At 31.0% G+C, this 61,255-nt stretch overlaps 2 protein-coding genes and 1 non-coding gene across 11 annotated transcripts; all 3 read left to right on the top strand.

Moving 5' to 3' along the window:
• The first annotated feature begins 676 nt into the window (after positions 1-676).
• RIC-3 (RIC3 acetylcholine receptor chaperone) lies at positions 677-30,422 on the top strand. Of its 9 annotated transcripts, XM_065513302.1 has the most exons (12): positions 680-826; positions 8,299-8,728; positions 8,867-9,007; positions 12,512-12,666; positions 16,263-16,403; positions 19,125-19,251; positions 19,502-19,522; positions 24,388-24,470; positions 24,880-25,059; positions 28,984-29,076; positions 29,173-29,328; positions 29,405-30,422. In XM_065513302.1, the coding sequence occupies exons 2-12, from the start codon at positions 8,512-8,514 to the stop codon at positions 29,540-29,542; spliced, it is 1,452 nt and encodes a 483-aa protein (XP_065369374.1). In that variant the 5' UTR covers positions 680-826; positions 8,299-8,511; the 3' UTR covers positions 29,543-30,422. The 9 variants fall into 9 exon arrangements, 7 of the variants coding, with proteins under 7 accessions (XP_065369372.1, XP_065369371.1, XP_065369373.1 ...); XM_065513299.1 differs by lacking the exons at positions 19,502-19,522; positions 24,388-24,470 and adding an exon at positions 20,035-20,309 and having other exon boundaries at positions 679-826; XM_065513304.1 differs by lacking the exon at positions 8,867-9,007.
• On the top strand, positions 16,628-16,750 carry LOC135962557 (U5 spliceosomal RNA). The gene has a single exon (XR_010576661.1). It is a non-coding gene; the product is annotated as a U5 spliceosomal RNA (small nuclear RNA).
• Positions 30,423-32,881: 2,459 nt separating the features above from the next.
• Positions 32,882-33,996, top strand: ND-B14.7 (NADH dehydrogenase (ubiquinone) B14.7 subunit). Its single transcript, XM_065511377.1, has 4 exons — positions 32,882-32,981; positions 33,245-33,506; positions 33,562-33,656; positions 33,721-33,996. The coding sequence occupies exons 2-4, from the start codon at positions 33,250-33,252 to the stop codon at positions 33,873-33,875; spliced, it is 507 nt and encodes a 168-aa protein (XP_065367449.1). The 5' UTR covers positions 32,882-32,981; positions 33,245-33,249; the 3' UTR covers positions 33,876-33,996.
• The last annotated feature ends 27,259 nt before the right edge of the window (positions 33,997-61,255 follow it).

Genomic DNA, 61,255 nt, shown 5'->3' with positions numbered 1-61,255 from the left:
CCGGGGCGGTCAACTAGTGATAGATATTTCAAAGACCTTTGCAGCGACGTATAGTAAGTTGGACCTACAATGGGTCAAAATCGGAAAAAATATTTTTTAATCCGAATTTTTTTTAACCAAAAGTTTTTTACGCTAAATATTAAAAAAAAAAAAAAATTGTAAATTGTTAAAAAAAATTTTAAATTTTTAAAAAACTATTTTTTTTAAATTTATAATTTTTTTTCCAAAAAATAAAAAAACAACTTTGGAAAAAAAATTTTGTTTATCTAAAAATATTTAACATTTTTATTTTGAAGTATTATTTGGTGAAGGGTATAAAAGATTCGGCACAGCCGAATATATCTCTCTTACTTGTTTAACACAAATTTGTTTGACCTTGTTTACTCGTACAAGTGTTTTGAAGGATCAAACAGCATTAAATAAAACAAAACTTTGATATAAAATATATTTAATTTAGTGGTTACGTCTTTTTCGTCAAATATTTACCATATGTGACCCTCCCTAGCTTTAGCCTATAGCCGAACATTTGTGATATTAACTTAATTCATAAACAATATAATGTTTTTTCCCATTAAAGTCACTGTGCATCATTGTATATTTCATGGTTTTGTGGGCTCTCCAAATTACCTCAACGCTGCTTGCTGATGATGTTTGATATTAAATGCTGAATGTTGAATGGTGTGTTTGGACGGACGCAAGATTTGACAATGTACACTAGAGAGATATGACTGTAGTTGCTAAAATTCGCTTGCCTTGGTCACTTCGAACGGTTTTTTTTCATCATTTATTAGTTTTGTGATTTTCCGAAAAATGCAAAAATGTTTGCGTAAGAGTTTCTTTTAATATTTATTCCATTCAAATAAAAATACGATTTACAAATTGCGATTCAAATTACAAGAAACAAGTGTTCAAATGTATAGTGTTGTAAATAAATTAAATACAAATAATTTAAAATCAATCAAATTATAAATACATACAATTCAAAATCGTTAAATTTGAAAGCAAAAAAAAAACAAATATTCTCAATATTTTGCAAACATTTTTAAGAAAAATTCAAAATCAAGCACTAAAAATAAATCCATACGGGACGGGACATCTATTTTTATGTAATATTTTTTTTCTGTTTCTTCTTTCTGCTAATATTTTGTGTGTTTTTGTGTTCGTTCTTAATAATTTTTGAGTTTTGTGCGTTTTCAAATTTTATTATTTTAATATGTACAATGATAGTATGTACATATTTTTAAACAAATCAAGTGAATGTCGGCATAAAAATATTTACAAATTACATAGAAAAAAACTTTGTTTATTATTAATTAAGGAAAACGTTGGGACAAACAGTTTTACATACAAGTTGTAAAATGTATTTTTAAATTAAAATTTTGTAAAATGTTTAGTTTTGCAAATAATTATGTCCAATATTTCATGTTAAATAATTATGTCTGAGTTTTGTGTAAAAATGAAATTTGTAAATTGGTTCCTTTTTTTGTTTAAATAAGTTTTAGTTTGAAAATTTTAATATGCGGCAAATATTTAAATACATAATGATAAAATAAGTGCAAAACATTTGTTCAAAATATTTTGAAAACAAGTGTGCCAAATTTCAAAAGGAATAACTAACAAACAATATGATTGTGTTACGAAGAATTTAAAAGTTGGAAGAGATTTTGTTCTCATTCTGAAAATAAATTTGAAATGAAATGTGTTGAAATTGAAAATGGATAATAAAGCAAGCAATTGGTTGAAGTTAATAAATATGTGTGTGCGCCGAGGTTGTTGACAATTTTAAAAATAATTTATAAAACTACTCGTAGTCAAAGTTGAAATGTGTGATAAAATAAATAACTTATTTAAAAATATTTCATTTAATTATTGAAAACTTTTATAATTTTTAATGCAGTTCAATGAAATGCTACTTAAAATTTCACTATTTTTAAAAATCTGCTGCAATGTCCACGTTTTTATGACAAATTTAATAAAATATTAAACTTAATCTTTGTCTAATTTTAAATTTGATTATTTTTCACGACTAGACGGATTGAGATTTTGGAAAAAAAAATAGTTTTGTTAGTTATTTTGAAACATTTATACAATATTATATGTATTGGCCAATGTTAGCTATGATCTTTCCCTATCTTTCTGGCAATGTATGAATTCCGAACCAAAAGAACTGCTCATATTTTGAAGGAATAATCAAGCCAATATCGAATATTCTGTTCCAAAGTTAAACGTATCTCAGAGAAAGTCTTCAGCATCGATCGAAACAAGGGCGTGGCAAAACTTCCCAACCACTTCATTCTAAATACTTCTACAACATGTGGCCGAGCATTGTCATGATGGAATATTACGGTTTCATGGCTGGTTCACTTCAACCGAATCAGTTACGTTCGTTACAGTTTCCCTGTGATGTCTGATCTGAACAGACCGATTCAGCAGCTCATAATAGATAGGACCAAATACAGAGCATTCACATACGATCTCTTACGCTTCGGATTATCGTAATGGATCGATTATTCATCGCAAGTAATGATTTGGTGTAAAAATTATTTTCTTTTATAGCGTTCAAGCATAATTTCGAACATGTAAAATGGTCCTTCAAGGTCTCTCAACTTAACCCAGATGCCGATGGCTTGAGCTTGATCATTTTAAAAGTACTTTTATATTATTTTGGAAGCAAATGAGAAATAAAAAATTGTGTAATTAAAGTTTTTTTAAAAATTTATTGAAAAAAGTGTTTTTTTAAGTCGTCCTATATATAGGACTTTGGGGTCACAGCAAAAAAACTAAAACGCAATAATGAAATATTCATGCATATAACAATCAAGCTACTCTTCATAAATATAAATTCCCAAAAAATATAGTATTTATTCACTTCTAAATGTACAAAATTTTACTTTCAGTACAAACGAGATATGTCCATAATGACTAAATATGGGCATTTTGAAAATATCACAAACTAAAAATTCAATTACTCAAAAATAGTAGCAAAAAATAATGCGATCACACAATCTACCATGAGGTAGTGGTGAGTACTAAGTATGTGAACAACAAAAAATGGTATTTTGATAAACGTGACGTGTCCTGTAAACAAGAACTACATGTACTACATGTAGTACAGTCGGCATATCTGGGTTAAATTTTTCTACTTTTACGGTTTCATGTTCGGACATGTAAAATCGTCTTTCAAGGTCTCTCAGGCTAAATGTTTCTACTTTTGGATGAATCCTGCTGCTTTCAAACGTTTTGAAATTGCTGCTTGAGTAGATCCCAAGCTCTTTTTGAGTTTTACAACAATCTTCATGGAGTAATGCCACCAATTCTTATTCTTTAAACTTTTTTGGCTGACCTGGACGAACTTTGTCTTCCGTGTAAAAATCACCACTTCTGAACCGCACAAACCATATCACGCACGTTGATACCGATTGAACATATTCACCATAAGCTTCGGTGAGCAATCGTTGTGTTTCAGCAGCACTTTTTTTCAAATTAAAGAAGTAAAGCAAAACTTCCCGCATATGACGCTTTGTTGGTACAAAATTCGGCATATTCGAAGCAGAAAACACTTTGTTGTTTACACTATAATTTTCAATAACTAAGTGAGAACAATGAAAGATATGTACTCTTCAAAATGACATATATGTTATTAAAACCAAAACCGGGTTCAAAGGATAAGTCGTCTATTGTAAATCCCGCATTTTTAAGTCATATACCCAGTAAATATAAAATAATGTAACTACTCGTATTACGAAAGATATTTGCCAAAAGTATAAGAGATAACAAGAGGATGACAAGTTACGAGCTCTATACAATGTTTTGCAAACTAAAAGGGGTTAAACTTCGACATCCCGAATCCTTTTTTTTTCTTCTTGAAACATGCAAAGCATTGTGTTGGAACTAGGAAAATAGGGAATGCGAGGGAGGAAAGGGGCAGTTGTGTTTGTAGACCTTCGATTTGAACTTTCCTTCAGCGGGAAGTTTGTTTCACATACAGACAGTACGGCTAAATAACATATTTTCCATGTAGTGTGTTGTGCAATTCACTGGCCAATCGACCACAAAGGGATGTATTCTTCATGAAGCACGAGTATTACGTAAAAATCTGTATTACAACTTCACTAATTTCATCAGAACACATTCGTTGTAGTTCCGATAGAATAGTGAAACGGATCGTCGGTGTTCCAGCGAATCAATAGAGTTGGATATCCTACAGTCACCAATAATACCCTTCGGCCTCCCCTGTACGCGGTCGAGAAGCTCCAAAACGTGGTATTCCATTTTCGGTTGGATATAGATGGTGTAAATATTGAGGAGATCAGATGGAGTAAACTAAGTCCTACACCGTTTCAGAAAACCGAGTGGACATCGCATTTTTTTATCATGCCCATTTTATTCTAAAGATGAAGCGACAGGTTCTGTCGTTCGTTTATGTGTGAACATGCAGCACTGAGTCTTGCGAGCGTTGAAACCGACCCAATTCACACGACCCCATTTTATAGATTGTCCGAAGGTCCCGATTAAGGGAATCAATCAAGTTTTGTCTCATTGCCACAATCTCCGACAGGTTTGGTCTGGAACTGAATGAATATGAATGGTAAATGTTGCTGTCATCTGTAAAAGAAAATATAGAGTTGGAAGTTTGACGTAGAAGGTCATTTAGAAAAATAAGGATGGCACCCCGGATTATATTGAACTCGTTTGATTAGATCCCATCTATATATAGATTCCATCTCTGAGAAAGCTGGATATAAATCGAGAGATGTTAATACCGACACCAAAAGCAATAAGATTTGATAAAAGTGCAGCATGCCACACTCTAACGAACGCCTTGGAAATATCTAGAGCTACCACTTTACTTTCGCCAAAACGGTGAATGAAACGACATCATTTTTCCGATAAGAGGACTAGCAAGTGTCCCGTAGAGCATCCTCTACGAAATTCATACTGGCGGTCGTTAAGTAAATATTTCACCAGATGGTAGTTTACCGTACTCTACATAACATCGGAAAATGCAGAAAAATTGTTATCGAACGGTAGTTAGCAACCTACCTACATTCAGGAAATACGGCGGCACGTTATAAAGTGCTGAAAATGTTAGCTAATGGACGAGCTAACTTCGGCGAGTACTGCTTTAAGACCAGCGCTGGTATGCCATTTGGCCCAGGAGACTTATTTATGTTGAGATCCGATACAACTAGGGTTTTTAATTTCCCGACCTTTTTTGATTACGGGAATCGATAAAATTTTTCTCTACATTCCCGGGTACCCGGCTATTCCCGAAATATATAATAATACTGTAAACTATGGATATTATAGCAAAATTTCATATACAAACTTAGTATTATATCGAGCCCTTAGCGCCAAATTATCGTAAGCGACATTTTCAAAATTTTTTTTTTATTGCAAAAATTCAAATTGTATGGACCGACTGATGTTTTAGCATTCTCAGAATATCAAAATTGTTAATAACTTCAAAATTATAGGGGGTAAGATTTTATCGTAAGTCAATGTTTCCATTTTACAGTAAACGAATTTTATCGTAAGCGACACATAGTGGTATAGAAAAAGAAGAGGTAAATAAATCTGTAACTTCTAAATGATTAGATTGGTTTGAATGAAATTTCACATGAGCAAAGAAGAAGTGCTGTTGAGTTTAAGTTCTGAATGTGGACCTCATGGGCCCATCAGGGGCGCGACCAAGGGTCCTCAAAGTAGGACACCTCGGGTATGTTACATTTTTAAAACGATCCTATTACTTCGTTTGTGTTCCGATTTCAAAAAAATTACACATATAGCATCTTTTCATCGAGCGCTACAAAAGACCTAGACGTAGCTATCAATTACCTCTTATAGCTTAGGAGATATTCGCATTTGAAAATTAAATTTTCAACAGTTTTACCCAGCCTACTCCAGTTTTTTGATAACAGCGTATCCAAATATTTTCCGATTTTGACCATGTTTCCTTCATTTGACTAACAACATATGTATGTGTCAAATAGAAAAAGAAGCGTTTAAAAATAATGCCTAAGTCCAAAGTTATATACATTTTAATTTAAAAAATTTTAAAAAGCCGATTTTTCGTTAATTTTTTGGGAAAAAATAACTTTTTTTCTTTTTAAGTTATCGCCAAAAAATTCTAAGAGGATGTATAAGGAATTTATACTTTCTGAAAGCCATGGTTTCCTAAAATATTTTAGTTGAAAAAAAATTAAAAATTTTTCTTACCGAGGGGACCAGGTCCATTCAAAAAACACCTATTTTTTATGTAAAATTAAAATTTAGGGCAAAAATTCTCAAATAGCATATGCGATATCTAAATATAGTAACCGATTTTAGATGGCCCAAGACGCTTTTAATTATTTTGTAAAGGGTTCCGATAACTCCGACCCTGGTATGGATATTATAGCCAAAACAGTAAAAATTTCCATTTTTGGGATTTTTCAAGGATTTTTTGGGAAGTGCTGGATTGCTGATAATAAATTTCAAAATTCGTTTTTATTTTTCCATTTTGAATACAAAATTTTACATAACTGTGAAATTTCATTAAAAACTATTCATAAATAACAATTTTATTTCAATTCGAAGAATTTGTATCTATGCAAAAATTCAATAAAAAACATTTTTTGTCATATTTTTCAGTAAAGTATTCCATGAATTTTTAATTGTTAAAAGTTATAAGTATTTTTGAAAAATAGACAAATAGCTTGAACGAAATAGCATCATAACATTTTTAATTGTATGTATACATTTCAAAATAATCGAAAAACCCTTCTCCTGTAAAATTTGTGTTTTGTCGCTTACGATAATTTGGCGCTAAGGGCTCGATATATAGAACTTCGTAGTAATTAATTCAATTTGAGCTTAATTCACTAAAATCTTAATCCGTAATTAAAAAATGTCAGCCTTTCATTTCATAAATCCATTCCCAATATCTAATTCTTTAGCTTCATTCAAAGGCTTTATTTAAATTGAATTAATTAAGTTAATTAATAACAGAATTTATTCAAACTTTGAATGATTAAATTTTTGTTGATTCAAATCTACTACAAATTGTGTTAAAAAGTTTTTTCTTCATTCAGTTTTGTTTAACTTTTAATCATTTTCAAAATGAATTGAAAAATTTCATAATCCTTTTAGTAAAAGGAATGAATTCAATACATTTAACTGAATAGTTAAGACATAAAATGTATGTTGATATCGAAAATTTCCAAATTATTGGATTCAAAGGTGAATTTTTATAATACAACATCTGCAAAACACACTCATTATAAAGCTGATATTGTTACCAAGGACTATTTGCTGTTTTCCTTTCAAGGCCAAAATCATTTCTATACTTGAAAATACCAAATGGTGTGCCGTCATCAAAAGTAGGGGACTTTGTTCTACTAGAGGTTTGTGATATAATTCACACTGGTCCATCTTGACATTGAAGATTATTCACCTTTATTTCTAGATCGTGTAGCTTTCCATAGGCATTTTTAAATGTTCATTCGAAAAACCCCAAATAAATATTGTTGGCGAGATATAAACGAAAAATTGTAAAAAATAAACTTCACTTTTTTTTAAAAAAAAAATAGAGTTCTAACATGTTTTCTTTGTAGTTTCGTCAGTTTTTAATTCCCGGGAATCCCGACTAAAAATCCCGGGAATCGGGTAGTGAAAAATTGGCAAAATTCCCGAGAAATTTGTCCCGGGAATTCTCGGGATAAAAAACCTAGATACAACCCTATTAATACGATTGTTGTTTTTACATATTTCTTTTTACAAAAACATTTTCACCACTTATGTATTGACAATTGAGTTAGGTCTTTGACAGCAGAGTTTCCAATCTATAAATACCGTAATAACACAAATTTACGTTACGGTTTATCTTGTCGAATCGCCTGCCAACCTTGAATAACATAGAAAACGACCTAATATAAGTTATAGAGAAATGCATAGAGCGGTTTTTTTAGTTTTTTTTTTTAATAATACATTGACAACTGAGTTAGGTCTTTGACAGTAGTGTTTCCAATATATGTGTATTTCTGTATGTTACATGTTGTATGCAGGTCTAAAAAATCAAATAACTAAATTTAGGACAATCAATTATAAAAATGTGTGTATTGTAAATCTTAAATTATTTCAGAACATTTTAAAAAATTACGATATACAACGATACAACGCTACGACACCAATTGTGAATTGGGCAATTGTTTTAAATTAAATTGTGCAATGAATAAATCTCTTTTTCAAACGACTTAAGTGATAACTTTCGCTTATAATAAATTAATTAATTGTGTTTGTTTGTTTACTTTCTTCTAGATACAAATTAACCCATTAAACTACCAGCACATAAGATAATAATATAACAACAATGAAAGTGATATAATATTAACAAAACAAATTATTGAAGAATTATCAAAAGAAATCAAGCAAATAATTTAATCATAGTTACATATATAGAAAACAAATAAACTAAATTAACTAATAGAAATAATAAGAAAACGATTGAGAAATTAACATAAAAAAAACAAGATGCATACACAAGCTCAAAGCCAGTCCACAAATAGGCGACAACATGAACCTTCTCTGCCGATTTATGCCAACGAAGGTTTGAGTCCCAAAAAGACCTTTCTAGTTATTATAACAGTTGTTGGCTGCATTGCAATTTTATGGCCAAAAGTGTTCTATCCCATGATGTTTGCGTCGACTCCAACCGCAGGGAAATCAAATATCAAAGGAGGTGCGGGTGGTGAGTATTTTATTATATTTATTTACATCTGTTTATTAAATATAGTAATTATTTTTTTTTTAATTTTTTTATATTGTAAACTTGTTGCAATTATTATTATTTTTGTTGTTTTGTATTGTATTGTATTTATTGATTTAGGTTGTTGTGATGTCGTGCTTAATCGTGAGGAATTTTTTAATTCGACGTTATTGAAAAAACCCAAAACTTCGGAACCTCCCATAGAACCCTATGGGCCTCAGTTATATCGTAAAAGTTTAAATCCTTATACTGGTGAAATAAGTACGTTTTTCTATAAAGAAAATAGGTTCTAAACTCTTACTATCTATCTATATTTGAAAAAGCATGAACAAGTTCTCTCTAATACTTTGTTGAAACTAACTCGTTTTTTAATATAATACAGAAAATTTCAATACTAATTGTAATTTCATTAGTTTTCGCATATAATTATTTTCGATAATTAGCTGGAGCTAATTCCGATAATTTCTAGATATTGGTTTTAATTTGAAATTTGCGTGGTTCTGAACTAATTTATATAATAGATAGCGTTACCGGAGACGAATATGTTCCCGAAATTGACCGATTGTCGGTTCCACATGAAATATGAATTAAAAAAGTTAATTTTTTATACTATAGCAGAATAGAGTGGATTTTCTGGTCCGATACAGCCGTCGTCAGCACCATTTTATTAACAGCCCATAGAATCAAACAATTTTTTAAATAAATCTGCCATTTCTAACTGGCTGTTCCGATTGGAATGAAAAATTCACGTAGGCATAGCAGAGAGGTATTCGAGTTTATTGTTTGACAACATACCCCATAGATCCCTCAGAAGCGAAATTTCAGATTTTTAAACGCTTGCGAATTTTTTGTGGTTTGATTAAAATCAATGATTTTAATACATATGTTCTTAATCCCTTGATGAGGCCTATAAAAAACATAGGAGAGTGTGCTATTTATCTGTTATAGTTATTGAGTTGTACGCATTTAAAATTTGGTCCATTTTTTCATATTATCGGACACAATTTATAACCGATTTCATTAAATTTGTTGTGTTATTTACCCAATAAATAAAAAAAAATCATATAGAAAAAGATTCAAAGCAATATCTTTTACGAATACAAAAATAATCGATTTTCATGATGTTTTGGGAGAAAAACTGTTATAACTCTTTTGATTTCCAAGAATAAAAGTTTCTTTTATATTTTTTTAAAGGTATCTCAATAAGGATAACATTAAGATAGAAAATGCCTAATTCCCTAGGCCCTTCTAAATTTAACCTCTTTTTTTTGTATTGGAATTTAGAATTTATATTAAGTGTTTTAAAAGCTCAAAGCTGGGATTCCGAAATAATCAACGTTTTTATTTAATATGACGTATTTTGAATAATTCATATTGTTGTTCCAACAGCTACGGACCAAATGTGGACATTATGGAGGAAATTCCAAAAAATTGGAATATGTTAATCATTTATTTTTGGTATAGTAACGAACAAACTGTTGATTGAATATTCAGCCTTGTCATGTAAGGCATTAGTGATTTACTACTAGATTAAAATATAAACAGTTTGCATTTTATCTTTAATATAGTACGAAACTATAGATTGCGTAAAATCCAACTCCTTACAAGATAAGATTGATTATTTATTTAAGTATACTCCAATAAGCAGTATTTTTTAAATATTAGACAATATCACTAAAATTAACTCTATTGTTTAGAAACTAAAATTTCCGATTACACGAAAAAAAAATTCAAATCAATATTTTGCACGAGTCCAAAAATAGATGATTTTAAAGTTGAATATTGCAGAATATTACACTTTCCTAGATTTTTAGTGAAAAACCATATATAAATCTTAGCCCCTGGTAAAAATATTGTTACGTTTTTACCTTTTAAAACGGTGGTTTATTTCTCGCAAAGAAACCGTAATTTCAAATAAAACTGCCAATTAGTTTTAAAATTTTAACAACTCTTTATTAAAATTTAGACACTTTTAAAAACACACTGATAAAACGGTTGATGTTAAAACTAACACAGACTCACTCACAATTCAGCGTTTCTTTTTATATATACAGCGCCATCTTCTAGAAGTCTCATGAATATTTTAATGGAAATTAATGTTGCAGCATCCGTTAAAGTTCGTTAAATCAAATTGATAATGCAATTTCGTAACAATATGTAATACAACAAAAGTACAATACTTTTCATATTTGCTTAATGATATTACTACAGGAATTATTCAAACCTAAAAAAAATTGGCTCAATTTTTAATAGGTGTCCTTCACAGGTCCTTCCAAATTTAACGCATTCTATGTTGAAATTTCAGATTCAGCCTAAAATCTCAAAGCAGGGGCTCCCAAATGGAATACAGTTTTTAATATACCCATGTCTTTTTGAATGCAACATAGGTTTTTGGATAAAAAAAATTATTTTATTTTTCAACATAGTCTCCTTTGAGCTCTATGCACTTTGTCCAACATTTCTTCAATTTGTTTATCCCTTCCAAAAATAAGATTTGTCGAGGTCATCTAAAAAGGTATTTTTTGTGTGAAGATTTCATCGTTGGAGTGAAATCTCTTTCCACCGAGATACTTCTTCAGGTTTGGAAACAAGAAATAGTCACTCGGGCAATAGGACTTAAGAGGGAGCATTTCATAGCCTAATTCATGGATTTTTGCCATGGAAACAGTACATGTGTACCCTTTTGTGCACGCGATTGTGCAGCCAACTTTTGGAAAGCTTTTTCATACCTAAGTTATCATTCAAAATTGAAACCACTGAGCCATGTGAGATGCCTATGGCTTCTACTATCTCTCGCACTTTCAATCTCCGAACAGCCAACAGCATATCATGATTTTTTTCTCAATTGTTTCGGTTGTAGAAACCTCAACTTGGCGTCCAAAACGTTCGGCATCTTCAGTGCTTGTACGGCCCCAACGAAATTCAGTAAACCACTTTTTTACCATTGAAATTGATGGAGCAGAGTTCCCATAGTATTTATCAAGCTTAACCTTGGTTTGAGCGATATTTTTTTTCGCAAAAAAGAATGCTTAATGAGCAGAAAAAAATTCACTTTTTTACAATTTTTCCTCAAGTCACCAGGTAGTCTGCTATCAATGGCTGTCAAATACGAACTAAATCACGCATCTTGTTCCAATTTTGACAGGAATTATCTGACAGACCACTGTTGACAGTATAGCAGTGTTGCGCTTTCAGTTAAGAAACTGGAAATTTAAAAAGTCGCGGGCTTATTGACCCTTTTTTTTAGGCTAACTTTTTGTGATCATAAATCGCTTGAAAAAAAGAAACTAACACAATTTTGTATTAACTACTTGCGTCTTACTTAAATTTTAAATACATCTTTTAGCCCGTTATAAAATTCGTTACGGTCTTGAGTTTGAATAAAAAAAAATATAAAAACAAATCAAATAAAAAAATGCAATTTTATGTCTGCCAACAAATTGTTTTTGTTTTCTGTGCGTCATTAACAAATTACAATAACGTTTTTAAACTGTTTGTTATTTTCTGTTCATAATCTTGTTTCTTTTATTTTTTTTTTTTATTATCTTGTTTTAATTTCACTTTTAATTTCATTTTTCTTTTCATTTTATTAATTACGTTTTCTTGTGTTAAATATTATTTATCTTTAATGCTTTAATTAATTGCAAAGGAAAAAAAAATACTGCAACTGTTGATATTAACAATGAGTTGAGTTGTTCATAAATGATTTTTGAAATACATAGTATTTTCTATTGAATATTAATATGCAATTTTGTACATACATAGGTATACGTCAGGAGCGTTCATCTCATTTGCATCCAGATTCGGTTTATGAGGCGATGAGAGAGCGTGGACGTGCTATACCAGCCACACCAACGATACCCATTGTGGAGCGCAAGTCATCGCCCAGTAATCCACCACCTCGCATAGTAGAAGGAAGAGTGAGTATTTTGCATTGTTTACATACATACATATTTTGTTTTTATACCCTTCACCTTCGTGAAAATTGAATATTAATTTCCACATTATAATTTTCCGACCCTATGATTAAGCTTAATTTTTCTGAATAATATCTGTAAATCTGACTAGTATTGGAACAGGCCATTTATTTGAAAGATGAGGATGAAATTTGATTCTTCTAATATAAAGGAACAATGTGACAATTGGTTTAAAACTGAAACCCAAACGTATCAGCTCCGAATATTTTGTGGGAAGAAATAAATTTCCCTTTAATAGAAGCAAAACGTCCTCAGCATATGCGACTACTCTGGTACTTATCTTACTGAGCCTGAAAAGGATTTTATTTAGGACAATTTGTGTTGTACCTCTTGTCACAACTTTTCTTGTACTACAAATACCTAAATTCGAGTTTATTGCCCTGTTGTTAAGCAAATTTCCTTTCCAGTCCGTTATCCGCTGATCAATGTCTAATCGACTATTGAGGTTATATTCACATTATTAAGAGCACCCTCTATATTATATTTTCGTGTTCGAAAAACACTTGTTTCGGTTAAAACCGAACACGAAAAATGCCATAAAATACTCCTTTCTATCAAGTGTCCCCTCAATAGTACCGACAACATCATGCAAGGCCATCTCCACTGGCCTCCCTTTCAGGTAAACGTGTTGTGCCATGCATAAATTGTCAGGTATGTTTCTATGAAAAGTTCATGATTGAAGTCAGATTTAAATACCAAGGACCAAGAAAACAAAAAATATTATTTCGACACTTGCTCTTTTGAATTTGTAAATAAGTAAAACCGCACCCTAATAAAGATACAGTTTAATAATTCAGTAATCTGCATGTCAAAACAATTTTAAGATTTCAGCAGTTCATAATAGTAGGACCCTTTTAGTCCCACCAAATACAGAGAATTACATTAGCGCCATGGATATTTGGCTTTGTTGTCGATTCGGCTGGTTTTCCGGGCTTCATGTACGATCTCTTACGCTTCGAGTTATCGTAATTGATATATTTTTCATTTCGGTGCAAAAATGATTTTCTTTTATCATAATTTTCTTTAAACATCATTTCGGACATGTAAAATCGTCTTTCAAGGTCTCTCGGCTTCAATTCGTATGGTACCCAATTCCCCTGCTTTTGCATGAATCCTGCTCGCAAACGTTTTGAAATTTCTGCTTGAGTAGCTCCCAATGATTTTGCATGTTCTTGCTGAGTAATGCCTTAAATTCTTACCCCCATATGCATAAACAGTTTATAAATTTATCAAAGGTTTATGAAACAGATTTTGTATGGAAATTTTGTTTTATAAACATTTGATAAATTTATAAACTGTTTATGCATATGGGGGTTAGTCTTCAAACTTTTTTGGCTGGCCTGGGCGATCTTTGTCTTCCGTGTCAAAATCCCTACTTATGAACCGAACAAACCATCACTCGCACGTTGATGGAACACATTCACCATAAGCTTTGGTGAGCAATATGTGTGCTTCAGCGGCACTTTTTTTCAAATTAAAGAAGTAAAGCAAAACATCCCTCATATGACGCTTTGTTGGCACAAAATTCGACATTTTCGAAGCAAAAACACTTTGTTGTTTGCACTATAATGTTTAATAACTAAGTGAGAATAAACAAGTAAGAGAGCTATATTCGGTTGTGCTAAATCTTATATACCATTCACCAAATTATACTTCAAAATAAAAATTTCAAATATTTTTAGGTAAACATTTTTTTTTTCCAAAGTTGTTTTTTCCATTTATTGGATTTTTTTTTCGAATTGTTATTTTAAATTTTAAAAAATTTTTTTGTTTTTTAATTTTTTTTTTTGTGAAAAAAAAATTCGGGTTATAAAATATTTTTTCCGATTTTGACCCATTGTAGGTCCAACTTACTATAGCCTTATCTAATCGTTGCAATGAACTTTGAAATATCTATCATTAGAATTCATATTGTCTATATTAATGACTTAGTAATCCAGATATAGGTCAAAAATAAGTCAAATATCAAGGTTGTCCTGGTTTTTTCCTCATATCTCAGCCATTTGTGGACCGATTTTGCTGATTTTAAATAGGAAACTTCTCGAAAGTATGTCTAACAGAAAATTGATTTCAACAGACAGACGAACATGGCTTAATCGACTCCGCTATCTATAAGGATTCAGAATATATATACTTTATAGGGTCGGAAAATTATATTGTGGAAATTACAAAAGATACGCCATCTATTTTAAGTCATACATCCCTATAATATTTTAGCAAGAAAATTAACCCTCCGTTAGTCGCAATCATTTTCAATCGAGACTAGTCGCAATATATCAAATTGATATCAATAAAAAAAGGCGCGTTTCAAAAATAATCTCTTCACTTTTTATTTCGAAAACATAAAAACAATATTAAATGCAATATACATATATAAAAGAGCAATGCAAAACAAAAATAGCAGTGAAAATATTATTTTATTTAAAAATAGCCTAAAATTTATGATGTTTAAAAAAATTTACAATAAAAAAATGTTTGCCTGTATCAACCAGATCAGTTGCGAGTAACGGAGGGTTAATATTTAGAATTTATATCTTTGTTTTAAATCACTTTCATGCTATTCGCTGTTTACGAAATAGTCATTCCAGATATAAATCAAGAAAAATCGAAAGTGTAACCATATTGAAAAGCTTTTAATTGTCACTCACTGTAAAATTTAGATCATTTCCATAATATTAGAAACAAAACTTAATTAAATATACATTTGTATATAAGTATAAACAGACAAACATATTGTTTTCTTTGGCTTCTATTCTTTGCCCGCCTACAACGTTTTTTTTTTTGGTGATACAAATTGCAAAAAAAAGAACAAAATTGGAAGCACAATAAGTCATTAAGAAAATGAAAACAAAATTTTCATGATCAAGAGAAAAAAAAAACAAAACAAAATTCTCTAATAATTAATTTTTCTGAAGATCAACTACAGCAGATCAGATAATTATAGATATACTAGATACAAATGTTGGGGCTAGGTAAATTAACTTGCAAAATATTAAAAAAAAACTGTCTAATATTTGCAATTTGATCAGTTTTGTCCCGGGGTTTATGAAGTTTAAGGGAAATTCTAGCTAGAAATCTCTTAGGGAGGGAATTTAGGTAGGTATTATAAGATTTGTATTGTAGAATTATGCAAAGAGGAAAATAATCAAATCTGTATAATTCATTCAATTCAGTAGAAATTGAAACTGTCATTCTCGAACATTGATCATGCATTTTTAATTTTAAATGTATTTTTGTAAATAGTTTTGGGAATTTGTTAGAGGGATAGACCAGGTGATAGTCTAGATGATATTGCATAGATTTTAAATTAAAAATTTTAAATAAATTTTTCAGGTGTACCTGCATTTATGACGATAACTGTAACCTTTGTCACATTTGTTTTTTTTTATATTTTGGATGATTCAACACTTTAAAGATCAATGTCTAAATCTAAATTGCTAATTTTATAATCATAAAACTTAAAACTGTACAATTTCTTAATTATTTCTTAAATATTCATTTAATTAATTTCAATAATTTAATTATTTATTTCATTTTAGCCTGGCCCTATACCCGGCATGCGTCCTCCTATGGGTGCTGGTTCAATACATCAACCTCAGGCTAGACAAGGTACTATGGGCTTAATAATGCCAGTATATACCATTGGTATTATTATATTCTTCGGTTATACTATCATGAAGGTTAGTACATAAATATGTACATATTTTTAATTTTGTTTTGTATTTGCAACCCCTAAATAACTAAAATTTAAATGTGTTATGAAATATTTTATGATTCATCTATCCCCTTATCAGTTGCTACAATGTTTATCATTGTTTCTTGTTTTTTTATTTCTGTTTGAATATAATTCTCATTCTGTTTATGTTAAATATTGTATATAGTGTTTAGTTTAATAACGTAATAATCACTCTGGCTTCTCTTCAGTTGTCGAATAAATCTTTCGCCTTTTACTAAAGATTTCCGTGGAGAGGAGCACTCTAATGAGTCTAAAAAATAATTTTTCCATAGGCCTTCCGAAAGGAGGGCCATAAATAATCAATTTCAATAAAATGTTTGCTTTAACTTCTAGTTGTTTTGACAATGGACAATATTTAAGTAGTCCAAAACTCCGGGATTACTAGATTTGGTATTTTATAACCAGCCAGAGATGAATTTTTGTTCGTTATCAAAATAATATTGAAATATTACTTTTTTCCACCTCCGAGTACTAAAATTTTAATGATTACCATCCTATTAGCGTAGCTTGTGTTGCAATTTGCTGTTGTACTGACGTTTTTTTATTGAAGATACTACTGTACACTCGATTATTAAGAAAATACTGTTATGCTGAAGATTTTCTATAAAAACTACTGCTGTACTGAAGATTTCCTATAAACAATACAGCTATACTGAAAATTTTCTGTAGAAAATTCTGTTATACACGAGATTTTCTATAGAAAATACTGTTATACTGAAGTTTTTCTATAGAAAATTCTGTTATACTGAAGATTTTTTGTAAAAAATTCTGTTTTACACAACATTTTCTATAGAAAATTCGGTTATACTGAAGATTTTCTATAGAAAATATTGCTAAACTGTAGTTTTTCTATTGAAAATACTGTTATAATGACGATTTTCTGAAGAAAGTATAGCTGTAATGAAGATTTTCTATAAACAATACAGCTATACTGAATATTTTCTGTTTTACACAAGATTTTCTTTTAGAAAATTCTGTTATACATAAGATTTTCTATAAAAAATTCAGTTTTACACAAGATTTTCTATTGGCCAAGAACCAATGAAATTGGCTTCATTGGTTCTTGGCCTCAAAAGATGAGGCTTTTGTTTACTTTGCTTTAGTTGTCAAATGAATTAATTCCTTGGCCCCTGTCTATACTTGACAAATATTTATCATAACAATTAATGACGTTTGTTGTCAAGACAAAGTCTGATTTTACACACAGCAAGTTTACTTGAAGCAAGTATCTTCGATTTCCTTTTAAACTTGCTCGACTGTTTACACACAGCAAGTCTGTGTTCAATTTTGTATGTCAAAACGTAACCCTACGTCTCCACGTAGCAATATTTATTGCTGCAATTGTCAAATTTGATTGCGTCAATAAAATTTGCGAGTGTAGACCACAAATTGCCATAAGTAGCAATCCATTGCGCAATGATTGCTCTACTGATTGCCTGACTTGACAAATATTCATCACCCTAGGTCTCCACGTAGCAATATTTATTGCCGCAATTGTCAAATTTGATTGCGTCAATGAAATTTGCGAGTGTAGACGGCAAATTGCCATATGTAGCAATCCATTGCGCAATGATTGCTCTACTGATTGCCTGAGCAATTATTGCTAAGCAATAAGCTGTCATTTCAGTTGTCATTAATGTAAAATTTCTTCTTTCTATGATTCGGTGCGATTAATTTATACATATTTAATTTATTTAAGTACCAAAAGTAAAAAAAAACAAAGAAATTAGTGAAAAAATCATCCAATACAGAATATGGGCAAAATACAACACAGTTTTTCATAGAACTTCTCGCGTTGAAAATTTTGTATTTGTGACGAACGTTTTCTCCACCTAAAGCAATCAGCAATCACTCTGATGTTGTTCTGCTGACGTTATTGCTTGTGCTTAGCAATAAAAATTGCTACGTGGAGACCTAGGGTCATAACAATAAATGATATTTGTTGTCAAGACAAAGTTGTCTAAGCAAATGCACTAACAATATTATCATAACGACGCAATAATACTAATAAATGGAGACTATACCTGATAATTTTTTATCTAGACAACCATTTTGAAGTTTATCATGATAAAAATTTGTCAGGTATAACCTGGGTGTTTTTGCTAAGCAATAAGCTGTCAGTTCAGTTGTCATTAATGTAAAATTTCTACTTTCTAATGATTCGGTGCGATTAATTCAAACATATTAAATTTATTTAAGTACCAAAAATAAGAAAACAAAGAAATTAGTGAAAAAAAATCATTCAACACAAAATATAAGAAAAATACACCTCAGTTTTTCATAGAACTACTTAGCAATAAAAATTGCTACATGGAGACCTAGGGTAATAGACGCCATAGTGAAAATGAAAAATCAAAAGAGAATTGAAGAGACTTGCCAGTACAAGCAAGTGTGTACCCCTCTTCTTTCTTCTTGCCTCACTCTCCTTTAAATTCTAGACTTGCGCAAGAAACCTTGCCCTGTATAAAAATAGACAAAGTTGTCTGAGCAAAAGCACTAACAATTTCATCATAACGAAGCAATAATACTAATAAATGGGGACTATACCTGATAATTTCTTTGTCTTGACAACCATTTTGAAGTTTATTACGGGGTTATGTCAACATTTTGTCATGACAGTTGTCAAGTAATTTTAATATTTTTTTCATTTTTTTCACGTATTTAGATAGTAATGAAGAAGCAAGCGGTAAATGCACCTTATGGAGCTGCACCTGGCGATCCCAACTTCCGCAAGGAAGTTTTTGGAAAAGGAAATGGTAGACATGTTGAGGATTTAAATGGCTCTAAATTGGGTAAGTTCCTATTATACACTTCTGTATCTACAAATTATTCGTAAAATACATATTTAAGTAGTTGTTAAGTTACTTTTTTTTCAAGTAGTAAAACAGAATTGTTTATTAAAAATCCCTTTTATACAATTATTACATGTATTCATTTCAAACGTATGAAAAAAAAATGCTCTCAATTGTAAATTTAATTAAAATAAAACCAAAATAAATGTCCTACATAAACGAATTGGTCAAATCCTGTCAAATGCAACAGGTTGGCGGGAACATCAAACAAGTAAGATGAAGCCTTTTTGAACTTCTTAATTTCCTTCTATCAACTATTGTACTTTTTCTGATTCATCTTAAATTTGTGTGTGTGGTTTTTAGTTGGTTTTTATTTGAGATTAATTTTTGATCAATCATTTTTAAAAACTATGTCCTCTGAACACGAAAATATTGAAAATACATAATAAAAAATGGAAAATTGAAGCTGCTTTTAATGTAAATTAATTATGTATCCAAAACGTTGTAATGTAAATATAGTACATCCTTGTAGCATTTTAGATGTTGTTTTATTTTTTTTAATTTTAATATTTATCCTCTAGTAACCCCTTTAATTTTGTAATTTAATTTTTTTTGTTTTAATTTGTTCAATTTGATGTTGTAACGTAAATTTGTAAAAACATTAAAAATTACAAAAATCCCTCTAATATTGTAATTAATATGTAATTAAAAAAATAAACCAAAAAGAAAACAAATCAACAAATAACAAATTTCTAGGAACTAATCTACAAAAACATTCTGCAGATCTTTTAAACCAGCAGCAGCGCGGCAGCGTTTTATACAATGTCAGTATGTCGGCTCAGGCTGCCGCTTCCAATCTGTCCTCTTCGTTGAAACAACATCAGTTCCAGCAACAACAACAACAGCAGCAACAACAACCACCATTGACTTCGAAAGTTATGACTAAGGATACCGATCAATTGATGGAAATCGAAAAGTTGCGCAAAAAATTGGAGGACACGGAAAAGGCCATGGCCAAATTGATTGGTGAAATGAATTCAGATCAATATGAAGCGAAGGTTAGAGATTTTGGCAAAAGGTTTCTTCTTTCTTTATCATTTACATACAGTATTTTTTGTTTTTCTTCTGTTTTTATTATAATTTGTTTTTCTTTTCATTTGGTTTTTGTTACATTATTATAATTTTGTAAATATGACATTTGCCTCCATATAGACTTACATACATAAGTATGTCACCAAACACTTACACATTTCGACGTTTTAACCTCATAATTGTAGGGAAAATATTAATTAAATATTTAATTAATTTTTGTCCATTTAAAACTGTATATAAAGAGTGAGCCAGTAAAAACTTAAACATATATTAAGTTAAATAAAACTTAAACCGTTCAATATAAAAATTCCCAATAAGTACGCAAATTTATTCAAATATTATGGAAATTAATTAAATATTAAAATATTGGCATATTACTCGGTATTTATAAATTTATCCACTGGGATACCTTTCCTGTGCTCTTTAATTAGTTTGATATAAATATAAGATTTCTAAGTTCCTATTCCCGGAAATTATTAAAAAAACCGTTCATTCCCGCAAAATTTATTAATAGAAATAACCGGTTAAAATTCAATAATTTAAAATTTTATTAAAATATTGATTTTTTTTAAATCTGCGGGATTTTTTCATATATTTGCTTTTATTTTGAAATATTTGTGCAATATAAATTTATTCAAAGTATTGGCCATTGTTAGCTATGACATTTTCCCATCTTTCTGGCAACATATGTATTCCGAACAAAAAGAACTCCACATCTTTTGAGGCCAACAACGAATCAAGCCAATATCGGATACTATGTTCCAAAGTAAACCGTATCCCACTTCTAAATAGTTTTTAACAGGTATTGCAACATGTGGCCGCGATTTGTCATGTTATGTTACGGTTTCATGTCTGGCCGCATATTCTGGGCATTTTTCGGACAATGGATGAATCCTCCTGCTCACAAACGTTTTGAAATTGCTGCTTGAGTTGCTCCTAATTACTTAGCAAGTTCTTGTTGAGTTTGACAACAATCTTCATGGAGTAATGCCTCCAATTCTTGGTCTTCAAAAATTTTTGGCAGGCCTAGGCCATCTTTGTCTTCCATGTCACCACTTCTGAACCGAAAAAACCATCTCTCGTACGTTGACACTATTGGCACACATAAGAGATTATTTTAACCTTCATAAGTTCTTCAAATTTACTGATGTATCGATCTTCGGGTCAAATTTGACCAATAAAAAATAAATTTTTTTGGCGAATTTAAAAAAATCTAACGAAGAAAAATATTTAATTTTAAATTCAAAATGGATAAAATTTATTTACCCTTGGAATCGAGTATAATGTACAGCAAGTATGATGAAAAGAGACAGATATATATTAGAAATACAAAGCTCTGACAAAATTTAACTTGATTGTGCGTAACAAAATTCAAGATTTTTGCTTCAGGTCAAATATGACCCAAAGACTTTTAGTCCAAAGAAGTTTATAGATATTTTTTTCCAATGTGTTTTTCTAAAAACCTAACGTAGTTGTTGACATTTGAAATTAAATAAAATTCATAAAATATCAACCAATAACTTTTAGAAAAAATTAAATATTTATTTCAAAATGTGGAAAATTTGAACCGAATACCTTGTGAAGGTTAAAAGAAGTAATCAAAATTTGTTTTAATCACTATTATTTTAATAAATAGAACTGTTTTTCTTCTTATTTCTAGGCGTTTTAATATTTTACCAAAAAACCGGTTATTATTAAAAAACCGAAACCGAAACCGGTTTATATTAAATTGCAATTTTTCGAAGAAACCGAAAACCGGTTTATAAAAATAGTCGAAGAAGCGATCACCCTAATATATGTATATATGTATATGCTTTTTGGTTCTACGACCAATATTTCGATATGTTACAAACGGAATGACAAAATCATGATATCAGAGTCTATATAGCTATGTCTGTATATCCGCCTGTATGTTGAAATCAACTTTCCATAGCCCCCAAAATTACATGATTCATACATCACTATATCCACTATAGTACCGGTTCGATTGCTGTTTAAAATCGAGATTCGGCCCACAAATGGCAGAGATATAAGCAAAAAAAACGACTACCTAGATTTTTGATTTATGTATATCTGTATTACTAAGTCATTAATATATACAATATGCATATCTAATGATAGATATTTCAAAGACCTTTCCAACGACGTATTCGGACCCTAGTAATTTTTACCATACATTTTTTTCACTAATAAAATATTTTTAATCAACATTTTTTTTTAACTTTTGTGAAGGGTATATAATATTCGGCACATCCGAATATAACACTCTTACTCGTTTTAGCTGAAATATTTATTTTAATTTCCCGACATTTTTTGATTCCCGGGAATCGGGAAATTTTTTTCTACATTCCCGGGTACCCGGCTATTCCCGAAATATATAATGATACTGTAAATTAGGAATATTATAGCCAAATTTCATATAAAAACTTAGTGTTATAATTATTAAATATCAGAGCTTCGAATTAATTAATCAAATTTGAGCTTAATTCACTAAAATCTTAATCCGTAATTAAAAAATGACAGCCTTTCATTCCATAAATCCATTCTTATATTCAATTTTTTAGATTCATTCCACAGCCTTTGTTTAAACTGAATTAATTTTAAAGTTAATTAATAACAGAATTTGTTCAAACTTTGAACGATTAAATTTTTGTTAAATCAAATCATTTACAAAATTAATTGAAAAAATTGTCTTAAACCTTTTTGTACTAGATTCTAATTAAAGAAAAATTTAATCATTTAATAAATTTTTGAAGCTATTTTGTTATGGATTTCAAGAAGAAATTTAAAGAAATTAGAATGATTCAATAAGAAATGAATTCTATATATAATGAATGCTCTTTTTAAATTTTTATAAAAGTCTTCACTGTTTTTTGTGAAAAAAATAGAGTTCTAACTTGTTTTCTATGTATTTTCGTCAGTTTTTAATTCCCGGCAATCCCGACTAAAAATCCCGGGAATCGGGTAGTGAAAAATTTGGAATTCCCGGTATAAAACCCCTAATCAGAATCCTACATTTTTTAAGCAGTACATTTTCAACAGTCCCCTACAACATCCATACATAATTCCACTTAAACACTTTGAACCAACTTTATTTTCAACATATTTCTTATACAATATAATTTTCGTAAAATAAATTATTAAGTTTATTTATTTTTTTATTTTTCTTAATTTTAAGATGGTCGCAATTAATTTTCTAAAACGTCAACAGTTACATGCTTAAAACAAACAAAAAAATAATCAAATTTTACAATTAAAAAAATCGTATTCATCAACTTTATAAACTGAAAAATCAAATTCAAAATATCATAATAAATGCATAAGTATAGTAATTTTTTTCTTACTTTAATTATTCGTAATTTACTTAAAATTAATAAGGAATGATAAGTCCCAAACCTTAATAATGGCATGAAAATGAATTCATTTGAAAAAAACTAACAAACATTTCTATTAAAATCCTTTTTAAAAAAATAAGCTCTCGTAAAATACAATTTTATTCTGTTGTAATTTGGCATGTTTGCGGAAATTATCACTTTTTTTAACTCTTTTTGTCTTTTATAGTAATAATATTTACATAATTACATTTCTCTCAAGTAAATCTCTTCTCAGTGTGATAATAGTTTTTCTAATTCTCTTAAAATTTTAACTAACAGCAGCATTTTTCTCTCTTAAATTATTTATTCTAAACGGAATTTCCTACTACATATTTTTGTTTAAAGAACAGCAAGAAAAAGGGGACATAATTTTAAAAATGATTTGTTTTTTGTTTAAACTATTTTTTTAATTTTTTTTAGTTGAAACATTAAAATCATGTAAACAATCAATGATTTAAAAAGAAAATCTCATGCATTTTTTAAGCTTCATCATGTTTTTTTTTTAAGATAGTCTATTTTTTTTATTTACTTTTTTTTTTTTTTTTTAAACCAGAAAAAGTAAAGAATATATTTTATATATTTTTTGTGTTGGTATTTTTAATTATTTTATATGTCTATGTATATTTTTTTCTTGTGTTTCTGTTATAAATTTATAACAAATCGATCATAGTTGTAACAGCGATACAAGGTTTAATTGATGCTGCTGATGAAGAATTGAAATTACGAGAGACTTCGACAACCGATCCATCAAAGGTTAGAAGATTAGATCCACCTTCTCAATACTACTCCTTCTACATATTTCCAATTTTAATTCAAACTAAACGTTAAGATTTTGTTGTTTTATTACACATACTTCTTGCTTACTTACTTAATAACTAACTTCAATACTTTTAATATTGAATTTTTTTTATACATATTTTGTCAAACATACATAAATATTGAAACTAAAGATTTTTTTTATTATATTTTTGTATAAAATGTTTTGTGATCGTCTTTTTATTTCCTTTTAAAGTTTGTTTGAGTTTTTGTTTTTCAAGTATTTTATTAATTATTTTTGTGCTAATTTTGTTATAATGTTATTGTTAAACAATTGTGTGTTGGTTGCAGATTTCATATATATTTTTTTATTAACCTTTTTTTTGTGGATTGTTTGCAAATTTAGGTAAACTCCAACGAAAATTCGACCACCACGAACCAACAACAACCACAGCAATCAAACATTTCCAATGGGCATGCAGACATTAATGAGAAATCTGGTGATGTTAATTCTAGAGTAGATGACTTAAAGGCAACGGATGATAAACGCAAAAAGAGAGAAGGCAGTACTGATCGTACAGTATCGGTAAGTAATCGTATGTAGCTGAGATTTACAAAAAATTATCTAAATAAGATGTGCTTGAAAATTACATTTGTAATTTCCACATACATATTTCATTTACGACCCCATAAATTATATGAGGAGCCGCAGAACAAAAGGTACTTTTTTGAAAATTTAAAAATTTTGGGAAATTGATTTTTTCTAGAAGATTTCAATCCAAATATTATAAAAACACCAACAAATCTGTAAAAAAAATCGAAAAAAGTACCTTTTCTTCTGCGGCTCCTCATATATTCTTATGTTTTCACCTTCTAAAAACGGTGGTTTAGTTCCTTTAAATAAACCGAATTCTTTTAATTGCAAATAAAAGCGATTAGTAGTTTAAACATTTGTAACAAATCTTTATTTATTGTATTAAAATCTACACAACGATTTAAATACTCTTTAAAAACACACTGGTAATAGGGCTGTTGTTAACTATAACAGCGTCTACAATACACTGACACCTTTGCAACTCGCTGTCACTATTTATATACTCAGCGCCATCTTCCAGTAGTTTCATGAATTATCTAACGAAAAAACTAGAATGTTCTATTTCAACATACAGACAGGTGTATGGCTTAAAAAAGCGGATTTTACAATAGATGACGTATCATGTGAACGTGGTTTTTGTTTTTAATAAATGTCCTTTTGAAGGGTTCATATCTGTCATTTATTCTCACTTAGTTATTCAACATTGTTTCGAAAAGCGTCATATGCGGGAAGTTTAGCTTTACCTCTTTAATTTAAAACAAGTAAGAAGCAATCTGTGCCGAATCTTATATTTTACCCTTCACCAAATTATACTTAAAAATATTTTTTTTTAATATTTTTAGGTAAACAAGATTAAATTTTTTTTCAAATTTTTTTTTTTAAAAAAGTTTTTTCCAAATTTTTTAAAATAATTTTTTTAGTTTTTGTAAAAATTTTTTTTTGGAAAAAAATTTGTTTATGAAAAAAAAATTCGGGTTAAAAATTTTTTTCCAGATTTTGACCCATTGTAGGTCCGACTTACTATAGCCTTATCTACATCGTTGCAATGGACTTTGAAATATCCAGATATAGATAAAAAATAGGTCAAAAATCGAGGTACGGATTTTGCTGACTTCTCGAAAGCATGTCTGACAGAATTATTGAAGATTTGGATCCCGAAGATATCTGGGGTCTTCAGAAAATTGATTTCAACAAACAGACAGGCAGGCGGACATGGCTTAGTCGATTCCGCTATCTTATAGGGTCGGAAAATTATATTGTGGAAATTACAAACGAAATGACAAACTTATATATACCCTTCTCACGAAGGTGAAGGGTATTAAAAAGTGCCGCTGAAGCACACCGATTGTTCACCGAAGCTAATGGTGAATGTGTTCCGTCGGTTTTAACATGCGAAAGAAGGTTTGTGAGGTTCATAAGTGGTGATTTTGACACGGAAGACAAAGATCGACCAGTACAGACAAAAAAGTTTGAAAACCAAGATTTGTAGTCATTAATCCATAAAGATTGTTGTAAAACTCAACAAGAGCTTGCAAACTCACTGGGAACTACTCAATCAGCAATTTCAAAATGTTTGCGAGCAGCAGGTTTCATCCAATAGCAGCGAAATTGGGTACCATACGAATTGAAGCGAATTGAGACCTTGAAAGACTTGATTTAGCATGTTAAATTATGCTTGAACGCTATAAAAGAAAATAATTTTTGCACCGAATCATTACTAGCAATGAAAAATAACCCGAAGCTCCAGCCGAAGCGACACCAAAGACAAATATACATGGCGCTAAGGTAATTCTCTGTATTTGGAGGGAGCAAAAGGGTTCTATCTATTATGACTTGCTGAAATCTGACCAGACCATCACAGGGAACCTGTACCGAATGCAACTGATTCGCTTGAAGCGAGCATTGGTCGAAAAACGGCCAGAATATGCGTCCAGATATGTATGCGTAATATTCCATCATGGCAATATTCGGCCGCATGTTGCAATGCCTGTTAAAAACTATTTAGAATGAAGTGGTTTGGAAATTTTTCCTCACCCGTCTTATAGTCCAGACTTTGCGCCGTCCTACTATTTGTTTCGATCGATGCAGAATGATCTCTCTGGAATACGCTTCAATTTGGAACAGAGTATGCGATATTTGCTTGATTCGTGATTGGCCTCAAAAGATGAGCAGTTCTTTTGGCTCGGAATCCACATGTTGTCAGGAAGAAGGGAAAAGGTCATCATAATGGCCAATACTTTGAATAAATTTATATTTCTATAATTTGTAGTTAATACTAACCAATGGTCTAAATTCCGAAAAATCTCAGTTAAAATTAAAATGTTTGATTAACTATAACTTTGCAATACATAGTAAGAAAAAATTAACTTGAGGTTTTAACTGTGATTTCTCAAAATTAATACCTCAGGTTAATATTAACCGGTGCACACGTTCCCGTACTAAACACATTTAAATCTCAATAGAAACTAAACTATTGGTCGGATCGCTTTGATTTTTTTTAAACGATTCTAGATAAAATTTCCTTGGAATACATGTGGGGGCGGTTATACTTCCCATGGACCATCAAGAAGTAATTTCAGTTTGAAAATTAAAAAGGGACCCCTGGGACCTTCTCACCCGCCGGAGGGTTAAATAATTTTTTTTACAATTTTTTTTTTAAAATTCTTGTTTAGTTTAATTTTTAGTGAAAAAAATTATGACCAAAAATTTGTTTGGTTGTTATAAAACCATTCCTAACATTTAATTCTTTAGCTTCATTCAAAGGCTTTTAGTTGAACAGAATTCATTCTAAAACTTCGAATCGATGAACTCAATTTAAGCTTAATTATTTAAAATCTTAATTCGGAATTAAAAAATGTCAGCCATTCATTACATCAATCTATTCCCAACATCTAATTCTTTAGATTCATTCAAAGCATTTTATTTAAATATAATTCATTCATCGTTGAATTAATTCATAACAGAATTCATTCAAGCTTTGAATGAATAAATTTTAATTGAAATTTAATACAAATTGAATTAAAATGTCTATTCTTCATTCAGTTTTGTTTTTATTTTGCTTTCCATAATTTACAAAATGAATTGAAAAAAATTAACTTAATTAAGCCTTTTTATAATAGATTTGAATAGAAGAAAGAAATTTAATCATTCAATGCTTTTTTAAAGCTATTTTGTAAGGGATTTGAATTCAAGAAAATTTTAATGATTCAATAAGGAATTAATTCTATAAGGAATAAATTCTCAAAGGAATTAATCCTATGCATTAATTCATAATGAATTCAATAAAGGAATGATTAACAGATAAAATTTATTTTGATTTCGAAAATTTCATTAAGAATTAATTGTTTCCAACATTTGATTCATTCATTGTTGAATTAATTCTAAAAAAATTTATTTTGATTTCGAAAATGGAATTAAGAATTAATTCTTTCGAACTTTTGATTTATTCATTGTTGAATTAATTCTAAATTAAATTAATTCATAATAAAAATCATTCAACCTTTTAATGATTAAATTTTTATTAATTCTTATTGAATGGAACTTGTTTTCCTTCATTCAATTTGTTTTTAATAATTTAGAAAAATTGATTGAAAAAAAATTTATTAATTCAATAATTTGAATTAATTAAAGAAAAATTTAATGATTCAATAAGAAAACCATTCTATAAGGAATGAATTTAATACGTTTAAAGTAATAAAGAATTAAGCCTATGAATTAATTCATAATAAATTCATTAATAGAAAAGTTAAGAGATAAAATATAACCTGATTTTGAAAATTGAATTAGAAATTATTTCCTTTGACTAGAATTAATTATTTCCTTTTTCGATTTTTCGTTAGTATTAAATTATAATTAATTTTCTTTAATTTTCATTAAGTTTAATTTATTGTTTTATTTTAATTTTTTTATTTAAAGGTTCTTGGAATGGAAATAACTGCTAGTTGCGAGGGTGGCCACAAATGGTCTGGCCGTCCTCCAACACCAGTGTTATTATCCCACCATGAACATGTAAGTTTTTAGTTTTAAAATTTAAAATTTTTAGTTAAACATTTTAGGAATATAACAAACATTAATGTAATACTTCTCTTACTTTCTAAATTTCAGTCCAAACATGATGAAGATGATGTAATGCCAGAACCTCAAGAAATCTATTTGGAGGGTTCATTGGCTCATGACTCTCAAATTTTAGTAGCCGAATCTGAAACTAAACAGGAAAAAGTTTATGATGCCGAACTCAATGGATCTCCCGAAGAACCAGCTGTAAGTGAAAATTTTGCATTTCTTTAAAGGAAATATTGATTTATTTTTTTTTCATTTTAAAATGTTCTATTTTCAGGTTATTTTAAGTAGTAAAATGACTTTGTCTCTTATCAATTTGGATAATATATTGGATAAAAAATCGCCAACAAAACAGCCAGATCTGGAAAGTCCATTAGCCGATGATATTGAAATAATTGGTCATGATGAACATTAAAAAAAAAACGCTGAAATAGTAATACGATCTAACGAACAAAAAATAAAATAATAAAAAACATAAAGAATTTATAGTATAAAACACAAACAATTTTATAAACCCAAACACCGAAAACGAAACCAAAAATTTAAAAATAATGACTGATTTGTAAAATTTTATAATTATTTAAAAACGATTTATGTTGAATTTTATCCAAATTATTTGAACGACTCTCACTACTACTTAAAGAGGAAAAGAGCAAGCCAAGAACAAGAAATCCAGTACTTCCGTTGTAAGGAACCGAGAAATCAGTTTAACAATATTTTTTGTTTTATGTTGAAACCTGTTGCCAAATTTATTTTATTATGTTATTTATGCATTTTTTTCTAGCTGTTAGTATTTATTTTTTGAATTCTGTCTTTTTAATTTAAATATCACTTTGTATGCTCAAAATGTTATGCCAAACTCATTATTATTATTATAATTAAATAATTTGTCTTTTTTGTTCATAATTTATAAAAAAAAAAATAATTGTATGCCAAACCTAAGCAAGATTAATTTTTAGTATTTAACAAAAAACAAAATGAAAACTCAAAATTTTATTGTAGTCCTTTACGTCCTTTTTGCAATACATATTTATGTACTTACTATTTAAGAATATTTTATTTTTTATTCATATTTAAATCATGAACAAAAAAGAAATATAAATAGTTTCAAAAACATATTACTTAATGTAATTTACTTACTTAAATGGTGTTGTATCAATTTTAAATTAAAACCAAATTATTGCAAATAAAAAAAATTAAACCCAAATAAAATTTACATGTAGACTTGTGTGTATCAAGAAAATTTATAAAAAAAAATAGATTTTAATAAAAGTAAATAAATAAAAACAATAAAAGTTTAGTTTAAAAATGGAGCATGAACGGCATACGGAAAACCCAATCCAAAACGTTTTTAAGATAAGAATTTGATGGTCAAGGTCAGACACTTAGCTCTCTTATCTTAATTAAAAAATCGCTATCCACTAGTATTTGAAGAGCGACAAGTATCACTGATAATTTTCGGCATTAAAATTATATTCAAATGTAGTTTTTCCAAACTCAGAGTACTAAAATTTAAAATTTTTATTTATTTTCATATTAGCATAGTTTTGTTAAAAGAGTGTCGAAAAAACTTATACTTGTATTAAGTTAAATAAAACATTTAGTTTTCATTATATTTGCAACCATATGTTTTAAACATATTTTTATGTTGATATTTTTTACTGGACAAAAAATGTTCTCTATCCACGAACTGTCACTTTTAACACTTTCTTCCTCTCTCGTTACAAATTTTTAAAAGTAAACGAACGGAATCCTGTAACTTCCAGTGACGAATGAATCATCAGATCTTTTGCTATTTTTTTGAATGTCCATATTGGATTTTTTTGAAAAGTTTTAATTATTTGTTCACGTACTATTTTTTCGCTGTCCATTTTGACCGAAATAGCAACTGAATATTAATGATTTAGAAAAGATAATAAATATCTAATATATCCATAAAAGCTAACGTGATTAAAAAAATAATAATTTGTTGGACCAAGGATAAATTTTGGCTGGAATAGTGTGTATAAGTTTTTTCTGACTCACTCATTAGTTTCTACAGAAAATATTGTTATACTCAAGTTTCTCTGTAGACAATACTGTCATACACAAGGTTTTCTATAGAAAATACAAGATTTTCTATAAAAATTACATCTATACACAAGATTTTCTCTAGAAAATATTGTTATACACCAATTTTTTTCTAGAAATGACTTTTGTGTATAGAGTTTCTCTAAAAAATACTGCTATGCACAAGATTTTCTATAGCTTATACTGTTATACACAAGATTTTCTATAGAAAATACTGTTTTACACAAGATTTTCTATAAAAAAACTGTTATACTGAAAAGTAAAAACAATTTATTGTGCTCAAAATTGTAAGATTTGTTTATGGACTTAGGTTTAGGGCTCATGCCTCCACTCATCTTAAGAATTATTTGAATCTAAATTTTGATGATTACCTTAAATTTCGATTGTTAATTTATCTTTATAAAATCCCCAAAGCATTTGTTGTACAAGCTGCGCGTTTTCGGAATTTGTTGCCTAGAAATATGCGCTCTTTTACAATGGCAGTAGTAACATTTAAGCGTAAACTTATTTGCCCAATTCACAACTGGTGTTGTAGCGTTGTTTCGTTGTATGTCGTAATTTTTTTTATTAATGTTTTGTTTTTGTTTCGAAAAATTTGTTTGAAAAATATTTACGACATACAACGATACAACGCTACAACACCAGTTGTGAATTGGGCAAATGGTTTTATTAATTTGAATATTTGACTTCATACTGATAATTAGGATTATTAAAATCTTATCTCATTTTTTTTTATTGAACATATGTATATTTGTAGGAGTCGTTAGGATGTATGGATGTTCTCATATATAATAAGAATACTTGTAATATAATTTGCTATTGGCCAAATGGCTACAATTGAATAAATAAAACTAAAAAAAAAGAGAAAAAACGATGCAAATATGCGGCGTACAACATGCGAAAATACGCACTACCAGTCGCTCAGCACAACCTATATCCAAATCAGGATGGAGAAAAAGCACTCGAACCATAATTAAATCATATACCTACTCGATAAAAAAAAACTAAAAAGTGCACCCGGAATGCACTGAAGATGTTACTCCTAAAATAATAAATAAACCAAGGCGAATTCATACAAGGTGGTGGCAGTTCTACAAAAACAACGATTGGTCTTAACAAATGTCAAAACACCAAAATGAAAAATTTAACAAATAAGTATTTAAACTTAATATAGTGTAGATAATTGAATAGTGACGGCTTTACTTATTTATGTAAATAATAAATATTTTGTTAATAAGCTTAGAATATGTAGATATTTAAATATAAAAACAAGCTTTGACAGTTGTTAGAACCAAAAAGCGAAAAAAAAAATTATCAGCTGTTTGACTGACTCCACCTTGTATAAATTCGCCTTGAAATAAACTTTGTGACAACACTGCTGCTGCTTCTTTATAAAATCATTATCTGGCAACTTTATACTACTCCGGCTCAACATGAGCAGCTCACATGCTGTGTATTTCTTATGGGAATGTTTGGCTCATAGACCCTCAAATCTAAACCGTAAAAACTTTATATAAAAAAAATGGTTTTGCTGATGCCAGCTGCTGATGTCAACCACGTTGTTGCCACCGCAGAACCTACGAAAAACTCATGTCAGCAGCGTTGGCTCAAACTGTTATACTAACAAATAAAAATTACTTCTTCCACCCTGTTAATAATAATATAACAATATTGGAAACACCCTGTTGTTGAATGTTTTTAACAGCTGTTTGTTAAATGTCAAATTTGACATTTAGTTGATTGAGTTTGCTGTTTTTTATGAAATTACGTAAAATTTAACACAGGTTAGTGATTTTTTGTTAAATTTTTTTAATAAATCAGAAAAATATGCAACAAATTTGAAAAATAATTTAAAATATATAAAGAATTGTTTAGTATAAACATGAATTTGAAGTGTTTTTAAAGCTAATAATAAAGAAATTAAGGTTTTAATAAAAGCAAAGTTTAAGATTTTGCCAGCCAACATGTTGGAACAAGATTTTATTTTGGGAATGTAATAAAGTGTTTTTTTTTTAATATGTAGAGGTTTTTTTGTAATTTATTTTAGTCAAAATGTCTTTAGTAAAGGCCGGCTATTATGATAAGCCCGAAGGGCAAGACTGTTACGGCAAAATGTTGGCCACCAATTCCTATGCTGCTGCCGCCGGCTTAGCCTGGTCCACCATTGATGTATTGATGTTGTCACATACCAAGGGTTATATACCCACAATGGCACGTTTTGCCTACAATATGGGACCCATGATGGGTATGGCCTCAGCCTTCACATTAACCACTTATTTGGCCACAAATGCCAGAGGCAAGGATGATAGGTAAGTTTAATTTTAGCAAAGGAAACTTATTTTTAATACTTTGATTATATTACAGAATTAACTATTTCTTGGGTGGCATGGCTGCTGGTGGTGTTTATGGCGCCTGGAGACGCAATCATGTAGCTGGTCTAGTTATGGGTTTGGCATTTGGTATGTAATTTATTTGTATTTCATAGTTTTAACAAATATTCATGATAAATTTTATTTGCTTTAGGTGTTGCTGGTGTTATTAAGAAATTGTCCATTGAAGAAGGTTGGGAATTCTTCCCCGCGCTCAACCATCATGGTTTTATGGGTGTCTCAGAAAAAGACTACTCTTTAATGGCCGAACGTCCCAAAAATTGGACAACCGGCAAGGAGAGCTCTTAGAGAGCATTAGCAAATCTGTGTTTTAGTCATTAGTCGAAAAATGTTAAATTTTACAAAACCATCGTAATGAATTCGTGAAAAACAAACAACAAACCGATAATAAAATCAAATAACTAAATTATTTCTTTTCAAGAAGCCATTCAATAAATTGAAATAAAAGGGAATTAAAAGAAAAACATTTAAATTTTGGAAACAAAAATAGAATTCAAGGAAGAAAATGGATTATATTACAACAAATGTAGAGCCCAGCGGTTCAAAATCGATATAATAGGAAGATTTTAAATACAAAAAGAAAACCACCACAAAATTTATATTTGATATTAGTCCACAAACAAATCAACAAAAATAACATACAAATAATACTACAAAAATTAATAAAAATCAAGATTAGCCGTTTTTTTAAATAAAAAATTGAAAAAATTGGAACTATATTAGCAGTTTTTTCAACAATCAAGAAATCTATCAAGAATAAATTTAGAAACAAGAAGAATATTAAAGATATAAAGGACAAGTCAAGACTATACGTTTTTATTTTCACAATCAAGAAATCTTTCAAGACTAAACTTAGAACCAAGATGTAACATTTAAGAAACTAATCAAGACATAGATGTAAATCTTATTGGAATTTTATTAAACGGTAAGAAGTTTGACCTCTGCTATAAGTAGTTTAGTATTTATTTTCTATAAAGGTTTATCTACAAAATTGTTTCCATTTATCTCTTTACTTTTATGCAAAGAATTAAAGATCTTAGATTAACGTTTTTGCTAAGAATAGAAAAATTATATACAAACATGCGTACTACAGATAATCCCTACCACAAACTAACCCCGGTTTTGCAAAAATTCTGCAAGAGAAAATACTCTACGCAGTAAATTTTTTATGTTAAATTTCTCAGCTGTTGCTGACTTTGCTTCTTAGCTTATTTGTGCTTTTGAAGAAGTCATTGTTACCACAAATAACAACTACTACAACAACTATATGAAAAAAAGCAGCAACGGCAGCTGTGGTTTTGAAGTGTTTATAACCTCTTTCTTCTTGTTGTTTTCTTACACATAAAAAAAATTGCAAAAAATTAAAATAAAAAAAATGTTAAAGGTTTTCTGGTTATTTTTTTCTTGATTGCTTTTTTTTCCTTTTGCTTACTTACTCATCTCAAATATTCACTTAAGTTGCTCAACATGCAAATGTCGTAGTTCAATGGCATTTCCTGTGTTTGAAAGGTTGCATTGAACCAACTGTCGAATTTCTTTATTTCAAAAATCAACAGATTTGATTATGAAATTTTTAAACCTTTGTTGAATATTAATTTATTGTCAAATAATTTATTTATTATTATACCTACTCGTGATAATATTTAATACCGAGATGAATTTAACTAGCACAGACAAAAACCACAGTTTTTAGCACTGCACATTTTGTAGTTAACAGAGCAGTGTTAATCACTTAACAGTCATAATACTTGAGTTGTAATAATGAAATTTACATACCGCCAGCTTATTATTGATTTGGCTTACATCCACAAACTCGATATTGAGAAAAACGACAAAGAAATTTTACATAAAATTTTCTTAAAATGTAAAAGTAATTTCTTTTTTATTATTATTTATACAATTTCAGAATATATTCTGAAAAAAACATTAACAGCGATGTATTTTTATCAAGGTTGACTATCGAATCCAAAAGTTTAATAGGTAACGGTAGCGATAATTTGGATTATTTTGATAAAGGTAGTTTAACGGTAACGGTATTTGATATTGTTTCAGAAAGGATGATAAGTTCACAAAAATTAAGAATAAGGTGATGTTTTCATTTTAAAATTGATTTTTTAATAAAATATTTCAATAAAATCAATTATTGTAATCAATTTTTTTAAATTAGAGGTAACGATTATATCAGTAACGGTATTATAGAGCTAACGGTAATTGCAATTATTTCGGTAACGGTACCTTAGCGCTAACAGTAGCCAACCTTGATTTGTATGTCCTATACCACCATAGATAATTTTTTGTATATAAGTCTTTTAGGCCCAATGATGAATGAATTCTATCTAAAATATTTTGTTTCCGCAATTGTTTCCACTCTATCTTCAATATAAAAATTCTCAAAAATACGTAAATTTATTAAAATGTACAAATTCATTAAAATATTGAATTTATAAATTTAACCACTTTTTCCGGAAATCCTCCCATTAAAAATTTTATAGTTGCTTCCGTTACCATCTTGGACTAGGTGGCCCACTTACGTTTAAAATCTTTCCACAGCCCATATTTCTGGACATTTGGGTGGATTTGCCTCCCGTGGGACAAAATTGACTTTATTGTTTGAATACCACTCAATGGCCTTTTTACTGTAGTTGCATGATGCCAAATCGGGTCAGAAATATGAAGGCACAGAAATATAAAAGCGTTTTTGTTGACACTCCGTAATATATATTTCTGTGTTTATCGTGCCTGATGTCACAAATAATTGGCTCCTTTTGCCACAACTGCAAATGGCTTGCCAAACAAGAAACTTTCGCTGTTCATTTTGACCGAAATAACAGACGTAAATGAATTATTTGAAAAAAAACTGACATATTTTTTAAAAGCTAACGTGATTAAAAAGAAATAATAATTTGTTGGGCCAATGAAACGTTTATAAAGAAATGGTAGTGTAAATGGCGTAATTTCTTGTTTATATGTTTTTTTTTTAACGAAAATACAAAAGAGATCGTTAACAAGTACTATTCATTACCACTCTGTGATATCTCATTCATTTTGTGGCATACATATGTGTTTAATTTCATATTTCCTGCTCCATTATTATAGAAGATTCTAATAATACCATTAGAAAAAAGATAAAAAGGCATTAAGACGCCCTTCATGAATTCTAACTTGTGTCCAACCTTGTTTGAATTTTCATTCATTGACTCTTAACCATTTATGCTCAATTTAAATTTTCTAGGTCCATTATTATACATAATTACTTTACTTACTTTCTTGGTTAATAACTTCGTATTTACGAAGTTATTGGCGATTTAAAATATTTAAGTTTTTTATACTAAAAACTATTTTTGACACAAAATATGTGTGATTACAGATTGAGATTATTTTCTCTAAAATCGCAGTATTTACAAAGTTATTAACGATTTAAGATATTTGTGTTATTTTTATACTAAACATCGATTTTTGGTATAAAATATGAATGAATGAATACAGATTGAGCTTATTTTCTCTAAAATCTAAAAATTTATGAAGTAATTAACGTTACGATATTTAGAGATTTTATACTAAACAAGTAAAAGAGCTATATTCGGCTGTGCCGAATCTTAATTTATACTTCACCAAATTATACTTCAAAATACAAATTTGAAATATTTTTAGGTAAACAAAATTTATTTATTTTTTAATTTTTTAAAAATATTTTTTTTTCAAATTGGTATTTAAAATTTTTTTTTTTAAATTTAAATTTTTTTTTTAAGTTTAATTTTTTTTTTAAAATTTTAAAATATTTTTTTTGTATTTTAAATTTATTTTTGGTGAAAAAACAAATTCGGGTTAAAAAATATGTTTTCCGATTTTGACCCATTGTAGGTCCAACTTACTATAGTCTTATATACACACGTCGTTGCATAGTCTATATTAATGACTTAGTAATCCAGATATAGGTCAAAAATAGGTACAAAATCGAGGTTGTCCAGGTTTTTTCCTCATATCTCAGCTATTTGTGGACCGATTTAGCTGATTTTAAATAGGAAACTTCTCGAAAGCATGAAGATTTGGATCTCGAAGATATCTGGGGGTTTCAGAAATTCTATAAGGATCCAGAATAAGGATCCAGAATATACATATATATTTTATAGGTTCGGAAAATTATATTTTGGAAATTACAAACGTAATGACAAACTTATATATACCCTTCTCACGAAGGTGAAGTTTCTACATTTTTCTTTTTATTCCTTTTTTTATATAAACACTTTTCGGTTTTGGGGGGGGGGGAATTTCCTATTTCACCCCCTCTGGATCCGCGCCTGATTTATCTACACCTTCACACTCGAGTTCCAAATAGAACCTTGTTAGTTAATTTTTGTATGACTGCAGGCATAAATGTTTAAATGTTTTTTTTTTTATCAAATTTGTCTTGATAATTTTGACTAAAATTAGTTTTTACTAATTTTAGTACTTTTTGGTTTGATAATTGAAATTATATAAATTTTATTTAATAAATAAATTTCAGTATCGTAGTGGAAGGTCATAATAAAATATGATCAGTTTATAGAAAAACATTATTTTATGAAAAAAGTACCAAAAATAAAATTGAATTTACAAAAAGTACCATATTCATAATTGTTATTTTTTTAATAAGTAATGAATACGATTTGAAATTAATTTCCATGTTTATTGGTTTAAAATGTATCAAAATACAGTTTAATCCGTTTTGTCACCAAAAAGGTTGCAATTTCAAAAAGTACCTTAAGTAGATAGATAAACATGCAATTTAAATTTAGTTTGTATCTATATTAGTTTAGAAGATATAAGGTTATCGATTTTAAATCCCTTCCCAGTGGATCTATATAGGGAGAGAAGAACCTATAGTCCAATTTTCATGTCTCTACTTTTTGGCGTTTGGATTAATGAAAACACTCTTGTAAGTTTCGAATTATATTTTTAAATGACCCTAACTTAAAGATTAGTAACCTAAGGTTTCGGATACACAGGTTTTTTTCTATGGTTTACCTATATTTCTTACTGTTTTTTTTAATTTCGAAACCCAAAAGAAATACAGTTTCATCTGAATTCAGTTTCAGCGATTCTCTAAAATTTTGGATTTTCCTCATTAAAAGTTTACTCAACATTTTCCCTCCTCAACCAGCATAGCGCGGGTGGATCATTTCTTGTGAATCGATCGAAGAAATCAATTTTATGTTTATGAATAACATAGCTTATGTATCTGTTGTAAATGCTATCTGTTTATTTTATTTATTTTTTTATTTTATCCATGTAATTTGTAGGTATTTTCTTTTATGTATTTTTGTTTAATTTACTGGGCATTAATCATTTCTTTCTTGGCTGTTGCAACCGCCATTCCATTAAGAATGAGTCATTTAAACGACACGAAAGAATTTCATCCAAGTCAAATATACAACACGGCTTAAACCACCATGAACAAAATATAAAAAAAAGTGTTAAACGGCGACACAGCAGACCAAGTTAACAATAAAAAATGTTTTTAAAAAAAGTGTATAAAATCGTAAAGAAACAGAAAATAAATAAATAAATAAAAAATAATACCTTAAAAACTGATTGTCTTCACAGTTGAAATGACCAACACACAACAACTGGGCCAAAAAATAAAAATTATAGACTTAGGTCTGCATACATAAGAAGTTAACAAAAACAAAAACAACACCAGCAACAACAACAATATCAGAAATTACAAATTATAGCGGTAGAAACATTTTTCTATATAAAAGTGATAACTACACCCAGGTCACGTACATCGGCTGTTTCTTGTTTTCTTTTGTCATGTACACAGGTAATGAAATCTAAATGATGGTTAAACTAAACTGTACGTAGAATTTACTAGGGATGGACAGATGTTTTAGACAGTAAATACTAGGGTATTCAATCGATTAACCGTTAATCGGTTAACCGATTAATTTTGGACGGTTAACTGTTCGAATAATTTGAAATTGCCGATTTTTTTGTGTCGATTAACCGATTAACCGAAATTCCTTTTTTTTGCACTTTAAAAAATTTTTTTGTATTTATTTTTCCATTTCAATTCAAAGACAAATTTCTAATTAAAATTAGATATTTTTGAACATCCAATAAACATGATTAGTGGGTATGTATAACAACTGACATATTTAATTTACATGTATTTGAAACTTTGTTTGTATTTACATGTATGGACGAAACTTTTTTTGAAATGAGTCTTTTATCATAACTAAACGAAACTATTAAATTGATCAAAATCTAAAACAATTCAAAAATGAATATTCCTTATCATGCTTTTGATTTCTCCAACATATACAATCAGCGAGAGAGTTTTTTTTCCAAGAAAAGTTTTATTAAATCTAAAGAAAAAAATCGTTTAAATTATACAAATCATGCGATTTCAGAAATATAAATAGTAGATGTTAATATCTTTCTAATCTGTATTAAACCCAAATTTATACTTATCAAATATATGAGAAAACATGAATTTTAATTTTGATGTTTACAACAAAAAAAGCACTCTCACACAAAAAATAATTGACTTTTTGGAAAACTGATGAAACTATATGAAAGATTATAGAACAGTTCATAAAACACCGATTTTAAGTTATGACGTTGTTGCAGCAAATAGGCGATATGTTTAAAAAAATTATCTCAAATACCTTATTTGCTGTTTTTTATGTTTTTGTACACAAAATTCGTTGTTGTATTTTCAATTTAAAATGAAAATAGAAATTATTCGGTTAATCGAATAATTTTAAATTAACCGATTATTAACCGAATAAATATAAACCTCGGTTAATTATTTGCTCGATTAACCGATTAAACCAGAAACCCGATTTATTGAATACCCTAGTAAATACTTTTACAAAGAGTTACAATACAATCGGGTTGTCATTGAATCCAATCATTGTACATATCTGTCATTTATTCTCACTTAGTTATTGAACATTATAGTGTAAACAAGAACGTTTTTTTGCTTCGAAAATGTCGAGTTTGGTACCAACAAAGCGTCATATGCGAGAAATTTTGCACACCGAAGCTCATCGGTTTCAAAGTCGTGATATGGTTTGTGCGGTTCAGAAGTGATTTTGACACGGAATACGAATCGTCCAAGCCAGCCAAAAAATATTGAAGACCAAGAATTTCAAAACGTTTTCGAGCTGGAGGATTCATCCAATAGCAGTGAAATTGGGTACCATTCGAATTGAAGCCGAGATATCTCGAAAGGCGATTTTGCAAGTTCGAAATGATGCTTGAACGCTATAAAAGAAAATCATTACTTGTGATGAAAAATTGATCCATTGCGATCGCATTTGAAGCCCGCCCCCAACCAAAACCACGATACCAAAACCAAACATCCATGGCGCTGAAGTAATTCTCTGTATTTGGTGGGATCAAAAGGGTCCTATCTATTATGAGTTTTTGAAATCTGACCAGACCGTTTAATGCGATCATTGGCCGAGTAACGCCCAGAATAGGCGGCCAGACATGAAACCGTAATATTGCATCATGACAACGATCGGCAACATGTTGCAATATCGGTTAAAAAATATTTAGAATGAAGTGGAAGTTTTGCTTCACTTGCCGACTACTATTTGTTTCGATCGATGCAGAACGCTTCACTTTGGAACAGAGTATCCGAAATTGTCTTGATTCATTATTGGCCTCAAAATGATGAGTTGTCATACCTCTAACAATGCACAGTGGCACAGAATCAAAATCTGGAATTTCTAAACGTTTGGTCCAATCGGGATACAATTTTACATAAAAAACTTTTCAAAAGGTCAAAGGAAATCCCGCAATTCCTAAAAATTGATGCGAAAATCTCAAAAATTGTATTTTTTATAATTTTGCCCATAGGGTCCACATTTCCGTCGGGGCTGGGAAAATACTTTGGCGATAAATAGGGAACACATCAAGGTTTCCAAAGCTACTTTCCGTTTTCTGATTCCAGCTTTGAGATTTTAAAACATGTGGCCCAAAATTCTAATTTTAATAAAAAATATCTCAAATTCCAAAAAAATTGAGGTAACCAACTTTGAGGGGCTACGCACTGGCCCCCTTTATTGCTATGAAGCTGAACAAACGTAATCGAGTTGATTTATCACCTCAGCTCAAACCATGTGAAATTTGGTAAAAATATCTCCAATAGTTAAGACCCTTTTGAATTTTTGTTCCTGGCTGCAGAAGTTGTGGCGGTAAAGACCAAGAAGGGCATCGACTCGCTCTTTGTGTGTTTTCCTTTCATAACTTTTGCAATATGTAATCTGGTTTGGTACTACATATAATCTTAACTGCCCTCCATTGGTTTTTTAATTTTGGGTTGTAGTGCTCTATAGTAGTAGCTGATCGACAAGAAAGTCTGGTGCATCCACTCAACTAGACGAGGCCTTAGTAGCATATAACATATTGCAGTCTGAACCGACGCAGCGGTTGTAATTCTCCGGGGATTAAGAATCTATTTTTCAGATACACAGGACATGATTAATATGACATAAAGGATGACGAAAGCAGCCGATCCATAATTGGTTTTCAATGCATTAGTGAAGGATATATACAATTTAAACGTCGTTTCATTTTAAAGATATAGCAAACCAACAATGATTGTGAGTTTTTATATTTAAGCACTTTAGATTTTTGGCCGACACGATAAATATTCTTAATAAGAAAACCAAATTAAACTTGCAACTCTGTTGCACGAGTGATGGGTGTAAACTGAAACTTTCAGTTACCTTCAGTTTTTGTGTGTCTTACGGTAGATACTTTTTTGTTTGCAGCTCTGGGTCTTAAAGTTAAGCTGTATTGTTGTTGTTCTTCTTGTTGCTTTTTGTTTTTATGCTCGCTTTATTTTGGCTGGTTCTACTGTATTGTTTTCAAGAAAAGATTGCGTTGTAAGTAGTTTTCGGTTTAGATTGCTGTTACTGCTAAATATTGCAGTTGTTGTTAGTTTTCGTTGACTTTGGAAAAAGTTTCTGGTATTTAAAGTTTCACTTTGTCTTTTCGTCATTCAAAATTTGTTTATTTCTTTTCATTTTTTTTGGCGACAAAAATCTGCAGATATAATCAAAATTTTGTTAAATAATACGAGTATGTAAAATGTTTTTGTTTCAATTTATGCCAACTGAATCATAATTTATTTTTTTGGAACAAATATTTACTCATATTGGAAGTTTTTTGTTCGCTTTGGTGTTGAATTTTAAATATTCTTGGAAGAAGAGACCAAGAATATGGGAAGGAAAATTTAAAATTCTGAAGTTTCTAGTGGGAAACTTCCATCTTTCCTCCCAAGTTCGCCAGCTCCAACCTAAACTCCAGTTTTTGTGTTGGAGTTCTAAGGAATGAAGGCGTTTGATTTCTTGTTAAGTTCGAGTTTCCAGATATCATGTTTATTTAATTCATATAAGAGTTATCTTTGCCATCTGTGTCATCAAAATATCAAGTGGTATGGTGTTCAGAATTCTTTCTAGAGCCGTTGTTGTCGTTGTTTAATATTGTAAACAGTTTTACTTTATTGTGCTGTAACGTGGATTTGTCGGCGATACGATGTATTGGCATGACCCACAAATAAATTAACTTAACTAGGGGAACATTTGGGCGAAGCCTTTGTCTTGAACAGACGACCGAAGTCTCTGTATTGAACAGCCGGCCGAAGCCTCTGTCTTGAACAATATGCCGAAGCCCGTGTATTGAACAGATGACCGAAGCTTCTGTATTGAACAGACGACCGAAGTCTCTGTATTGAATAGTTGGCCCAAGCCTCTGTCTTGAACAATATGTCGAAGCTCGTGTATTGAACAGATCACCGAAGCCTCTGTATTGAACAGACGATCGAAGTCTCTGTATTGAACAGTTGGCCGAAGCTTCTGTCTTCTGCCGGCCGAAGCCCCTGTCTTGAACAATATGCCTAAGCTCGTGTATTGAACAGATCACCGAAGCCTCTGTATTGAACAGACGATCGAAGTCTCTGTATTGAACAACCGGCCCAAGCCTCTGTCTTGAACAATATGTCGAAGCTCGTGTATTGAACAGATCACCGAAGCCTCTGTATTGAACAGACGATCGAAGACTCTGTATTGAACAGCCGGCCGAAGCCTCTGTCTTGAACAATATGCCGAAGCCCGTCTATTGAACAGATCACCGAAGCCTCTGTATTGAACAGACGATCGAAGACTCTGTATTGAACAGCCGGCCCAATCCTCTGTCTTGAACAATATGTAGATGCCTCTGTATTGAACAGACGACCGAAGTCTCTGTATTGAACAGTTGGCTGAAGTTTCTGTCTTCTGCCGGCCGAAGCCCCTGTCTTGAACAATATGCCGAAGCCCGTGTATTGAACAGATCACCGAAGCCTCTGTATTGAACATACGATCGAAGTCTCTGTGTTGAACAGCCGGCCCAAGCCTCTGTCTTGAACAATATGTCGAAGCCTCTGTATTGAACAGACGACCGAAGTCTCTGTATTGAACAGTTGGCCGAAGCTTCTGTCTTGAACAGCCGACTGAAGCCCCTATACTGAAAGTAGGCAGATACTTAACCATGTTGCAGTGCTACTTCGAGACATGATGAGTTCATAAATGCACTGGACGTAGTGAAGTACGATTGGCTGGACAGTTAAATATGTGAGGGATCTCGTAGAACTCTGACACAGTGCTGTGTATAATTTGGGAATGGCAAGGTCTAGAATTAACCAGAAGGAATTATAACTGTTTCTCCATTCTGATCTCAGTTGTGCCAGAAAGAATCTTGTCTTACGCGGCAGAATCTTCTCGGCGATGGACGACCTCCAAGTACGACATTCATATGATATTCTGCCACCTTGGAATTGCTGAAGGCTCCAAGAATGTCGTTCAAAGTTGTCATATACGAGCTGCATAGAAGTTGATCCCGCATGCTCTACCTTTGTATGCTCTCTTCGTATATACGTAGGTCCGGTCTGACATACCTCGGGGGATCCCCCAATGTGTGATGCCGAAATTTGGATGACTCCTCCGATGACATCCCTGTTTCGTCAACATAACGTTATGATTCTTAAACGGCCGAACCTTAGTCGCTTCGTGAAGATGGTGTTCAGAGGTTATTTGTGGAGAGCCTGTGACGGTCCTTAATGCTTCATTTTAGCAGCTTTGAATATTTCTCTACTGGGTATTCAACGAAGGTATCCACACTAGAGCAGCATTGTTAACCACGAACCTACCAATCGTTTCCTAAGTAACTGTCAAGGCTCCTGTATACGTACACCATGTAATGCCGGCTAGTGCCTTGAGGACCTTGTTCCTATTTGACAATTTGTGGGTAATTGAGGGTGTAAAATGGCTATCAAAAGTGACAAGATTTTCGGGTGCTTCACTGTCGGAATAATCGTCGACAGGAGACTGCCCTGGAGTATTGCTCGTTTAACTCTACGGGATTTTGAGCATCTGTCTCTAAACTCCACGAACGACTTCCACTCAGACAATTCACTATCCACCTCTTCGCATTGTCTGGGTATTGTGGACTGCAGATTATCCTAGAAGAGACGACATGTCAAGTGTCACTAGGGTACTCTATTCACAGGGTTTTTTTTGGTTTAACCCCTTTGAGATCCGAGTAACATATCATTCTTAAACAAATCTTATTCAATTCTGTGAAAATTTATTCACTAAGATGAAAACCAATATCACAATAAAGTAATTTAAATTTTAAAATATTCTGTAACATCCGTAAACTTTCAACATTCAATTACACTTTTTTTCTAGCTTACTCTCCCTATCACTGCCACTCTAGCGTGGCAAATGCTAAACATAAAAACCATCGTCCCACCGGAAACAATATTTACATATTTTATATGATCTTTAGTTTCAATTTCATTTGAAAATCTCTTCTCATTACCATATTAAAGTGAAATTGTTTGTCTTAAGCAAAATTAAATTAATCAAAACATTCAACTCAAAACTTTTCGGAAGTTGTAACCATAAATATATAAATATCCAAGTACATACTACTAGTACCATCAGTACATGTGTTTAAATTCAAATATAAAACTATCATTTTATTCCGGTGAATGGTAAAATTGTTTTTCTTTTCCAAGTTTTTCTTTAAACATTCCACAATTTCTTAGCGACTTGAGTGAATATTTTTGTTGTAGTAATCTTTGTGGTAATCTGAGGCACAGCTGGATTTCAAATTATACTTGACTTGAGTGTCTATAGATTAATTTTGTGTTTTCTGTTGTTGTTTTGCGAACTTAATGTGCTTTCCATGCTCTACTCACCTTGATCTTTAATAAGCCACAAAAACAACATCATCATCTACATACGATACACATGTGTTTGAACATGGCAAAACTGTTGCTGATTTTATTTTGTAGACTTTGTTATTTTTGATCAGTTTTTTTTTAAGCTTCTATATCATTGATGAGTATTTGTACCCTACTTGGGGCATAAATTTCATATAAATATATTATTTTAATATTTAAGCTGACAACATCTGTGAAAAATAAGTTCTGACAACGAGTTGCATACTTCTTAAAAGCGATTTTCACCATCATTGCTTTCAATGTCGTTCAAAGCTGTCCACGTCTCGGTGGATCCTCCAGCTCTTTGATGTCGAAGTTTATATAACATCTAAGAAGGATCTGTTGCGCAAACATGAAGATGTATTCCATGACCGATAGAACATTTGCATTGAATAATTAGTACATTTCATTGATACGACTACACAAATATATGTTATCAACTACACACCTTGTGAGAGAGCAGGGAAATTAGTAGCATCTCAGGTAATTCACTATCCATCTCTTCGTATTGTTAGACATTGCAAGCAAGTGGTGTGATTGATATGGACGAAGGCCCTTAGCTTTCTTGATTCAAGCCCTGTGAGATCCAAATAATATGGCGTTGCATCTTCCGGAATGCTTCCAGGAGACGAGCTATTGGTAGTTGATGGTTCAGCTGGGTTAGGAGAAGAGCAACGGTGCCTTGGCTTGCGATACGTGCAGCCTGCGGTATCGGGCTTAATTTAGGACAGCTCTACCTAGTCCGGACTAGGTTAGTACGGACACCGCCTCTCGTTTCCGTCGAGGCAAGGTCACTCCTTGATCGGGGAGAAGTGGGTGTGAGTTTGGTGGGTTCGATCGTAAAAAAAGAAGCAGCAGTGAAATTGGCTTAAATTATGTTCCTCACTCGGTTATAGAGTTATATGTGCTACCTTAAGCGGCATTACTGTTTCAAAAGTGGTCAACCGTGGAACACCGCAGGGAGGTGTACTATTTATCTATTGCTCAAGATCGACAGCAGAAGAATCAAAACAATCGCGTATGCTGATGATGTTGCGGCTTTAATATCTGGTTAATTTCTGGATACAATATCTAGTTGTATGGAATCTGCATTAAGAACACTGAGTGAGTGGAGTGTTTCGAGTGGACTTAGTGGACTTAGGCCCAAAAGACGGAATTGGTTCTCTGCACTAGGAAGTACAAGATCGATGACTTTATACCACCTAGACCGAATGAAATCAGTACCTTGACATCATTCTATATAAACGATTATCCGGGAATCTAAACATTCAGAACAGGACTAATAAGGCCTATGTGGCAATCTACTTCTGTAAAAAGGCAATTGGTACTAACTGGTGTATTATGCCGAAGTCTATCAATTGGATATTCAAAGCAGTTGTTAAACACATCTTGTTTTATGGAGTACTGGCCTTGGAGTACTCCATAAAACATGATGGTGAGTTGAAGAACCAACTCACAGAAAGGCCGTTGAACGAGTTCTAAGGACTATCGCGATACTGATTACAGGCGCTATAAGTTCTACCTCCTCTAAGGCACTTTTTACTATTTTAAACTGGTTACCAGTTGATTTGATGGTGATAACAATGGCCCTCAACTCTGCTGTGAGACTGAATGCTGGCTGTTCGTGGTCTGGTAAGGACCTTGGGCATTCTAAGATACTGAATTACTAAGGACACATACATAGTATGGCATCGATAGGCATTTTCATATTATAATCCCGAACAGGGATCTATGGCAGCGCAGACTCTTCACCCCTGACGATGTCACAAGGGTATCCATACTGACGGCTCTAAAAGGGCAATAGGGTTGGTAGAGGTTTCTATATTGAGAACTTTGGGATAAAATCCTATCCAGCTATAAGACTGGGACTTGGTACAACAGGGGATCTGGTTGGTTTAACTCGGAAACAACGGAAGTATTATTAATACCCTGCTGTTTACCCCTTGGGTATCACAATGGTATCAGTTTTGAATGGACCCTAGTGAGCTATTTAACGAGTTGATGTCCTAACCTAACGTATGTTCCTCACTCGCCATTATCCCTGGTTTCAGCAACGGGAACATTCGACCCATTTCCCTTGAGATGTGTATAATTACGATCCTCACTGAAAAATTCAAGGTGTTCCAACACTATCATGAAATTCTTGGTTGCTGTGATGGCTTTTGTAAACTTAGTTGACTTATAAAGTTGTAGTGAGTCCTAGACTGGATGGTCATTCAGTTGGTGTAGTATACTTCGTTTCATGATTTCTCCCATGACATCCCAGAAGGAATTGTTACATCAACATGACGTTGTGTTCCTTAACCGGTAGTCTCCTCATGTAGATAGAGTTCGGAGGATATTTAAACGATCCTTAAGGCAGCATTTTGCCAGCATTGAATATTTCTCTATGCTGCTCCTCTAAACGGAGGTGTATGGTCACCTCCGTTTAGTGGAGCAGCATAATTGATCACTGACCGATCAATCGTTTTGTGAGTAGCTTGTTTGTTCGTGAGCTAAGGATGTGAGCAAGCTATTAAAACCCATGATTTTCGGGTGATTCACTGTCGGATTTTGTTCAACGCCGACTATGATTAAATGATGACTTTCACGATGTACATTTTTATGGCTCAATAGCTTTAGAGCATTTCGGAACTTTCCGAATTTTGTTTTGAAGCTTTTTTTCTTGTAAATTGAAACTTTTTCTGCTTTAAGTTTCGAATATAAATTTATGATTTTTCTCCTTACAGTCTTTACACGTTCTCTAACAAGAACTAAGTCCTTTGTGGACGATTGTTGGATTATAAGGTGTCACATTAGTCGTGACGTACCAATTCCAAAATAATGTTGCAATTTAATCTCAATGCTTATTGAAAGCAACTTTATACTTGAGGTAACAGCTGCTAAATTTTTTTATTTAATACCAACAAATTGTTTTTGCTTTTTTCCACTGAGTACTTGCAGCTCTAGCATATTTGCTATAAAAATTGTACGATTATAAGATTAAAAAAAATTGTTTAAGCCAATACATAAATACATTTGTAAAGGTATATAGAGATGTATTTAGTTGATTTTTTAAGCGATATTTTATAAATGAAAATCTTAAGCTGTTAAGTTAGTAGCGCAACATAATATGACATCATCAATGCCATCATAAATACCCGATCATAATTCGATTATTAATCAATCAATTATTAATTGAACAGGGTGCGTGCACAGAATTTTATGTTTTTTTATTCATTATTTACTTTACATTGTTGCATAGTTTCTCCATTAGAGATAAGAGTTGATGTGACAAATATTAATCGGTTATTGAAAAAATACATAGATTCTAATACATGTATTGATTAGGTATGTGAGTATAACGATTGCTACAAGATATCGATATTAGTTCGGTGTGTTAAAGATGACAACAGGTCTTTTTACTCTTACTTTCTTTAACCCTTACCTCTCTGAGGGTTTTTTATCGCTTTGAGATAGATTCTCCCAAAAGTATTACTAAGAGTTAAGATATAAATTTGTTTTCTTGTGATATCTTCATTTAAAAAAGAAAGGGTTAACTTGTTTATAAAATTCCCCTGTCATTTTACAATTTTTAATTTAATTTTCCCAAACAAATATTTCATAAAGAAACTATTGTACTTTCAGAAAGCCGTTTAAATAATTTCAATTGTTGTATTTTTGTTAAAGCATAAAGTCAAGCACATAAATATTTTGACTTTTTATTACAAACATATAATTTGTTTTATGCAAAGAAATCACATTTCAAGTACATTTTTTTTTGTTTTCTCTCAAAGACTTTTTTCATTTTAGTTTAAAGTCATTTTAATTAAAACGAAAGTGAAGCCAGAGGCCTCAAAATAAAAAAAAACGCCGCCTTAAATACTTAACAAGGGCATAAATAATCACTTATGAAAAACATAATATTACAAAAAATAAAAAAATAAAACCCAAATCAAAATTTTGTATGCAGCTTGTAATAAATAAAACGCAAATGTAATTAAAACAATAAAATAAAAATCAAACAATGCTTGTACTTCAAAACTATACAACTTACATATAACCATTGAATATATACTGTTCAAGTACTACTTTTTGCCCCTGTTTTCTTTTCAATTTCAATTCATATTTGCATTAAATTTACTTGAGTTTCTAATAAAACCAGTTTCATAACCACAATTTATTGTGATCTACTCTATACTCCTTTTATCACTGCCATCCCCTCATTTTCTCTTGAACTAAAAAATACATATATATAGAAATTCTGAATAAATAATACAAATTTAATGCTTTGAAAACTAACGCCTCAAAATAATTAATCTTCTTAAGAATTGTCTGAACATACAACAACAGGCTGGTACTATTTATTTATGTTGTTAAAAAGGGCAGAGAGGGATTAGTACGTGTGCTGTTGTTGTTCGCCATTGTAATCCTTTTTAATAGAGTCTCTTTAATGCACTCTATACCACATACTGTGGTTTTGGGCGGAACATTTGTGCAGAGATTTGTTTTAACAAGTAAATGACATAATTTTTTAAAAATTTAATTTTTTTTTTCAAAATTCTTATTAAATACTTTGAATGGATAAGCCAGGCTTAAATCCAGCCTAACATTTTTCAACTGGGACTATAAAGTTCTTAATTCCTTTCTTTTTTAATCCATTACCGCCCTAAATCATTTACTAACATGATAAAGTACCACTTCTATGTAGTTAATCTTTCCTGTCACACTTCGTGGAATTTTATATTGAACTATTCTAGAACTATTGACCTTAAACAAGTTTAAAAGCCTTAAGCTTTCAAAAAGATCCAAATCTAATCAGACTATCTTCTCTGGGAAAGGAATAAAAAGCAGAGAAAAAATTCACACATTTAATGTTTTGCAAGACCCATGTGGAAATGATAAATTGGCCTTAAAAGCCAATAAGAAACACTGTCTGAAAGTTACTAGACTAGAAAGGGTTCCCAATCGGAAATATTTTTCCGGGAATTTCTAAACAATTTTACAATACTTAATCTATATGTTCTCCATGAAGATCAAGTCCAAGTAATTGTGTTACTTCGACATGATGAGTCCATAAAAACACTGGACGAAGAGAAGTAGATTTGACTAAACAGTAAAATATCTGGGGGCGTCGTGATGACCTTGACCCTATATAGGGCAGAAATTGGGACTGCAGGGTATAAGATGGACGAGAATGCATTAAACCTGTTGCTTCATCCTGACCTCAGTTGTGTTAGAACGACTCTAGTTTTACGCTGCAGAATCTTCTCGGTGTCTGCTATCGGTGACCTCCAAGTACGATATTCATACGTTATCCAGTTACCGCGGAATTGTTGGTGACTCTATGAATGTCGTTTAAAGGTGGTATATGCGAGCTGAGATTATTTGGATCCTGCACATGCATCTGTATGCTATCCTCGTATATATGTAGGTCCTATCTGACATGCATCGGAGGAGCCTCAAACTTTGCGATGTCTAAGTTTGGATAACTCCTCCGGTAACATTCTAAAAGGAACATTTGCTTCAACATGGCGTTATGTTCCTTGACCGGTAGATCCCTCGTCAGGTGTTCTGAGGCTATTTTAAGACAGCTAGTGGCGGTCCTTGAGTATGTTCATATTTAGAGCAAAAAATTACAATAATACTGGTTTATATTTGAAATAGTTCCCATTCGGACCTCTGATTTTGAAACATTTGTACAATATAAAATTATTCAAAGTATTGGCTATTGTTAGCTATGACCTATTTCCATTTTTCTGGCAACTTATGGATTCCAAGCCAAAACAACTGCTCATCTTTTGAGGCCAACTTCGGATACTTTGTTCTAAAGTGATGTGTATCCGAGAGAGAGCGTTCTGCATAGATCGAAGCAAATAGTAGTCGGATAGGGCAAGGTCTGGACTATAAGGCTGGTGAGGCAACCACATCCCAACCACTTCATTCTAAATGGTTTTTAACAGTTTTTATGGAGTCAGCATAGAATACAATCAGTGTTTCTTATGTTTTTATCAGAAGAAGGTTTAGAGTTGATAACCTAAATGATCATGAAATTAAATGGAGTCTGAGTGAAAACTACGGATAGTGTATCTTGATATTATCTTTATAGTCATGCAAAAGGGCAATTGTTACAAATTGGTGGATTAGTCCGGGAAGTATCAATTGGATATTCATGTCTGCAGGGAAATCTATATTATTTTAGGGATAGTGTTCCAACCAGAAAGCCGTTGAAACTATAATTAGGACTAATCTGATATTCTAACAACGTTAAACAACAAATGTTAAATTGATTACCAGTAGATAGAGAATAAACGCTGGAAACACATGATCTGGTAAGAACTTTACCTAGACCATTCATTGAAATGCAGTTCTCCTTATGTATGTCGAATAGGACAATATAATGGTTGATATTAGCAAAAAAAGGAGAGGAATATTTTGGAATCTGCACAGTCGCGATTTCGCGGACAACATTTGTCTACTCTCCCAAAAACATGCGACATGCAAATCAAATTGAATGATCTTAAAGTTCTCTCCAAAGCTGTAAGACTAGAAGTGGGATTAGACTATTAGTGGGATATGCATACAAAGGCTGCCGTTAATGGAAAAATATGAAGCTAGGTTCTACTGTTCCACCACTACTGTATAAGTTATCACAATGAGGTGGATAAAAACTAGGAATGGAGTACATGCTTGGCGTCCTCAATGTCATGCTTAGAAGAGTTATGGATCATGAATCTCAGATTCATCTGGTTATTTATCATGGAAACAACACGCATAAATTGAGGGTTCTAACATAATGGTACCAGGCGCTGTTGTGATCTACTCAAAGGATGGATAAGTGTGGTTCGCGATCATAAGAGTAAATGTTTTACAATTAATTTTATTCTTAATTAAGCTTGCTGTGTAATTAGCGATGAAACGAAAACGGCGCTCTTTCTACAACGTTCTGGCCAGAAGTTCTATGTGGCTCATGTAAGAAGGAGTGTTGAAAATTCATTCGTGTGATTTTAATTAAAGATGTCTAAAATAACCGGATTTATTCAGCAATCCAACATTGCGATCGCTGCGGCTGAGGAGAAAAATTCCAGTTTGCACAGATCTCCGAAAAGACCGCGGCTGAAGCAACTGTAGTCATTGCATTCTTTATCCGCATTCGTTATTCTTAGGGCTCAATCTTATGGTTTGAGTCTACATGTAGGATGAAGTTATTTACGTCAATACATTATGCACTCAATCCTTCGGAAATCCCATAGAGGAGCTTCGTTTGCAGAACAAAATACATGATTGAACCTTCGATTGATGCAGCACGGATTATTAGCAACGCCGCTATTTCGCCAGATATCACTGCAACCCGGTCTGATTGACTGTCCCAACCGACGAACTGAATTCTTGGAGCAATGTATAGAGTTGTCATTGGTGGAGCAAATCGACGATTGAACCTTCTGACTCATTTTACTACTGGCACTCTGGATTCCCATAGAGTAGCGTCGTTGGCGGAACAAAATCCATGATTGATCCTTCTAACGATGCTGCACTGATAATTGGCAACCACGCTATTTCGCCAGATATCACCGCATAGTGGTCTGATTGACTGTCCAAACTTACGAGCAGTAGTATCTGTAGGAACAGGTTATCATAAGCTGGCACTCAAGCCTTGGGGAATTCTATAGAGTCGTCGTTGGCGGCGGAACAAATCGTCGCGACGATTGATAAGGATCAAAATCGTTTGACTGGCTCGATTTGTGTGTTGATTGTGGTCTACATTTCATTTTCTCCACCACGGCAAAGAAATGTGACAGGCTCACAACGTAAAACAACTATCTTCAGTAGGAAATAAATATCATTCGGTAAAGAAACATAACTTCTGGGATGTCATTGGAAGAGTCAACCAAACATTATTATTATGTTCTGTGGTTTCTATAAGGAACACAGGGCGACTATGTTGGTTTCTATTATTTGCTGTGGTTTCTGTAATCGTTGATGTTTAGGAATATTTACTAATTGGGAATCCGCAGCCAACAGCCTTTGGACAGGCTAACCGCCATGCGGCTAATGTTGCACGGTGAGTTACAGTGACACCTACTTATCTGAGACACACCACTGTTAAAGTGCCATTTAGGTTACTCATTAAAGCGAACGACTTTTCACTCTAGCTGTCGAACGATTGGGTAACCTGGCCGACATTACCATGGAATGCTTGACCAATGGCCGGAAGTAGTGAGCTGCTTGGGAAATTCAGTAAATTAATCACTTCTGGCTATCCTCAAGTGGATAGCAATCAGATAGCTTTCCACCTTTACGAAATACCCCATCCCCCAACCAAACATTAACATCACACATTTGGACACATTACCAATGCCAGATATGGAGCTAGTAATGTACTAAGAGATCATATGCAGGACGACTTTCATAGAGACTCCATTTATTCTGCGATCGTACTCACAGGCTACCCATAATTTAACAATTGAGATCAGTAATGCGGTTGATCATGGCGTTCTAAATAGAAGTTTGGTACAACAAGGACAAATATTTGTATCTCTAACCTTACGTAGGGCACTAATTATTCGTTTTGAAGGATACATTTTTCCATTATTTATGTGACGTGATTGTGCCCGCTATATGGATATTTTGAACGTACTTGGGTGACACCAAGTACTGTCAATTAATCACTCAATTCATTCACTTACATTTAAACTAAAGAAGAAGCGAACAGACATACAAATGAAATGAATGTTCGTTCAACGATTTAAGTCCATAACAGATGAAGAAGACAAGATGGCAATATGAACCACAATCACTCTTACATACACAGAACGCCAACAACATGATGGCATGCATGATGCATGCATTACAAGTTGCACAAACATACTACTTACAATACAACTCGTACAATGCATTATAATCGTGGCATGCATGCATATATTTATCATACAATACATATTGATGCATACAATGTACAATATTAACACCAATACATTTCATGTTGAACGTAAGACTCGAACTTTTTTATTCAACCAACATCATCATGATCACCACAATAAATGTCATGATGATCATGTTGTCTTCCATTGCATCTGCTACAAGGTTTAAGAAACTATAAACAACATCATACATATCTGTATTTATTTATATGCAGATGTATGAATGAAGCGATATGTATATAAAGATACAAATATGAAACATCTTGCCACAGCCGTGAATAACTTAAAATGCAACAGCATCATGATCATCATTATTACCACTGCCAGTTTTTGTTGTTGTTTTACTTTAACCCATAGAGAAGTCTAAGCGTGAGACAAAATTCAAAGATTTTGTAATTTGTGAAGTTTAGAACTGAGCTGAGAAGGATCTAAACCAACATTGAGATAAAATAAAAGATATCCGATCCGGGGATCTTTGGAGATCGATACAGAGAATATCATATGGAAGCTGGATGTTGTGGATTGTAGTAGTCAATGTTGCATTCCCAACCGTTCGTACTTTATTGAATACTATGTACCGATATTAAGGTTGTTCTGAATAGGATAAAAACTTCAAGTCCTACATGTATCTATAACCTCCTACAGTATCAATGATCCTCAAATAATATTTAAATGCTGTTGAAAGCTACGATATCATCATCTCCAGAAATAGGCAGCTGCACAATGGGTTAAATCTTACAAATATTTCTCTCTACCAGCGTATGGAATAATTAAAATGCATCACAAAAACAACAACAACATATTCAAAGTCTACAAGATAAATGAAAAAAAAAAAGTATGATAAAAAAAATAAACAAAATCTCTTTAATGAATGACCCCTTTTTCACTTCGAACGATAGATACATTGTTGTATCATTTCTTTTAACAACATTTTAAAATCCTCTTTCACTTCTCTGTCTCTCTCTCTTTATCATTTCGTTTTGTCTTGTGTTGTGGTGTCGTCTCGTCTTGAACTTGAGTCTTGATGCAAAATACGTTGTGGCATGATGTGATGAATATAGCGACACATTCATCATAATCAAATAGTTTGAATGTATTAAAGACGATCGGATCGGTTGAATGATCTTAATTATTTTACATTTAAACACTTAATTGAATGCCAAATGATAAATTTTAACACGTTTTGGAGTATATTGTTATTTATCATTATAGATATAGATATATTTATATTTTTATGTTTTAGTTGTGGATTTATTGATACTTTTAGACGTCCTTATGATTTCTTATATAAATTAATACAAATTCTACACTCCCATTAGAACTAAGAAGTCATATAACTTTCCATCAGTTGGAAATTTCTCGTGTATAAAACATATGTAAACGTGCCAAGTCCTTTTCACAAATTTTATCGGAGACACAAAAAAACGTTCTAAAATCTTTTGATTTAAATATTTTTAATCTATTAATGCTGTTTATTTTAATTATTTGATATGTTTTTTATACGATTTTTATAAGAAGAGCTTTGGCTTGTTTTAAGTCCTATTTTTTTGTGGACTTAACACATTTTTTCTATTATTTTTATGGTTTTAACTCTGTTATCATATTTAAAGTCTCCTTTATCACTAAAGTTGATATTAATCAAAGTTTTTGTTATCAGAAGTTAAGATGATAATAAATTTCAAAATTATTAAATTTTTACTTAAAAGTTTTTGGTTAACATTTTAAATGAATAAATTTCAAATTAAACAATTAAGAGAACTATATTCGGCCAAATTATACTTTAAAATAAAAATTTTAAATATTTAAAAATATTTCAAAATTTAAAAAAAAAAATATTTTTTTAAAATTTTGAAAATTTTTTTTAAAATTGTTTTCAAAAATTTTTTTTTTCAATTTATTAATGAAAAAAAAATGTTAACCAAAAAATTTTTTGGTAAAAAAAAATCTGTTTAAAGATATTTTTCCCGATTTTAACCCATTGTAGGTCCTATATTCATCTTTTCAATGGAATTTAAAATATCTATCATTAGATATCCATATTGTCTATATTAATGACTTAGTAATCCAGATATAGATTAAAAATAGGCCAAAAATCGAGGTTTTCCCGATTTTTTTTTCCTTATATCTCAGCCATTTGTGGACCGATTTTCTCGATTTTATATAGCAACCGAGCCGGTAGAATTCCCGATATATTGATGTATCAATTAATCATGTTATTTGGGGGCTAGGGAAAGTTGAAATCAACATACAGACGGACAGACGAACGTAGCTATATTGACTCCGATATCTATAGCGATCCAGAATATATATACTTTGAAAAATCTAGAAATTACAAACGGAATGACAAATTAAATACATAAACCAATAGTTAATACATTTTGGGTCTACTTATAATATGTTCATAAAGTATTTCTACTCAATTCCGTTTGAATGAGATACAAAATTTGCAATTTAGGAAGAAATGGATTTAGCATAGTTGCATATTACAAAATGGACTTTGCATTTTTGAATACCACAATATATATTTTTTATACCCTTCACCTTCGTGAGAAGGGTATATATAAGTTTGTCATTCCGTTTGTAATTTCTACATTTTTCATTTCCGACCCTATAAAGTATATGGGGGATTTCATGTCAAGTGAACCAACTTTTGAAATCGATGTCTTCCGATCGGGATGAAATTTGCACCAAGGTTAGCTCTATTGGATAGTAACTCAGACACAATTTTTCAACAACATCGGTGGAGAACTCTCTGAGTTATAGGGGGTAAAATTTTGACAATTTGGTCAAACAGGGGTTTTTTCTTATCCATGTAACTTATTACCTATTGTTCTTAGCAAAATGTGTTCCAAATAGTATAGATAGCTATTTCTTCGATCTTTCGAAAAAAAATATTTAAAAAAAAAAATAAAAAATTTTTAATATTTTTTTTCCGAAATCAAAAACTTTTTTGACTTTTTTTTAAAATACGCTATTTTTTTTTATTTTTTTTTTTTTCTTAAAATAAAGTTTAGATATTTTCCTTGAACACCTACTTGGTCGCTTAGTGGGATGCGAGTGGGATATCTATCAAAATAAATATTTTGTAACTCAAAACATAAAATTTTTGACTTTTTTTGCAAAATCAAAAACTTTGTTGACTTTTTTTTTCAAAATGGACCCTTTTTTAATCTTTTTTTTTAGGTCAAACAAAAGCTTAGATATTATCCTTGAAGACCCTTTTGGTCGCTTAGTGGGATGCGAGTGGGATATCTATCAAAATAAATATTTTTTAACTCAAGACTTACAATTTTTGACTTTTTTTTTTGCAAATACGATTTTTTTTCCAAATGGGCCCTTTTTTTAATTTTTTTTTTGTAGTCAAAAGAAAGCTTAGGTCCATTCCTTTAAGATATTTTTAGTCCCTTAGTGGGATGCGAGTAGGATATCTATCAAAATAAATATTTTGTAACGCAAGACATACAATTTTTTAATTTTTTTTTGCAAAATCAAAATTTTTTTCCAATATGGGCCCTTTTTTAATTTTTTTTTTTTGCTCAAAAGAAAGCCTAGGTCCATTCCTTTAAGATATTTTTAGTCCCTTAGTGGGATGCGAGTGGGATATCTATCAAAATAAATGTTTTAACACAAAAATTGTATGTCTTGAGTTACAAAACATTTATTTTGATATATATCCCACTCGCATCCCACTAAGCGATCAAAACCATCTTAAAGGAATAGGCCTAAGCTTTCTTTATAGCAAAAAAAAAAAATTACAAAAAGGGCCCATTTTAAAAAAAAGTCAAAAAAGTTTTTGATTTTGCCAAAAAATCAAAAATTGTATATCTTGAGTTACAAAATATTTATTTTGATAGATATCCCACTCGTATCCCACTAAGGGACCTAAAATATCTTAAAGGAATGGACCTAAGCTTTCTTTTGACTAAAAAAAAATTTTTAAAAAAGGGCCCATTTTGAAAAAAAATTCGAATTTGCAAAAAAAAAGTCAATAATTGAATGTCTTGAGTTACAACATTTTTATTTTAATAGATATCCTACTCACATCTTCCTAAGTGACAAAATAGGTCTTAAAGGAAAAGACCTAAGCTTTCTTTTGAGCAAAAAAAAATTTTAAAAAAAAGTCCCATATTGGAAAAAAATTTCGATTTTGCAAAAAAAAATTAAAAAATTGTATGTCTTGCGTTACAAAATATTTATTTTGATAGATATCCCACTCGCATCCCACTAAGGGACTAAAAATATCTTAAAGGAATGGACCTAGGCTTTCTTTTGAGCAAAAAAAAAAATTAAAAAAGGGCCCATATTGGAAAAAAATTTTGATTTTGCAAAAAAAAATTAAAAAATTGTATGTCTTGCGTTACAAAATATTTATTTTGATAGATATCCTACTCGCATCCCACTAAGGGACTAAAAATATCTTAAAGGAATGGACCTAAGCTTTCTTTTGACTACAAAAAAAAATTTAAAAAAAGGGCCCATTTGGAAAAAAAATCGTATTTTCAAAAAAAAAAGTCAAAAATTGTAAGTCTTGAGTTAAAAAATATTTATTTTGATAGATATCCCACACGCATCCCACTAAGCGACCAAAAGGGTCTTCAAGGATAATATCTAAGCTTTTGTTTGACCTAAAAAAAAAGATTAAAAAAGGGTCCATTTTGAAAAAAAAAGTCAACAAAGTTTTTGATTTTGCAAAAAAAGTCAAAAATTTTATGTTTTGAGTTACAAAATATTTATTTTGATAGATATCCCACTCGCATCCCACTAAGCGACCAAGTAGGTGTTCAAGGAAAATATCTAAACTTTATTTTAAGAGAAAAAAAAAAAATAAAAAAAATAGCGTATTTTAAAAAAAAGTCAAAAAAGTTTTTGATTTCGGAAAAAAAATATTAAAAATTTTTTATTTTTTTTTTTAAATATTTTTTTTCGAAAGATCGAAGAAATAGCTATCTATACTATTTGGAACACATTTTGCTAAGAACAATAGGTAATAAGTTACATGGATAAGAAAAAACCCCTGTTTGACCAAATTGTCAAAATTTTACCCCCTATAACTCAGAGAGTTCTCGACCGATGTTGTTGAAAAATTGTGTCTGAGTTACTATCCAATAGAGCTAACCTTGGTGCAAATTTCATCCCGATCGGAAGACATCGATTTCAAAAGTTGGTTCACTTGACATGAAATCCCCCATATATATTCTGAATTCTTATAGATAGCGGAGTCGATTAAGCCATGTCCGTCTGTCTGTCCGTCTGTCTGTTGAAATCAATTTTCTGAAGACCCCAGATATCTTCGGGATCCAAATAATTCTGTCAGACATGTTTTCGAGAATTTTGCTATTTAAAATCAGCCAAATCGGTACACAAATGGCTGAGATATGTGGAAAAAACCAAGACAACCTCGATTTTTTACCTATTTTTGACCTACATATATCTGGATTACTAAGACATTAATATAGACAATATGGATATCTAATGATAGATATTTCAAAGACATGTGCAACGACGTATATAAGACCATAGTAAGATGGACCTACAATGGGTCAAAATCGGAAAAAAAAATTTAACCCGAATTTTATTTTTCACAAAAAAAAAATTCAAAAAACCCAAAAAAAAATTTAAAATTTAAAAAAAAAAAAATTTGAAACAACAATCGATGTTAAGCCACCAAGCGTATATGTAAAACTGTTGTGGGACCTGTAAATTGTTCAACCAAGTTTCCAAACAACTTGGTTTTAGTTTAATAAAAAGAAAGGGGTTGTTTTTAGGCACAGTATTGTTGTTTTGTTGAAAAAAAAAAACACTTTCCTTTTAATGTTTTTTCCACTAGTATAGTTGTACAAAATTTTTTTTATTATAAAATCCAAATTCAAAGGGCTCGATACAAATTCAAAAAGTTTAGGATAATTAAAGTTTACTTTACCAAGGCTAAGCAACGATTGGCTCGCAAAACTATAATATAAAGTTAAAGTAAGACTTAACGAAAAAATCTAACTAAAAGGCTAAATATATATAGTTGCAGCGCTCTATAGATGGAAGTTTTTTTATATATTGTTGATGGCAACATCATCCACCAACAGGACAGAAATGGGAAAACCAATACCATCCATTCAGAAAATTTTTTCCAAAAAATGAAAAAAACAACTGTAAAAAAAATTAAATTTTGTATACCTAAAAATATTTAAAATTTTGAAGTATAATTTGGTGAAGGGTATATAAGATTCGGCACAGCCGAATATAGCACTCTTACTTGTTTTTTAACAAACATTGTATTTTTACTTATTCCAACGGTTTTTGTTCAAATCTCTATTAAACAATATAAAAGAGAGACTTGGCACGTTAGCTCACTACGTTAAATCTAATGTCAGCACCAGTGATGTTAACCGTACGGTAATTACCGTATTGTACGGTAATTTAGACCTCCGTACGGTAGGCAGGTAATTTCTACATTTGTACGGTAATTTTAAAAAGTTTAAATTTTTAAAAATGATATCCTAAACGTTATA

The sequence above is a fragment of the Calliphora vicina genome, chromosome 5 (genome assembly GCF_958450345.1).
Source record: "Calliphora vicina chromosome 5, idCalVici1.1, whole genome shotgun sequence".
Classification (NCBI taxonomy): Eukaryota; Metazoa; Arthropoda; class Insecta; order Diptera; family Calliphoridae; genus Calliphora; species Calliphora vicina.
Note: the sequence above shows the minus strand (reverse complement) of the source record. Positions and strands in the feature narration are given on the sequence as shown.

Coding starts and splice junctions, on each gene's coding strand:
- RIC-3 (XM_065513299.1), top strand. CDS start 8,512: ATGCATACACAAGCTCAAAGCCAGTCCACAAATAGGCGACAACATGAA. Junction 9,008..12,511: donor TCCTTATACTGGTGAAATAA/GTACGTTTTTCT, acceptor GTACATACATAG/GTATACGTCAGGAGCGTTCA. Junction 16,404..19,124: donor TCGGTTATACTATCATGAAG/GTTAGTACATAA, acceptor TCACGTATTTAG/ATAGTAATGAAGAAGCAAGC.
- ND-B14.7 (XM_065511377.1), top strand. CDS start 33,250: ATGTCTTTAGTAAAGGCCGGCTATTATGATAAGCCCGAAGGGCAAGAC. Junction 33,507..33,561: donor GCCAGAGGCAAGGATGATAG/GTAAGTTTAATT, acceptor ATTATATTACAG/AATTAACTATTTCTTGGGTG. Junction 33,657..33,720: donor AGTTATGGGTTTGGCATTTG/GTATGTAATTTA, acceptor TATTTGCTTTAG/GTGTTGCTGGTGTTATTAAG.